General features: G+C 37.3%; 4 protein-coding genes across 5 annotated transcripts; all 4 read left to right on the forward strand.

The window, feature by feature from the left end:
* The first annotated feature begins 9,616 nt into the window (after window positions 1-9,616).
* LOC134844308 (choline-phosphate cytidylyltransferase A-like) lies at window positions 9,617-10,991 on the forward strand. The gene has a single exon (XM_063860939.1). It carries the CDS (start codon window positions 9,643-9,645, stop codon window positions 10,795-10,797), a length of 1,155 nt encoding a protein of 384 aa, XP_063717009.1. The 5' UTR covers window positions 9,617-9,642; the 3' UTR covers window positions 10,798-10,991.
* Window positions 10,992-14,776: 3,785 nt separating this feature from the next.
* Window positions 14,777-28,022, forward strand: LOC134845225 (uncharacterized). 2 transcript variants are annotated; one of them, XM_063862136.1, is made up of 6 exons: window positions 14,777-15,033; window positions 16,057-16,565; window positions 16,717-17,252; window positions 18,711-22,319; window positions 22,452-23,048; window positions 25,942-28,022. In XM_063862136.1, exons 3-6 carry the CDS (start codon window positions 16,839-16,841, stop codon window positions 25,975-25,977), a joined length of 4,656 nt encoding a protein of 1,551 aa, XP_063718206.1. In that variant the 5' UTR covers window positions 14,777-15,033; window positions 16,057-16,565; window positions 16,717-16,838; the 3' UTR covers window positions 25,978-28,022. The 2 variants fall into 2 exon arrangements, with proteins under 2 accessions (XP_063718206.1, XP_063718205.1); XM_063862135.1 differs by lacking the exon at window positions 14,777-15,033 and adding an exon at window positions 15,248-15,381.
* A 7,258-nt stretch (window positions 28,023-35,280) lies between these two features.
* Window positions 35,281-37,418, forward strand: LOC134844287 (uncharacterized). The gene is made up of 5 exons (XM_063860891.1): window positions 35,281-35,415; window positions 35,761-36,041; window positions 36,237-36,302; window positions 36,408-36,480; window positions 36,945-37,418. Exons 1-5 carry the CDS (start codon window positions 35,341-35,343, stop codon window positions 37,146-37,148), a joined length of 699 nt encoding a protein of 232 aa, XP_063716961.1. The 5' UTR covers window positions 35,281-35,340; the 3' UTR covers window positions 37,149-37,418.
* Window positions 37,419-47,447: 10,029 nt separating this feature from the next.
* LOC134845056 (uncharacterized) lies at window positions 47,448-51,160 on the forward strand. The gene is made up of 5 exons (XM_063861898.1): window positions 47,448-47,582; window positions 47,921-48,201; window positions 48,397-48,462; window positions 50,398-50,470; window positions 50,946-51,160. The coding sequence occupies exons 1-5, from the start codon at window positions 47,508-47,510 to the stop codon at window positions 51,147-51,149; spliced, it is 699 nt and encodes a 232-aa protein (XP_063717968.1). The 5' UTR covers window positions 47,448-47,507; the 3' UTR covers window positions 51,150-51,160.
* Window positions 51,161-71,339: the final 20,179 nt, after the last annotated feature.

Raw genomic sequence — 71,339 nt, forward strand, 5'->3', positions numbered from 1 at the left:
ATAAAGGACGCATATCCGATTCCCCGCATCGATGAGAGCCTATCCAAGCTGGGAGACGCCAAGTTCTTCACAACGTTGGATTTGGGCTCAGCATTCTGGCAAGTGCCGCTCAGAAAGCAAGATCGAGAGAAAACAGGTTTCGCTTGTGAGCTGGGACTGTTCCAGTGGAAGAGGATGCCATTCGGATTGTGCAACGCGACAGCCACATTCCAGCGACTGATGGCTCAGGCACTCACGAGCGTTACTAAGAAGTATGGGAATCTCATCATGTGTTATGTCGATGATGTAGTGATCGCGACACCAACCTTGGAAGACCACATCGAAAGGTTGGAAGAGGTGTTTTCTTGCATGAAGCAGGCGGGTCTGAAATGCAAACCCTCTAAGTGCGAAATCCTCAAAGATTCCATAAAGTATCTGGGCCGCCTGGTTGACAAACATGGAGTGAGACCAGATCCCGAAGCGGTTGAAGCGGTGCTGACCTGGAAGGCACCTAAAACAGATACACAGTTGATGAGTTTTCTGGGATTCGCCAATTATTATCGCGAGTTCATCAAGGGGTATGCTGACAAAATATACCCCATGCAGAAGTTGATGAGAAATAAGGGCAAAAAGTTCACCTGGACTGATGAGGCACAAGTCTCATTTGAAAACATCAAACGCGAACTTTGCGAGGCACCGGTCCTCGGCATGCCAACGGAGAAGGGGATGTTCGTGCTGGACACGGATGCATCAGTGGTTGCGATATCAGGCATACTTCACCAAGAGCAGGAGTGGAACGGGAGAACGGTTCTTCGTCCGATAGCTTATGGAAGTAAAGTCCTGAGTGACACTGAGATGAAGTACGGCGCACCAAAAGCGGAGATGTTTGCTGTGATCACGTTTGTGGAAAAGTACAGGGCCTACTTGGGGAGTGCTCCCTTCAAGTTGCGTGTGGACAATCGTGCCCTTGCCTGGCTGAAAACCTATTCGATGGACCAGAGCTACATTGGTCGTTGGATCGTGCGCTTGGATGGATACCACATGATCATAGAGCACCGTACCCGTGACAAGCACCAGAACGCAGATAGCCTCAGCAAAAAGACAGAATTTTATGAGCGCCTCGAAGAGAAGCAAGTTAACCAATCAGAGATCAAAGACGGGTTTTCCTTTCTGGACAAAGAAACCTATGATGAGCTGCCACTTACTAGGTGGTTAGACAAATCAGGACATCCTATACCTGGACACCCTGACCTTCCAGTGGAGACGGCTGCGGAGATAAAGCTTTTAGCCAGAGGCGAACCCGTTCCGTTGGATCTGCTAGTCCGATCCAACTTGGTACAGCAAGAACTGACCAGGCTGGGTATAAACAGCATCGCTTTATTGAATAAGACGGTGAACGTGGCGCCGGACGTCATGGGAAAACTCCGTGACTTGTTGGATAGGGAAGTGGATAGGCATGATCGTGAATGGAGGGAAACCATGCAGAGGTTGACTGTCACCGAGAGAACGGAGAAGAGGCCAGTGTCCATTCGCAGCCGAGGCGTTGAACGGGATTGCAGGTCGATCGTCAACCAGCTGGTGACCTCGATGCCGAAAGAAGTATTGTTGAGAACTTCGTTCACTGAATATGGAACATCGAATCAAAACCAAGCTACTGAGGAAGTCAGGATCAGATCGAAATCTAGCTTCACGAGGAGAGTGCACTTCACGGATGCAAAAGAGGAATACGAGCCAAGCCCAGATTGTTCGTCCATGGACGAGACAATGTCCGGGGAGTCTGACACCTTCGAGCCAGTCAAGGACGTCTCCTCTGATGAGTCAGACATCTTTGAGCCCGTGCAGGACGACTTGTCCGGGGAGAGGTTGACTAGACCACCTAGGGGCAGAATTTTGTCTGGGGAGTCGGGTTCAAAGCGACCGATGGACAGAGTTTTGTCCGGGGAGTCAAGAAACATCTCAGACAACTTGGAATATGATGTTGAGGAATCAGTCGTTTCAAGTGGTGACTCGAGACCCCAGTCCTGGGACAACACGTCTGAAACAACTTCCAATTCCGATGTGTCAGAGATTGCGATCCACTCCTTATTGGTAGACTGGAAGCAGCGTGGGCTGGACCGGGAAATACATCAGGATCCAGACAGGGACAGATACACCTCAGATGAAGAGGGCACTGTGGTAGACAATGCCGCAGACGAGCTCGAACTGATAGCAGTTTCAAAACGCCCAACCAGATTGCTGCCACATGGTACGGTCGTCCGTACCAATCTGGAACCATCTGTGCAAGAAGCGACGCCTTTGAAAAAGATATGGTGTGTCAAGTTGATGGACGATGCTCATGCTCCGGAGATAATGAGTGGGCAAATGAACGTGGTGAAGACGTATTTGAAAGCCAGGTACAGGCTGTCGGATCTCCTGAGGGCTCAACGAAATGATAGAATGACGAGCAGTCTGAAAAGATGGATCGAGAATGGAGCACCTGACAAGGGAGACTTGGAAGAAGACAGCTACAAAATCCTGAAGCAGTTTTACCTGAAGAGAAAAGACTTGTTGTACCTGAATAAGGACGGAATCGTAGCCTGTAAGCGCAAGGAGGAGGACAAGGTCCTTTATAAATACAACTCAATAGTGTTACCACAGTTGTACCAGACTGAGTTGCTCTTTCGCTCACATGATCAGATGGGACATCAAGGCGTGGACAAAGTGTATAACAGGATACAAAAACGATTCGAATGGCCGGGGTTGAAGAAGGCTTGTGAGAAATGGATAGCCGCATGCCTGTCTTGTCAACAGGCAAAGGATCCCAGGAAACTAAGGTTCCCCCTACAGTCAATAGAATCGTCAGGTTTCAACGAAGTGGTGCAAATTGATCACCAGAAAATCTGCATGACAGCAACGGGCTATAATCAGGTGCTGGTAATGATCGACCATTTTACGAAGTATGCGGAGGCGGCACCCTGCATGACAGCATCGGCAGAAGAAACGTGCGATCATTTGATAAACGTGTGGATAGCAAGGCATGGCTGCCCCATCACGTTCCAATCTGACAATGGCAAAGCATTCGTAGGTGATCTCACGAAAGAGTTAATGAAAAGGTCGCAGGTAGCGCAGGCCCACTCGACCACTTATCACCCGCAAACGAATGGCCTAGTCGAGAGGCAGAATCGCACACTGGTATCCATGTTGAGAGTCTACTGCTCACGCTACATGGATGACTGGGACAAGCACTTACCGCAAGTGATGGGTGCTTACAACAGCACGGAGCATTCCACCACGGGAATAAGTCCGCATATGATGCTCACGGGTCATGAAAAAGCACTCCCGTTAACGTTCTTCTACCCTGAATATGAAGGGAAGAGGACATCACCGCAAACGTACGTGCGGGACGTTATTAGAAGACAACAGGACCTCAATGACTTATGCAGGAGGAATACGCAACAGGCGCAAATTAGACAAAAAAGGAGGTTTGATAAAAGAACAGCCGATGCAAAAGCCTACTCAGTTGGCGATTACGTCTGGGTGTTCCAGGAAGTGGTTCCACCAAAAGGAACCAAGAAACTATTAAAGAAATGGCGTGGTCCATTTCAGATAACAGAGGTGCATCAAGGAGGTCGTTTTTATCGGCTGAGCACCGGAAGAGCGGCTCATTACGAGAATATCAAACCACACAACGCCTCCTCCGAGGATTGGTGCATCCCAGCGGACATGCAAGAGGGAGACTATTTAATAGTGGATCCTGCTTGTGAAGTGAATGAAAGGGGTACTCGCGACAAGAACGACGGGAATGAGATGGTGGACAATTGTGATCTACCACTGGATCTCGAGTTGACTGAGCGAGTAGAGGTGGACGATGAAACTCTACCATATGCCGAAGAAGACTGGGATTGCCCAGAACAAACCGAAATTGACAAAGGAATACAGCCTGACTTTCCGCTCACTATGGAGACACGCCAAAGTAAGAGGGGGAAAAACCAGAAGAAATACAACCCGTATGGCGAGGACTTCGTTGTAGACCGGATAGTAGTGAGTGATGTCATAGACTCGCTGGTGGGGCTGGACGAAGTAGCAATCCTAAAAGAAATCGACCTTGTGAACGATATGGATCAAGATTGGATCGACGATCGATCAGAACCGGAAGTGGAGTTCGAACCAGAAGCGGAACAGACTCATGAGCAAGAACTAACAAACTTGCGCGTGCTCGAATGGCTCCACGATCTGCCGACAGATCCAAAAGAGACGATCCTGACGATTCAGGACGTCGACAGAGATGGCGTCAGATACATCAGTCATGACAATACCGAGTCCAACTGGGTCGCCCCAGATGGTCCTCTACGTGTTCCACAATCCAACCTCGGTCTCCTAGACTTTGGGCGATCGACGGGGACGTCGATGGATATTTTTGTCCGGGGAGTGGGGGTAGGACTCACCCACACCGAAAATCTCATGATAAAAAAATTAAAATCGGCAAGGGAAACCGGAGAACTAGAGACAGAGGGCGAGAATGCTAAGGAACCACCTTTTGGACGAATCTTTGAATCGTATTTTGATCTCCCGAACCATTATTCGAACAATATCGTGATAACGGACAGCGATTTCATACTCACGGAACGCACATGCGCCATAGCGATAACTGCGGACGTAAGCTTCAAAACAGCACTAGCGGCCGACTTTAAAAGGGAGTACAAGAATATCGAGTTTTTGTGGAAACAGAGGCCGGGTGTAGGAGGAGTGATAGCGTTGCCCCCTGTTGCATCACAGATACCAGGGAAATATTTGTGTTTTTTGGTTACGAAAGCTACTGATAGGCAACACGTGAATCCGGAGAGCTTGGTGTTGGCCTTGACTCGACTTAGGGATTTCCTGGTTGAGAGAGGTGTGACCTCTCTCTCGTTGCCAGTGTACGATCCTAATAGGGGAAAGCTACATCCGAGAGAGTTGTACGCTCTTGTGCATGTGATATTTTCAGAGACTGACATAGAGGTTTACTTACATAAAAAATACTATCTGAGCATATGCTAAGAATTGCGCTCGGCGATAAGTGGTTTTTATTAAGTTGCTCGATAAGAATTAGAGTCAAGTTTTAGATTAGGTTAGGTCTTAGGTACAGTATTAGGGATTAGGTTTTTATGTGATGTTTATGTTATGTTATTGTGATGTTATGTTTTATGTTAGTGTCATAAAAGACCTGGGGCACCCCAGGTCATCAAGGTGACAGCGTACATTCATGCTACTCTGACAAAAGTAAAGGTGGACGATCCACCTTGGTGCTAAAATTTTAAATCAGAATTGAAAAAGAGAATTTCAATGGAGAGTTTTAGAGAATTGATTGATGTTGCATCTTAAAATGATGGTTCTAAGTCGCGACCTGTCTTTTAGATCTTGATTGATCGGAAATTGTTTACTGACACTGAATCAGAAGAGATTACACGAAGAATCAACACGAAAAGAAATGGGAGATACTAACGAACTCATGGAATTCCTCTCAGCGAGTCTAGGAGCGACTCTAGACGAGATCTATCAGCGGCTGATCGATTGTGACTTCACACGAGAAGACACGGGGTTGCCCGATCAGAATCAACCAGTGTCAATCGTGGTGGTTAGCGCCATGCTAGCAGTGAGATGGTTGGAGGCTTATGCGGACACAAATGAGCAGGAGACGGCCGTGCCGACTCCTGAACAGCTGAGCAACGTGAAAATGAGTAGTGAATTGGATCTTTTCAGAACCACTTGCAAGGTTCTGAGAATACCTAAAGCCATTGAAAGAATATGGTCAAGGCAAAGATTGATGCCTTGGTTCCGTGCAGTGATGACATCTTGGATGTATGAACGCGCGAAGCGTCACATGTCAAGGAACACGGAAGCCTATCAATCTTTCCAGCTAGACATAGGACCAGGAGCCTATAAGAGAGCTTTCCTGACGCATAGAAACGCGGTCACCACTGCGGTGAAGCGAGTAGCTGGAGCGCCTTGTGTTACTGAAGATGAAAAGAAAGAGGTCTTAAGAGCTGACCTAGAACGAAACGTGAGCCTGTGTCTTCACAACAGCTTTTGCAGGAACCGGGAGCAGAAGGTGAATGTGGACTTACTACCTTGTTGCAAACCGAGGCTGTTGGAGCAGGAGGGTTGGGGCACGGCCCGCAACTCTCTGGACATGTTAGAGAAAGTTCTGGAAGACAGTGACGCTGAACATCAGGATGGAGAAATGATGGAATGAAGATGACGGAGGAAGAGAAGAGAAGGAGAAAAAACTTGATTGTCTTTGTGTGTAAAAACTTGAACAAATCAACCAAGTTTTGATTATTGAACTTGTGAAACTTTTTGTTTTGATTTAGTTTGGTCAGACCAAACTTTGAAAATTGTTGCAATTGTTAAAATTGTTGAAATTGTTGATTTTAGTTACTACTATCTATGTATGTATATAAGGAGCATAGGTGAGTATATTTACCTATTTATTCCCGACTGAAGTTTTTAACCTGTGTAAGACACAAATTCACTGTGTGGCGACATGGTAAGTTTGAGTAAACTCGCTCGAGAAGGGTGGGTAACTCAATAACTTTCCTAGCCACAGAGTTTCTTAGTTTTAATATTGAAAGGACCGCATAAATGACTAATTATACTTGGTGAGTGAAGTTAAGTTAATTTTAACGGGTGCGTGGCCGTGCCACGTCCCACTTTTTAATCAGAAGCGAAAAGAAGTTTTATGGCGAGATGACGTAAGTAGTCAGAAAGGAAATTTTATCTAGGACACTCCTCATGGTGCAACTTTTGTGAAAATGTTGAAAGGCAGTGAGATGTAGTACGATGCCATTTGTGAACACGTAGTGAGTTGAGGTGGAGTAGATAAATTTCATTTTCTTATGCGATTTGTAAGATTGGTTACAGAAAACTGGATACCTACTTGACGATAACCCGGTGTTGTGCGATCAATAGGGACATTGATGGAGACTTGTCCGGGGAGTATGTGCCATTCCGCCGGATGACACAGTATAACCTTCCCGCGACGGAAAAAAAAGTGACTAAAGGCCTTACGAACAGAAAAGTGTTGCGACGGAGGGTCAGAATGTTCTGGAATTTTTATTTTTAAAATTTCGATTTGAAGGAGAACATTTCTGAGAAATAGAAAAAAGACGGCCATTTTGAATAAAATAGAGAAAAATCAGAACGACGCCATATTTTGTGACGAACGGTTGTATCCGAGACGAGAAAATTACGGAGCCTCTTATCGTGGCAATAACACACGATAAGGACCTTAGTGACGGATATTTGTGGAGACGGAGGCTTCAGTGGGGGGAAGAGAAATACCACGGAACCCTCCCGGGACACGAAATATAGGAGATAAGAGTGTTGTCTCAAGAAAATCACGGGAGCGGAGGCTTGGTCCCCCAGAGACTGTTATATGTGAAGGGACTGTGTAAACTAGCCATAACAGTTGCTGTAATGTCCTAGATCTGAATTAAACACCGTTATTATTTAATATTTCAGAGCATGAGTAGATAGAGAAAGGAAAAGGTCAATCCATCTCCAATGGATTTAATATAAAACTGTCACACAAAAACATATAGAAATAGGTGGTTCGAGCCGTGTTTTTAATGACAATCACGTAGTCTGAGGATCCGAGACTCAGCTATGTGGTTGTGTTCGCATGCAAACGAAAGCTGATCAAAAGTCGTTTGACTGATGGCCTAAAAATAGTAACTTTTTACTTTGCCCTAGACAGACCAGAAAATCAACTGGCAAGGTCGAGACGGTGAAAAACGAGTGGAATTAAGGTAACTGACGCCTGCCAGTCGTCAATAGGTACTTTTTCTACGCTCCGTCGCTGTGTGATATTTGGGCGAATGTTACATATCATGAATCACATCCTCAAAATGCTGATTAGTGGAAAACATTAGACGGCTTTGACAGTGTAGTATGATGCCATCTGTATTCTGCGGTGAGTCGATGTGATGCGGATAAAAATGATTTAATTTTTTGTAAATTCTGTTCGATGGCACTGTACCTTTTTAACCACGAGACTCAATGAGGACATTGACCGGGCTGTCCGGGGAGTATGTGACGCTCGACCAGAATGGCGCCAAAATGCATGGCAACATCGAGATTTTTTTTGAAGCATCCGAGTGGGAAAATTGGCAGTTTCGATGGATTAACAGTGCCAATAGTGCATTTTGACGAAATGGGAGATGTTTTTTTTTGGAGTGACGAAGTATTATTTACAAATTCGTTCGAAATCAAAGACACGTCACGAGCTTGAAATATCGCAAACGCTGAAAACCAGAGGAGACCGATTTTCGCTGGAAAATAGCAACAGTGACTCTCGAAGAGGAGACAAGCGTGAAAACTATATTGAGACCACGATCGAGACTGTCCGAACTGAACGATTATGGCTGCATAATCGTTACCGAATAATTTCTGAGAAATCGGAAGGGTATCGAGAGGATCTTACCCCTCTTTCAGAAGGACGACAAGACCGCTCTTCGTCCGGATTCCAGAATCAGGAAGGGTCTCGGAAAGAAAACTGAAACTACATTTTAACAACTTTCAGCTTCCGGATATTACCTGAATTGAATTAACTACCATCAAAATTCGTTTTCAGATAATGAGAAGCTAGGAGTTGAGGGAAAGGGTTCATCCATCTCCGATGGACATGATGATTTTTATCTACTGAACAAAAACAATAGTAATATAATAAATAAGTAGTAGCCCTGTTTTAACGAAGGACCTCGTGGTCTGGGGATACTGAGACCCAGCCATGAGGTCACTATTTTGCATGCAGTTAATCTGCGTTTTCTAACCGATAGCGCAAAAGCAGTAATGAATTTGTCGACCCAGTATTAAAGCACAATACATAAAACTGGCTTTGGTAGAGACGGTTAAAAGCATATGAAGCTGTGTTTAGAGGCTAGTCAGTCGTTTCATAACCTAGCTTTATTTTCCGTCGTTATGTAATTCCGGGCGAATGTTACACATTTTTACGTTCCGGGCGAATGCAACATTCAATTTTCAGAAAAGGTTTTCAATTGCTACATTGTGACTGTTACATTCAATTTTCAAAATTTTTACAGTACTGATCTATAAAAATATAAAAATTCGAATTTCCCAACCTTTTAGTGGGACAACTGTATTGTCAGGGTACTCTCGGGAAAGTTATTTAAAAAATCATGAAATTTGAAATTCCCAAATTTTTAATAGGATGCACTCAGGTTACTCTCAGTGGTTGCAAACCTTGCATCCAAATTTCTTCAAAGGCCCTTTTAGTTTATAAGAATTTTAAAATGTTAATTCAAACATTTTCGCACATTTTGTGCATCATCAGGAGTAAAATTTTTCACAGTATTTACAGTACGATCAAAGATTTGGAAAAAATGACAAACAGGTTTCAAAAATTCTCTCATTTTTTGCCCTATAAGTCACTAAAATGACCTTGAAGTTTTCGAGATATCACGTTTTTCTTTAATTTTTTTTCAAAAGTGGAATTCAAAAAAAATAATAAATCTCGAAATTAGCAACCCTGTAATTGGGTGATGTCAAAGTACACTCAAAGGCTGCAGATATTGCTTCCAATATATGCGGTTTTCTGAGTTGTCAATAATTCGAAGCACCGGAGGTTAGTTGCTCAGAGTACTAGTTGCATTGAAGTTTAAGGTATGGTCTGATAGATTTCATAAGATGAAGCGACGATCACCGAAAGGGTATTCTAAAAACAACTCCCCTGTGAAGGTGCGACGAGCGAAAATTGGAAGCGAATCAGATTTTGAATCTAACGTAAATGGCTTGGAGAATGGAAGCAAGTCGGAGTTTGATTTGAATATCAAGCTAGCCTTGACTGAGATGGCACGCTATAGTGACGAACCCGAAGCTATTGTAAAACGTGAATCCATTGCTGACTTCAAACCCATTTCTTTGGAAAAAGCAAAGTCTGGAAACTACTCTAGGCCTGTTCGCGTTTACGCAGATGGTGTGTTTGACGTGTTTCATGCTGGACATGCACGTATGCTGAGACAAGCGAAGGTGCTGTTTCCACACACCTATTTGATTGTTGGAGTTTCTCCGGATCATGAAGTGCATTCATACAAGGGACAAACGGTTAACACAGAATGGGAGAGGTTTGAGGCTGTACGCCACTGTCGTTATGTTGACGAGGTTTATAAAGGATGTCCTTGGGTAATAACCATGGATTTTTTGGAAGATTTAAAAATCGACTTTGTTGCTCATGACGACTTGCCATACACGAGTGGATCTTCTGGTGGAAGTGGGGACATTTATAAGTTTGTTAAAGAGGCAGGTCGTTTTGCTGCCACTCAAAGGACCGAAGGAATCTCAACTTCTGATCTTATATCCCGAGTTGTTAAAGATTACGATCATTATGTAAGAAGGAACTTGTCTCGAGGTTACTCGAGAAAAGATATGAATGTGGGATTTTTGAAAGAGAAAGAAATAAGATTCAAAGCGAGGATTGAAAGAAGTCGATCGTGGGTATCCTCAGTTGAGACAAGAAGTCAGCAGTTGATTCGAAGATGGGAAGACAACGCGAAAGATTTTGTTAGTTCATTTCTTGATGGTTTCCATTCTGTACAAGCTGCCAAAAATATATGGAACAAATCGAGAGGTGTTTTCATAAAAGGAACTCTTAAGTCTCCGGAAGCATCTGGGAGCGAGGATGAGATGGAAGTTAGTGAGGATGAGAATGGAGGTAGCATGATCAGTGTTCGTAGCCTGTCTTCATCGAAATCAAGAGAGACTGCCGCCAGTGGAAGAAAAATCCTTAAAGCAAGGTCACGATCTACGCCAACTCCACGTACTAGCGAAATCAAGTATTGTTAATTCGGACCGAAGTAATGTTCTTCCATGTAATAATTTCATATCCTTAGATACTTATTGGCATAATCAGCTAATTTGTTTTTTATTTATTGATTCTATAATATCAAATGAATAATCTTATTCATCCATTTCGGAAATATAATTGCAATTTTTAATTTGGGATAATTTGTATTGATTAAAAAATGCAGTACGACCAACAGTTTTAAAAGTAGATGCGCAATTTTTCGTAGATGTCTCAAACTTCAAAAGATGGCTGCAACTGTAATGACGGCTTTTTTTCCCACATGATCGCTGTGATCCTTTGCTCACTTGGCTGAGCCGAAGATTAAAATCGGCGCGCTCTACCAGAATGAGTAAAATTCATTTTTACCCTTGCAATAAAAACGGTTGCTTCATTGAAAATGTTACACGCTCGGTCGTAAAAATGTTACACGTGTTTCAGCTTGCTTCATTATAAGTTCAATTAACCATCCAGCGTTTCTCATGTAAAGGTAACAAACATGGTTGAGACGACAAAGGCTTGTGGTTTGAATCCGGCAGGGACCCGTTTTTTTTGCACGCTAAAAATTTCTGAAATTTTTTGCTTTCTCGGACTATCGTCCGTCTCTTTATTTTTGTCGGCTGAGCTCTTGTAGCACGGACTCTTCTCGAAGGTCGAGCTCTTCTCTGACTTTCGGAATGCCATATTTGAAGCCCCATTGGTGGAGGTTTTTGAGTTGCAATTTTTTTTGAGGAAATTTTGTTGCTTTTTTTAAAAACTTTTGATAGAAATTTTTTCAAATAAAAGGTATTTTGAACTTTTTTGAGTGTAAAAGAGCGAGGTGATTTTCATTTAAATAGGTCTTGATTAACTGTTTGGTTTGTTTTTTTTTCCATCAAAAAAACTTCGAATACTCTAGTTACTACAGAAGTGCATTCATACATATTAATGCATTTTTGCATGCACCAAGATGTATATGAACTTGTGTATATGAACTCGAGTTGGATTCCAATTCATCTGCTAAAAGTTGGGTAAATTGCACTCCCAAATTACGGCAGCAGAAATGGCGCGAAAAAACGTGAACGACTTTGTTTCGAACGGATTTTATTTTTTAGATTTCCCAGCGGTATAAAATTGATCTATTGATTCAGGTTCTTGAATTGAGTTAGTTTTGATCAAAAAATTATAAATCATAAATTTTTCTTGGTGTTCACAGATTTATCACATGAAATTCGAAAGTTGAAAATCTTTCAATAAATACTTTTTAAGTTTCGTTTTTCTTGTGCAGTTTTGCAATCTTCTAATGGCTATGTTCGAAAGTTTCGTAAATCATAAATTTTTCGTGGTGTTCACAGATTTATCACATGAAATTCGAAAGTTGAAAAGCTCAAACCTTTCAATAAATTCTTTTCATGTTTCGTTTTTCTTGTGCAGTTTTGCAATCTTCTAATGCTATGCTATGTTCGAAAGACTTTGCTTCGTCGACTAACGGAATTATTACTCATGGGATTATTATACGCACAATTAGCAAGCGTTATCAAATTGGAACATACAAATAGCTTGTCCAACAGAATCATTGAATCAATTTCTCAAGTCTGAATTTTCGTCAACCAACAGAAACAAATTGAGCATTTTAAACAGCCGTTCTATTCAATTTTTTTTTCGCTGGTTTTAAACTCCGGATTGGTATAATTTTCGTTTTTATTTGTTTGTTTGTGTACCCGGTTTTAAAATGTTCGGTTTGTACATATCGGCTTAGTGGCCTAATATTGCGGCGTTTGATGAGCAAAACTAACTCATATTGCGGCGTTTAAAATTTTTCTTTAAGATAGTTTTTTTATGAAAAGTTTTTGGGCTCAACGGATCGAAAAATTGTCGTCTTTGTTACCGTTTCGTAATTTTTGATGCTCAATTGTTTTATTTGGCATGTCGTTTTTTTATGAAACTTTTAATAAAACTGGTAGATCTAGCTTTCTCGTCGTTTTCAAAACTTTTTTAAATTTGTCCAAAACGTGTTCTCGCAAGTGTTTGCGGAGCGCAGCTTTGCCTCTGTTTATTTTTCACCCTTTCGTTAAGCAAGGGTATTGAAATCCGGTACTAGACTTTTTCCCGTCAGTAATTTAAGGCACAGACTCATCTACTGGATCCTGAATTCATTCATCCCCTAGGCGTTTCTGTTGCAACAGGGTTGTAATTTTACCAACTAGGTTTGTTTAAATGTCTATTTTTTTTCTTTTTCTCGGTTTAATCCTTTATATCAGCATATTTTATATCGGCTTAGTGGCCGCATATTGCATCGTTTGATGAGATAAAAAAGATTATGTGTGCCAGTGTGTGCTTTTTGAGGGGGCTGAGCTTAAACAATTTTTTCTAATAGTTTTGAACTGTTTCCGAATTTAATTTTTCTTAGGTTATAAGGGTTTCTGCTCAGACATTTTAGTCTTTTTACCGGCTGTTAAGTTTTCCGGTGGTAAGTTTTCAAATTCGATTGTGTTAATATTATTTTTCGGTTTCTAGAGTAGATATAGTTTTTTTTTACTTTTATTTTTTTCGATTAATGTTTTCGACTTTTTTGAAGTTTTTTGGACCATGTTTTTTTCGAGTATTGCATCGCAAGTGGTGCGAAGCTCAGCTTCGCCTCTGTGTTGAAATTTTCGCCTCATACGCTTTGATTGGCGATATTGAATAGTTAATTATATAAACTGGACCATAACTTAACTTAACTTTTTGGGGAAATAAAAGATATACGAACGGAGAATTTTTTCCGTGACTTAGAAAAAAGTGACAAGGTGTTTCAAGGTCGAAATTGTGCTTCTCAATGTATTATTCTACTCTCTCACTACTAAAATTTAAAAAAAATATGTTTATTCTACATTGTTCTTTACATACTCAAGATTTTACAGGTGCTTCTGGAGCTCAAATTTTTTAGATATTTTTTCATGTTTTGTTAATGTTTTTGAATGTTTATTTTGACAGAATGCGGGTGGTCAGTTTATATCCACACGCACCTTATTGAAGTAAGATTTCAATTAAATTTGGCCATAGAAGGTCATTAAGCAGCAAAAGCTATACTAAAAGCCGCAAAACAAAAGCTCAACCCGAATAATGGGTAGCATAAAAGATGATTTCGGCGAAACTTTTCTTGAACAATAGGGCCCCGGAAGCCCAAGTAACATCTTAGCTTTTAAAGTAAACTTTCAAGAGTCAATACTTTTTTCAAAATTAGTCGTGAGATCTATGGAATATGGCTTTGAAAAGTACAGTTTTGACTACGAATACTTTGTTACTCTTTTCCAACGCACGGAAATTTTTTTTTTCAATTCGTATATACTTTTCATTATTTACAATATTACATATAAATGAGCAGTGATGGAGCCACCGATTTTCTGATCTACAGAATTTGGATATGTTTTGTTGGGATCCATTGTTTTTTTTGCGCGCTTATGGCAGATGCTTTGTCAACTGCGCAAGAGTCCCTTCCCCTTTGGTACTGTATATTAAAGTCATCGAAACCTTTTTCTGAAATTTGGAAAACATTTTGCAGGGACTTCATTGCTTTTTGTACTCTTCGATAAACGCTTTGATTATAGCGCAATAGCCCATCCGCCTGCGGAAAGCAACTTTAAAGTCGTGTCATCGAGAAGATATTCGCATCTACAGAGTTTGAAAAGTATTGCCATATTATTTTTGAAATTTTTCCCATGTTACAAATTAGAGTAAATGGTATCTACGATATTGTTTCATTTGCAGCTGGTCTTAGTGTTTATTTTGTGGTTGACTGACGGTTTATAACAGCGAAACAATGATGTCATAATTACGAAAACATTCAATAAATTACTATTGACAAAGATCTTGTTAAGTAATTCGGAGGTAACCATTCTCATTCGAAATTAATGCGACAATTTCCTTATCAGAACTTATAGCTGTTTTGCTATATTTAGTAGCTTTGTCTGACTGGGTTTGATTAACAGCTATCAGATTGTGAACTTAGACTCGTAGAAAATTTGCTTGTAAAATTTTCAGGACAGAATGATCTTGGCGTAGTTGTGCGAAGACCTATTTTTGTGCATCTCCGTTGTACCTTACCGTACTTGTGGTGATGGTATACGACTCTAACCAATCATAACTTGCAGAAGTCACATCTTCAACGCAGCAGTCCATTCCAATCGATACAAGGAGCTACAATCTGGTGTGATTTGATCTCGATTCTCGCAGAGTCCAGTTTCGGAGCTATATTGGATCCAAAATTGGAGTTTAAGGTAAACTTTTGCAAATACTAGCAAACATATAAGTTCTTCGTATCAATGCGAGTCTTGTTTGTGACTAATACATCCTACTTTTGGTTTACATAATTTCACTGTGTTTGCCGCATTGGTCATATCAATCTTAACTTTGTTGTCATATTTCCAAATCCGGATTGACCTTTTGGGTGCTTGTTTTGAACTCGAGTGCATTTGAATCATACAAGCAACATCATTTCACAATTCATCAACTTGACTTCGAAAGAGGTTGTTTTTGAATCTGTCGATCATCAGATTCGAAGTGATCTTAACCAAGTGACTACATCTGAAACTAATACTTCATTCAACAATTTTCAACAGTCTGTGGTAAGATTAAAAGGCATCATTTTGTTTGATCATACACGTAACAGTTTCTGACTATTTTAAGCGAAAGCAGTTTTTGTTCCTTTATTCAGTGCTTCTATTTCTCAATAACTGTCAGGGTTGATGTCCGAGACCATTCATGCTCTATTCTAGTTACTTAGTGAGACAAAATTTCTGAACTCGAAAGCTTCTTGTAGGTTTAAATCATAAGCGTTTTGATTTCCATGGCTGTAAATGGCCATAAAGTTTTCATTTTCGTTTTACCAGAAAAGGTAGTTTGCTATTTTTTGTTTGCTAAAACATTTGCCTGAAAATTCATTTGTCAATTTTGAGACTTTGGCTATTTTTCAAGTTTATGTTGACCATTTAACGAAGCTTTTATTAAATTTGTTTTAATTGGAATTAAATGAGTGAATCAATTAGAAATGCATTTGAGCTCAAATTCAATTGGCTGGCGCTAATTGATGTCGAAACATTTTGAAAAGGCTGATGAGTTCGAAACTGAATTATTATGATTCCGATTGTCGAACTTAAATCTTTGATTGCTCTAATCGATTTCCGCAAAGTTTGCGAGACATTGTTTAGTCTTGGTTGTTGCTTCATCTTGCTTGGTTTTTATTTAGAGCTGTATATTATATTATTTAGATTTTATCTAATTTTGCAATTTGTTGTGTTTAGAGTTTCTCAGATTTGAACGGCTGGTTGTCACGAGCCATCATTTGGTGTGTCGTTTTAATCGCGTGCATTTGTAGTCGAGACAGCATTACCAAATTTAAACTATTTTAACTGAACAATAAATACCACACAACAATGGACTTCTTTACTCTCTACGCATTCAAGATGAAACGAAAATCCGAAAGAGAATTTGGATTCTTCATGACGACTTCTGAACAGACCAAGCAGACACTATGCAGCTTCTAGGAGTGGGACCCTTCACAGGCTCTGTTGATCTCAAGACTCCCCTTCCCCGAATTTTCTACCCTGCTCATCACGTTCCCCGACTTCTCCCGGTTCATTCTGACTTTGGAATCCCTGGGTTTCTACCTTTGAAGCCGAAGTTTGAGATCAGTGAACCTTCTGAGTGGAACCCTCTTGGACAGTTTGCTATAATTCTATCTTTCTTTTTGCTAGTGGAAGTTTGTCAAGAAGTCGACCAGAGGATCTTGGGGGTCTCTTGCTTTCCAAAGGTTCGTAATGCTTTTTATTTTTATTTTTCTTAAAACATAGCAATTTGTCCTACATTATTATTGCTTTTTGATAACCGTAAGTTTAAAATAATTTGACTAACTTTTTAGGTTAATTTTAGGTAAAAATTTAGGTTAGTTTTTTTTGTTTCAGGGACAACCGAATCGGCCATTTTCTATTCTCTTCACTTGAACTGAGACCATTCATTATTTCTTAAATACTCTCAAACAACACTGTGAAACCAAGGATAACAACGAGCGCACTACTTTATTATCATGACTTCAAACTCAACTCGCAAAGTGGTGTCGTCGCATCACTACACGCATTATTCTTTGTCCGGAACCCTACCCAACAGATCCTCACGGATCCCACCCGGAGTGCGACCGTGGCTCTCGCGACGTCTCGAAGAGCTATGGGGCATCGATGGGCAAGTTTACTCGCACTACATTCTAAGTGTTCTTCTTGACGGAGTTGATAATGAGTTCTTGGTTGAAAACTCGACTGAAGAAGAACCGAGACAGAAAACCAGAAGTGGGAGAAAGAGAGGCCAGCGACGTTCGGCAGCTAATAGTTCGTCGCTCGACTCCGATGACACGACGAGTGACGAGAGTGGCCGAGAGTGTTCTGTTGACTCGTTCGAAAACCGAAAGAGAGCCGTGGTGACTTACTTGAGGAAACATGCCAACGAGGTGAGAATTATAATTGAAGACAGTTGTGATTTTATGATCTCGGCCTCTGCACCTCAATGGATCAAAGCTGAGGCTGTGTGTCATAATTACTTCAAAATTAGATCAGCAGGCTATTGCGCTTGTAGCTCATAATGTTGCGACTAAAGATATGATTGGGTTTTTTCTCGGGAGGTATTTAATCAAGTAAAAGTCGAAGATTTTTTTTGTATTAAAAATTGAGTGGCCGCTGATATCAATTCTCTTTTCTTATCAATGTATCAATCAATGTATCTAAACATGCGTCACATAAAAATCCCTTTGAACATTGTTCCTTACCGCTTCGTGAGTAAGTCAGAGTAATGAAGCATTGAACAGAAATATACATCATTTTTCTATAACTGCAGCTATTTTCGTAAGTCCTTTACATCTCTCCGTCGAGTGGAGGTTGTTCATGCTGATACTTGCATTTTCTTACCACGACGAACAAAATTAAATACATAACCATTCTTTTGTTCACGGATTCATGTCTAGCAAAATGTACGTGATATATTCTGAGTGGTGGCTAATATTAGAAAGTAAAGAACCAGTTAAGATTTTATGCTTCAGAAGTTAAATAGCAAACTCGCACTCAGTAATTTGAAAGCATCACAAACTGCCAAATATAGCTGTAATGTGAGTTAAAAAAAAACGCTTAACCACGATAGTTTTAATTTAATGCAGGATTAAAAATAGCCTTGAAGACTCTTTCATGTCTTTTGATTTAGTTTTGGACTGAAGATAATTTTATGCTCATCAAATCAAACTGACGGAAGAAATGTAAACATGCGTATCACAAATTCAAACAGAAACTGGGATTAATTTGCAATTGTGTTAGACTATCTGGAATACTTGATGCTAAATTAACCCAAATCAAGATTTCATGTTTGATCTGAATGGAAATAAGGTTTCAGCTTTAGACGAGCTTAGAATATGAAAGGTTAACAATAATGTAACGCTACAAAACGTCGGCCATCAATAAGGCGGTGACTTCTAATTGTGTCAAAAATTAAAAATCAAAAGTTAAATTTAAGTCAAACGAAAGAATATGAAAAGTTAACAATAATGTAACGCTACAAAACGTCGGCCATCAATAAGGCGGTGACTTCTAATTGTGTCAAAAATTAAAAATCAAAAGTTAAATTTAAGTCAAACGAATAAGGACACCTTTGCGGATTTCGAATTCACCAACTTGTAAACTTGAAAAACTTAATCATAAAAACTAAAAACAGGCAAGTGATAAGTAATTTTTATTTTTTCTTATCTGCCCCCAAAACAAGAAACCTAGAATTTGCAATTCATCTTTTCCGATAGCTTTTTAAAATCTCAAAATTTGTTGCTTTGGCGATAGTTTACCGAATGGTGATCCATGACGTAGCATGTTACGATACGAGTTCGTGTAAGTTTTGTTCGAAACTCAGTTGAATTAATGATTTGGTTTAGGACAACGAAGTGAACTCATTGGTGGAGGAACTGATCAGACAACTTGGACACGAGAAAGAAAGTAAAGATTCGCCACGGAGAGTCGCCACGAGGACGTCATCGACGACCGAGGAAGACATTGGAAACAGTGACTACCCTTTGTTAGGAAATGAGAGGCGTCCACAGGGATTGAACCGATACTTTAACAGATGTGCGTCGTTGAACAGCTGCAAAGACCTAAAGGGGGATCGGAGAACATACCATCACAGCTTTTTTCAAGTAAAAATGGGAAGGAACAAATTCAGAAGAGCAGATACGGGACCGAAGACCATGTCACAAGAGGTCCCTCATAATCGCAGGGGTCGCGCGAGGATTGCATCACTCGACGGTTGTAGGTCTCTCTATTTGCCCAAGTTGATTTTGAGAAAGGAACGTACCAGCAGCACAGGTGGGGATAGAAAGAACGAAGATTGTTGCGTGAATCGCAGTCGAGTCAGCGGACCTCGGGAGTCGTCGAGGAAACGATTCAGTTCAGAAGAAAGTGGCGGTCATTCTGACTGCCCGGACAGTTCCTGCTCTGGAATGAAAAGATCGTCTTCGCATTTAATTGATGTTTCTTCGGATTACGACGAGGAAGATTTTTTCAACGGTTTCTTGTTGGATTCTTATGACGAAATTGATGAAACTTACAACGAAGCGTTTCCTTCCTTGATTGAAACTCACAATGGACATCTCATTGCAGTAACGACCAGTATGTATCCTATTAATGTCAAGCGGGAATCTGCAGAAGAATCAAAAGCACGAACGGAGAAATTTGAAGCGGCTGTCGGGGCATCGCGAGCATCACTTCCACCGAACCCAGTGAGCAAAGGGCAGCCTATCTGGAGTTCGAAGGTCAAAGCTCCGATTGGAAGACCAATGAACAGAAAGTACGCCGATGCAGAGATAAGTAACTCAATCATTGAAGGTGCAAACATGTTGTTGGCTATCGACGAAGTTGTGAAGAGATCTCAATTAAGTGATTTTAACGACAGAAAGTTTGACCCGGGCGCGGACTCATTCTGCTCCTACCAGTCATTGCTTGGCGACCGTGATTTTGACAGTATATTGAATATGATTGGTCTCACTCCCGAAAAGTTTCCAGGCGTCCGGGAAAAAGAAAACCCTTTCAATTTTGACGTCTCGGATTCCTTGCAATCCTTTTCCAAATGTGCAAAAGATTTGTTCAAGGAGAAAACTGCAGGTATTGAAAATGACAAAGTCTCGGATGTTGAACTGAAACAGGGACTGCTGTCACCAGATTTGTCAAAGATTTGGGAGAGAGAGGGTCTCGAGCGGAAAAGTTCTAATGATTTGGGAGAAGTAGGATCTAGTTTGAATTCAAACAGTGAACCGACATGCGACTCCGATGAGAACTTACAGGCTCGAAAGCTGTCCTCGGGAACTATTAATGCTGATCCAATATGGATGCCTACTGAAGCTGATCTCGGAACTTCACTGACAAACACTAGTTCGACGGATTTTAGGTCCAAAAATGAGAACTCGCTCTTGGCAAATGTCGATATTCCTGTGCCTGAAACTACACATCACGAAGTATGTTTTGACCTTTTAGCGGGGTTTCCGGGAATCATGCTAGGTTCAGAAAATGAAAACGAAGACCAGTCTTCTGTTGCTAAGTCTGAAAATTCTAAATGCCAATGTCGGAACAAAATCAGCTCCTCATTTTGTAACTGTGATAACCCTGATATTAAGTACCCGGATATCTACTTCTCAACTTACGACCCCCAACTCTTTGACTTACTGGGCTTTTACATGTTGAGAGAGAATATTGGGATGCCAAATGGTGGACCAAATGATCTTTTTTCATTGGGAAACTTCTACAGAAAGCGCGACATTTACTTTGATGACTACTTTGCAGAAGCGGCTCCAGTCACTTTTGAGCCAAGACAGATGTCAAGTACGGATTGTGCGCTACCTCCAGTGCTTACGGAGCACTTTCTGATGGAAATCATGAGGTACAACGAAGGCATCAGCCCTTCAACTCCAGTGGGATCTGAGTTTGATACCGGGAGTCTCTTCGATGACAAGTCCTCAGAAATCACGACATTGCAACAACGGGCGAACAGTTTAATAGCTAAACATCAACGAATGTACCAGGAGACTGCTAATGTTCCGGTGCGTGTAGATGCTGCGATGCAAACAGACTTGATTGAGTCACCGACGGCCGCAGCAGATGAGGGCAATGACGCCAACTCGGCGTCTCCGGTAGATAACGATCAAGAACTTGCAGACAACGTAATGATCGAGCGAGTAAAAGACGACGACTTCGCGAATTATATTGAACAACAAGCGGAACAAAATGCTCTAGCTGCTGAGGGTGAAGAGTATGTCTTCGATCCCAAACTGACTCCATGGTCGGTTGGAAGTTCTTCTTTTGCTACTGAAACTCAAGATGCGATTGCGATGACTACTCATACCAATACAACAACTGCCAGTTCAGCTAGTGACACGATAGCCGCTAATTTTAAACCGATAAACGACGATCACTTCCATACCTTCAAGTGTCCGGCTGGTTGTGATCCAAATGCGGCAGCATCAACATCAAAGCATCATCAGGTTCACGAAGAAGACCTGTTGATTTCGCCGAAAACTCATTTCAGACCAATAAGTGTGCAGAGCGGCGACGACGAAGATGAAGCAAATGATCAATTTGAAGAGCAATTGACAATTGAGCAGACATTTGACGTTTTTCCATTGCCGAACATTGTTGAGGGTCCCGTAGAGATCAAGGATTCAAAGCTGTTTACAAGTTGGTGCAAAGGAATCACGCAGCCAGACATCGTATTTCCGGATCAGACAGTGCCCGAAACTGCTGAAGCTTCTGGCAGGAACAGTGAGCTGTTGCGAAGTATCTGGGGGCGTCCTGACATTCCAGGTGTGCCCTCAGAACAATCGGCAGATCTTGCAAGTGAAAATACAAGTGTCGGCAACTCGTTGTGGTGTCCGAACGTCGATAAAAATGCTTCGACTTCTGACTGGATAGAATCTTCAGCGAATCATTTTGAAGCAAAGAGTTCGGCTTTTGATTGCCAGCAAAAGTCAACAATGGAAGATTCTTTGGACATCAACGCTTACCTGAATATGAATCTAAATAATGGGGCTTATGACGCAAATGGTGTTGAAGAATTGGAATTTGTTTTCGACCACGAAATGAACGAGCAAAATGCGTATTCAATTTTGAATCATCAACATCCTCCGTCATCTCAAAATTCGATTTTCCCGACTGAAGTGCCAGTCGGATTTATTCCGATGGAAACTTTAGAAGACGTGGACTGTAAATGCATGGCCAACTTACCGGGTGAACTAGGCATCGATCCCAACTGTCAGCTACATGGAGCGGGGGCTGCTATCTACATAACCACCGGTGACGCCCATTCTATGTCAAGCGGCGGCGACTGGAGCATCGGGTCGAGCAGTAGCTTCAGGGCACTACCCGCTACTACCGCTTTTAACCCGAACATGATTGTCGGCTACCAAGGAGGAAATTTCGCCAACTTCAGTGGCTCATTAGGCAGCAATGGAAAGAAGTCTCAAATGAAATCCAACATGGCAGCTAACATCTTACAGCTGGTTAGCTAAAAACTTTTTTTTTCATCAATTTCATGACTTAAATTCATCATTATAACTATTGTTGTGCAAGATATAGAAATTTTATTGGATTGCGATTGAATTGAATTGAAAATTCTTGTTTGATGTTTGTAGAATCAGAGCTTTGTGTCACAGCGACAGAAAAAACGAAGTCGCAGTTCTAAAAGTGAGAAGGATAGCAAGTGTGCGAACAAACCTTGCAGCTATTTCTTGGAGGGCGGCTGTCATAGATCCGACTGCAAGTTCTCACATGATTTGGGCAAGATTCCCTGTCGATTCTTCGCGGAGGGTGGCTGTTTTAAAAACATATTTTGTCCGTTTAAACACGCACTTCCCAATTCAATTGTAGATACGGCAGGTGAATTAACGGGATCGTCTAAGAATTCAACTGAGACTTATGAATGTGAAGTGGCCGCTGGTAAACTCGGTGGAGGGTCCTCGGATTCAGCAGAGATCTGCAGCGCCAAAGAAACCTCGGAAAGCGACAATGGGTTGCAGCCTGTAGAATTAATTGCATCATTAGATAAAGTGGCGAAAACGAAGAACTCGAAGCGGCGAAGATGTAAAACGAAGAATAAGAAGAATGTGCCGAACTTGAAGGACAGCGGCGAGTTTCCGATTCTACCGAATGAACAGGAAGGAACCAAAGAGGAGTGTGAACAACTAGCAGATGCTGCCCAACTCAGACTCAATTCGATCTACGCTACTGATGTAATTAGCGTCTTAAGTACTTGGTTTATCGATAGGGTGTTCTTTTAAAGGTCATTGTTCCAAACACACAAAATGAGAGGAAACGAACAATTACCTAGAATGTTTTTAACGCAATTGAAGGTGCCTTAATGGGTATCATGGAGAAGCTAATGTAATATCATATTAGATGCCTTTAACTGTCTTTTTAGGATTCCAAAAGACTGAAATTCATGCGATTCAGACTCAATTTATTACCCAGGCGCGGCTTGATTTATTTACGCGGGCCCCGTTTTTTGATCATAAGTCATAATTTTGATTGCAAAATATATGCGGTATTAGACAGGAAAAAGCGTGCATTACTGTTCGAGTTCACCTTTTCAACCTAAGTCGCACATTTTTGTTCAGCTGGAATTTAAGGCGATTTAAAACATTTTTTTCCGCTTTTTTCAAGCGCATTTATTGCTTCATGTTTTTTTTGTTTTGTGCACTGGAAGTGGGTAGGAACTTTGTCTTCGGGTGTGTTATCGTTTATATTAGCTTTTGTTCTAAAAAAATCAGGCACCTTAAGTAATCATGCGAATGGTACAAGGAATATATCATTTTGAAGCCCATTGGTGTTGGAAAAAGTTGTTCAAATATGTGATTTTTCTTGTTTCTTATTTTGTGAAAATAATTTTTTGCCTAGGAAAAATTAGTTGACGAAGCTTCTTTTCTTCGAATTTTTTTCTTACCACTCATAAAAAAAACGACAAATATGACACACTTGTGAACATTAAACAACAAAAATGACACACTAAAGTTAACAACAGTGCTGCAAAAAAAAGTGGTCAGAACTTTTTTTAGTACTTGCAAGTCTTAAAATCTTAAAATGCTCGAATAACAAAAATATATCAATAATCAATTTTTTATGAAAGCTTTTAGGTGTATATGCAATTTCTATTTAGTTTCATTTGCTTAAAGTTAGGCAAAATGCGCTCTCCAATTAGGGAAACGGCGCGAAAAAACGTGATAGATTTCTAGTTTCGAAAGTGGATTTTAATTTAGGTGTCTAAGCGGAACAGACAATTTATCCATTGATCCAGTTTTTTTAAACTGGGTTAATTTTAAGAAAAAAGTGCCTTTCATAAACTGTTCTTGAAACCCAGAGAACTTTAAACTGATATAATTTTGTTTTGAATTTCGAAAGCTGAGAAATATTGAAAAAATTTAATCCATTTTTTTGGTTTCCTTAATGTCTACTATCGAACAGCAAAAACTATAATGAATTCTAATTTCGAAATAGACTTAAATTTTCCGAGTTCCCCGCGGAACAAAAAGATTACCATAGATCCAGTTTCTCTAAATGGGCTAAGAAAAAATATAACTTATCATAAACAATTCTTTAAATTCCAAAAGTTTTAACGCAGTGAAGACTCTTATATTGGTCTTAGTGATAATTTTTAAGAAAAAAGTCTTATTATTAATGCATTTATGAATGCACCGAGGTATATATGCGCTTTTTGAATTCACCATAAATTCATGTACCGAACGTTAGATAATTTGCACCTCTAAATACGAACGTGAAATGGAGCGGAAAAACGTGAACGACTTCGTTGAGGAAGTGGAATTCAGTTTTTAGATTTCTTAGCGGAAAAACTACTGTACCTATTGATCCAGTTTTTTCTAATTGAGTAAATTTTATCGAAATGTCAATCATAAGTGCGTCTTGAAACTCAAAGAGGGTTAAGGCCATAGTTTATTTCTACTTTAAAATTCGAAATTGAAATTTTTTCAAAAATAAGTAAGTTTTGTCTCTTTCTTTGCGTGCATTGACTGTTTTCCAACTATCTGATGGCTATATTTTTTATTTATTTTGTTATTGTTATTATTTTTTGCCTCTTAACTTAGCGCGAATTGGTACGAATTCAATGCGTGGGGGTTTTATGTTTTAAGCCATCTTAAGTTATTGTCTATAAAATGGCCCCTTTGCTTGACTGAATATGTCAAATCATTTTTTTGACCTAAATGTGTACTGTTGAATGGGTCGTAGTTGTTTAGGGCTCTTTTTCCTTTTCCTCCCACCTCACATAAGCATAAATTTTATGGTGTAACGAGGGGTTTTTAAAAGGTTAGGTAGGAAAACCAAATATGTTTGTCTTGGCTTAATTAGTAAATTTTGATCACAACGTGAACAACGATTTTCTGTGTAAAGTTTTGCAGGGGAGGGAGGGGGCGAAGAGCCTTACTTAGTTGCAAAAACTCAGTTTTTACTCTAGCGATTGTACAGAACTTTTTTCCCCGTACATAACTTGTTCAAAGGACTGATCTCCTATTCCGCTCTGTTGAAAATGCTCCAACAGATATATCTTTAAATATATTTCTATTCAAAATTTGCTTTTTAAGTTTGTTGTAATTTTACAAATTCGATTTGTTAAAGTTTGTATTTTTTTTGGTTTCTTTTTGGGTACTAGGTTACTTGTTTGGTCCCTCAAAGCTGCTGTCGTCCCTTATAAACGCAGAGGTGCAGTATGTAAGCTAATTCTTGCTAATCATTATATTTTCCCTATGCTGATGATAAAACGGGCGTGATTAGTCTAGTGGATACAAAGCTGGTTCACAAAAAAGTTAGTGTGTGTGTGTTTCGAGAGGGAGCGTAACTTAAAAACGGCTCTGCCCCTGTTTGAAAAATATGATTGTAAAATGGAAGTTTTGCACATAGCCATTTGTTGTTTTCGTATTGCAAATGGTGCGAAACTCTGCTTCACCTCTGTGTCAAAATTGAAATAATTTCAATTCTTATGGACGGATGGTTTGCTTGAAGATAAAAATAGGGAATAAAATAAGCCTTAAAAGTATTGTTTAGACATGCTACAGACACTCAATTTTTGCATTTCTTTCACGCAGTTGCCTCTTCGCTTACATCTTCTTTCTTCAGGGTTTTCACAACTTCAATGATGTCGCCGTCATGTAGATCTTATCTAAACGTTTGATGACTCAATTGGAAAGAGAAGACTGTCAAACTCAGAAAATTCTCCAGCAGATAACATCACTTATGAGCAAAAGCACGGAATTCGATTTGTACATAGTTTTACCACTCATTCAACCAACCAAACAGAAGAACCTCACTTCGTTGAAAAGAGAAGCTGTCGATCTCTCTTTTTGCGTCATCTGCAGCAAATTGATTGTATTATACCGATTAATTGCAAATGAACAATTTATCAATTCACACTTTTTCAAGTGTTGCACATCATAAATTTGTTTTCTCATACTAGTACCATGCCCCCAACCCGTATAAAAAATAAAATATTACTTCTGAATAGCCGAATCGAACCCGCGATTTGAAAACCTAAAAATTATGCCAAAATTCTACTTGTTAAACTGGGTTTTCTTTCAAGCGAATGGATTAAATTGAGCCCTGTTGCTGTCTGCTGTTTTCACTGGACTTGAATTTCAATTTGATGTCATTATCAATAATCGATTTAACTAATTTCATCATTTTTTCAGTACCTTTGCTTGCCATTGTTTTTTAATCACTAAATTCACAAACCCCTACCCACTTCAACGCCCCGGTTAAATTACAATTTTTGACATAACTTTCCCAACCCAAAGTCATTTCCCAATTTGTTTATACTGTACTCACTCATTTGGCATTTGGCTCTTTTTCTCTCCCCCCCCCCTCCCCCTCTCGAATGATCAGAAATTTTATGGCGTAACGAGTGGTTTTACAACGTTAAGTATGAAAACCAAATACGAGGAAAAAGAGTCACTCATTTTGCCGTGCTAAATTGAAAATAAAATTTAAGAATTGAGCAGAACATACAATTTGTCTGTTAACCAGTACTGGAATAACCCTCACCATACAAAAACTGACCCCTCATCTCGTGGTAGTCAACTTCATTCACCGGAGTAACTGCTGTTATACATTGTGAACTCAACCAGTTTTTTCTTTTCGAGATTTCAGTTTACATTTTTGTTAACGTATTATCGAAATGTCTGAGAAAAAAATTAAAATCAGCTTAAATAAAAAAAAAATGTAGTTAATTGATAGTCAGTGCATTTTTTGGACAGCATTGAATTTTTAGTGTCTTCGTGCTATTATATATGAAGCATTTATGAGTGAAAATTATTTTCCTGTTACTGTACAGTTAGTAGTATTAAATCCATCTTAATTGAAAAAAGATTGACATAACTTCTAACAAATACTAATCAAAGTTCTTTATCTGCAGCAAAAAAAAGTTCAATCGAGAAGTATTGACTGTGATGAGTTGATGTTCTTTTCCATTAGAAAATATCTTTTCTGAGTTAGAGAGTGTTTTTTGATAAAAGTGTGTTCTTTATTCGCATGACGTAAGTTATACCATCTTCTTGGTTGTGCTATAGTGTGATAATTTCAGGGCTCATTTATTGGATGCTCATTTGTTGGACGTTATTTTAAGTGTCTTTAAATGTGTCAATGACGGGTTCAATTTAATCCGTGGTAAGTATTTCTCCATTCATTAAATGTCTGAATCTGAATAAATCACCGGTGATGTTTTATTATTACTTGGGTTTCATCTTCACGTTTCTTCTGGTTCAATCGAATCGAGTCTGCTGCTGCTGATAACACTGATAACTAATACAAAACATAACTAACGAATACGAATCCATAACTTCTCATGTATGTGTTGCTACATCAACAAGGAATTCAACCAGTAATTATTAATGAGCTTAATTAATTTGATGAAGCGCGTGTTTGTTAATTAGCCACTGCGCATTAATTCAAATTGTTTGTATTTTTGCTTTCTCGCCATGGCGCTCTCTGTTGAAGAACTCTTGTACAGATAAGGCCATGATACTAGTGTATCCATGATTAGTGTAAGATTTGCTGGAGTGGCCTTGTCTCATTATACAAGAGTGTTCAGTTGGCAGTCTAAGCGAGAAGCAGATTTCAAACGTATGGTGCAGAAGATTAATTTCGGTTTGCAGACCATACCAAGAATTGTCATTTCTTTCCGAAATACAATTTTTCATTTCAAAGTCTTTTCATCCGTTCGTTAAGTTTCTAAAAAGGCTCTAAATCCGACTCCTTCTAATATCAAATCAAAATCAATGGAATGCAAATTAGTGGCTTTGTCATACTGCTTTGAATAAGACTAATTTTTGTAACAAAAGAAATAGCTTTTTCGTTTTGTGTCGATGAACGAAGTGAAAGCAGTTTTTTGGATCTTGCTTTTTTTCATTTTTGAGCGAACGCTTATTAGGTATTGTGGTTTTTTCCGTTTTTTTTTCAGAAGTCTTAAAAAATTGTTTACGCTCAATTTTAATTTTGGTTCATTTTAACTTTGTATTCCGGTGTTTATTTTTTATTTTTTTTGTTTTCCACGCAAAATCGTCCTTACAGAAAATTATCGGAGCGAGTCAAGTGATAAATCATCTTAAAACCATTACAGTCGTAATTCGAACGACATTTAAAAATTTCCAATTTTTACCAATGTCAAGAAAAACCGGTTTGAAATTTTTCGGTTTTGTTTTGATTCGAGCAAATAAAGCGAGCGAGCATGCTTAAAATAGCTTATTTTAATGGATCAAAAGCTTGCAATAGTTACCCTTGCGAAAAGGAAGGGTATTGCAATCTGGTACTATACTTTTTGTTCCTGTAAACAACTTTAAAAAACAACTGGTTAAAAAATTTGTAACAATGTAAAATTGATTTCGGCCTAATTTTTGTCGGCTTTTTTGCCGGGTGTTTTTCTTAGAATATTCTATGCAGTTGATTATTAAATTCAATTCGAAGAAAATAATGTTATGAAAGGCTTTTTCATACACGTTTTTTAACACGCTTTTCTATACGCGCTAAAACTTTCCGCTTGAAAAGAAAAACTTAGAAGCGCTTTTTTGGTTGATTTTTTTTTATTTTCAAAAGTAACGTCCATGCTTTGGAAGAGGAAGTATCGTGATTGAGACATCGAACTGAATAATTTTGCTTCAATAAAAATTAATTGTCGGACTATCGCTTTTATCTTCAAGTGTGAAAAATCGAAGTGAGTATCACTACTCAGCCGTGACTTTTTTCGTTTTGAAGCGTCAATGAACGTTGTTTAATAGGAAGAAATCGAAATTTGATCACGCCCAGATTAATATTTTGCCGTTTGACTTTTGATTTTTTAAGTTCTTCTCCATTTTATTTGCTAAAAGCGTTAAAGCGCCAGTGTAAAAGCTAGACATAATACGCTTTCTAATTAAGAAAATGAAATGGCGCGAAAAAAGTAAGCTCAAGGTTCGAAAGTGGATTTTCAGTTTTAGATTTACCAGCGGAACAAAAAAATCCTTTATTGATCCAGTTTCCTCTTACTGCGCTAGCTCTATTAAGTGGTTATGATTATGAAGAAGTGTTTATCAAAAATTATTTTTGAAATTTGAAGAAATTAAACGTGGTATGTTTTTTCTTCGAGTTAAGAAAGTTTCAAGAACCATTGTTTTTCGTCCAACTATTTGTTGGCCATGCTTTTTTTTCAACGAAAAAGTAGATTTGATTTTTTGCGTTGACTGTCAAAGTTGAGTGTCGAACAGCAAGTAAAGAGATCACAAAAAAGGGCGTTTTCTTATTTGTCTGCTTATGTTTTTCCGGTTTAGTTGCCACAACGTTGAATTGTTTTGTTTTTTCTGTACGCCAGTCAGGTGGTAGTTGCTTTTAGTCTTTGATTTTTCTGCTATTTTTAATTTTACAAGCTTTGACTTCCTATATTTTTTATTTACTTTTTTCGCTTAAAATTTTTTCTTCCCGACTGATTTTGGCTTATTTTTTTATCGGCTTAGTTACCTATTTTTGAATAGTATCAAGGTAAAAACAATTTTTATGCTTCTCTCTGGATCGCACAAAGTGCTAAAAATTTCATGACAACAAATTTTTTCGGCTTTTTGTATTCGTTTCATTTTGTTCCGCTTGATAGGTTTCAGCCTATATTAAATCGGCTTAACTGCCTCATATTGCGTCTTTCGACAAGCAACAAAGGTTTAACTGCCTCTTATTCCGTCTTTCGAGCGGAATCAATAGTTTAATCATTAATCCAGTTTTCTCAAATTAGGTTGTTTTATCAAAAAAGCGTCAACTATAAATTTTTCTTTAAATTCAAGTGTGGTTTAGGGCCATATATTTTTTTTGATTTTCAAAAATTGAAATTTTTCAAAAAACAAGTCAGTTTTTGTTTCCGCTTCCTAGCGTTCATTGACTCCTCTCCAACTGTCTATTTGTTATGTTATAATTCTTGCAAATTTTCATACTTTGTTCAATTTCCTTTTTTTAAATAAATCTCCAAGCTTCTGCTGGCAGTGTTTATTTTTGTTGGAGTAGCTGCCACATCACGGCTTTTTCTTATGATCTAAGCCTTTTTTTGCGAAGAAAGTTTCGAAGTTGAAATTAGTACACATGTGATAGCTAGTGTATTGCAACCGGGTTCTATTTTTCCAATTAACACATTTGTTCACAGAATGGTCAAAAGTAAAAATGGTAAATTTAGATTCTCTTCATATTGAATTCAATTTTCTGTGCATCTCGGGCACACTTTGTAGGGAGGTAACGAGTGCGCCAAGGTCCTGAGTTTGAGTCTGGCAGGATCTTTTTTTTTCAAAAGGGAATTGTTCCGTTTTAAAAAAATTGTCAGCTTATTTTTTTGTCTGCTTGTGCTTTGTCGGCTTAATTTCCATATCGTAGAAATGTTTTTTTTTGGCTGTACATAATTTACATTGTAGTTGATTTTAGTGTTTTGATTTACTTTTGCTGCTTGTAGTTTTACTAGCCTTGACTTGGGTGTTTTTTGTTTATATTTATTTGTCTTAGTGGCCTTTTTATTGCGTCGTTTGATGGTCAAAGAAATTGTTTATGTGCGTGTGGGTGTTTTGAGGAAGAGAAAGACTCGAACATTCTTTATTCGTTTTTATGTTTTTTGAGTTTTTTCCGGCTGAAACGGTTTCTGCTAAGATACTTTTGGTTTTCTCAGGGGAGTAGCGCCTATCTATAATATCCAGTCGTACCAAGCGAAAGTTTGAACGCGGTTTTTTCGAATTTGGTTTGCTAAGAGAAAAGTGAAGACTGAAAGTTCTCCCATTTTTAGGGGAAAGAACATTTTTAAACTTGCTAGTGTAGTCTTTTTTGGCAGTCTCCTCATTTCGTTTTTACCAAAGTGAGACGGAATTGGCGAGTGATATATATGGAAGTCATCTCAGTCATGAACTTAGATGCATTGATCAATCAATGAATTTAAACTGAGTCGAGGAAAACTGGTCTGAATATTTAAGCTTTTCAGACTTATTTTTCTGTTTTTCTTGCCATTTTTCTTCTTTACCCCATTTGACAATTTGAAAACACAAAATAAAATCGCTAACCTTATTAACAAGAAAAACGCTTGTGCTAAAGGATCAGTCCTTTTTCGAACCAAACTAGCTAAATTCGGAATTAGTTTCTTATTTACACAAGCAATGCTTGTGTTATAGAATGAACTATCTTTTTTTTCCAACCTCAGTCGAAAATATTGTTGCGATAAAATGTGTTTTTTTAGACAAATTTTGACTTTTTAACTGGCCATTTTTGACGGAATATTTTTATATCATTCAAAAGGTATTGATGTCTTGGGCTTAAATTTGAAAAGATATTTCATCTGTGATCATTTTTTGTAAAGTATTGGGGGTTTAAATATTGCCATTTTGGCCCATTTGGGACAATTAACGCGCGATATATTTCGCGCTATTAACGCGTAAGCGAGATTTAATCCGTCTTAGAAATCGTTCCAAATTGGTTTAACGAAGCTTATTTGCCATTATTGATTTGTTACAAGGAGCGAAATCTATTCCTTTACTTTATATGGCGTGTTGGGGGATGGTTTTCACAAAAAAATCTAAATTTTTTAAGAAAAAATTTTTATTTGATTTAATTACATTAATTTTTTTTGTTATTACTGCTCTGTAGACCTTAAAAGGCAGTCGGAACATTCAGTGCTTCGCTCTGATACGAGCAGTCTTGTTGAGTTTTGAAATCGTTTAAAGTTTTCTGTTCTTTTGAATTTTCTGATTTCTAACAAAATATAAATGACTTATTAATTTCGAAGTTAAGCTCCAAAGACATTGTTCGTTTCGAGCCCTTGTAAAAGTTTGTTCGCTCATTTGACCCCAAATTGACTGAATTGTGACTAAAATTTCAAGACAAATTTCATCAATAAGAATACTGATGCTTAATATTCGAAGTACAAATCTATTATCTATTATATATTTAAATGCGGGCTTCACTATCTCGCCATGTTTAAGCTTTTTCAACGTATTATTTTTGCATGTTTAAGCTATATCGTATATTGCCATGGTTAAGAATTTTTTTCGATTTTCCAATTTGATTTTAGTGGTTAATTTATCGAGTTTAATTTAAGCAGCCCAATATCGAATTAGGGGTTGCGAATTTGGCTTCCAATTTTGAATGCCCGAATCATTTTAGTTAACGAGAAGACAATTTTTGAGATTTTTTCAAAAATTTTCAGAAATTTCAAATAAAATAATTTACAAAACTTGAAGTTCCCAACCTTGTAGTTGGGTATTGTCAGAGTACTCTAAGGGATTACAAGCCTTGCCTCCAAATATGACTGTTCAAATCCTTGTAGTTTTCGAGATATGACGTTTTTTGTGATTTTTTCAAAAATTTTCAGAAAATAAAAATTCTTAGTTTTTTAAAAATCTGAAATTACCAACCCTGTAGTTAGGTCCTGCCAGAGTACTCTCAAAGGTTGCGAATCTTATCTCCAAATATGACCTCTCAATTCTTTGTAGTTTTCGAGATTTTACATTTTTTGTGATTTTTTCAAAAATTTTCAGAAAAACTAAAATTATGATTATTTTTTTAAAATCTGAAAATCCCAATCCTGTAGTTGGGTACTGTCAGAGTACTATCAGGGATTGCGAATCTTGCCTCCAAATATGACTGTTCAAATCCTTGTAGTTTTCGAGATATGACGTTTTTTGTAATTTTTTCAAAAATTTTCAGAAAACTTAAATTATGATTATTTTTTAAAAATTTGAAATTTCCAACACTGTAGTTGGGTACTGTCAGCGTACTATCAAGGATCGCGAATCTCGCCTCCAAATATGACTGCTCAAATCCTTGTAGTTTTCGAGATTTGATCTTTTTTGTGGTTTTTCAAAAATTTGCAGAAAATTTTAATTAATTTCTCAAAATTTGAAAATCCCAACCTTGTAGTTGGTTGCCGTCAGAGTACTCTAAGGAATTACAAGTGTTGCCTCCAAATTTGATTGTTCAAATCTTTGTTTTTTTGAGATATGACGTTTTTTGATTTTTTCAAAAAGTTTTCAGAAAATTTAAATTATTTTGCAAAATCTTTCAGAAAATTTTGCAAAATCTGAAATTCCTAACCCTGTAGTTAGGTCCTGTCAGAGTACTCTCAAAGATTGAGAATCTCGCCTCCAAGTTTGACTGCTCAATTCTTTGTAGTTTTCGAGATATGACGTTTGTGATTTTTTCAAAAGTTTTCAGAAAATTTAAATTATTTTTCTTCAAAAAGTCTGAAATTCCCAACCCTGTAGTTAGGTCCTGTCAGAGTACTCTCAAGGATTGCGAATCTTGCCTCTAATTATGGTTGCTCAATTCTTTGTAGTTTTCGAGAGGTGACGTTTTTTGTGATTTTTTCAAAAGTTTCAGAAAGTTTATATTAATTAGTTTTCACAATTTGAATTTTCCAACGCTATAGTTCGGTGTTGTCACGGTACTCTAAAGAGTTGCAAATCTTGCCACATACGACTGTTAAACGCAACTGCTCAAATGCTTTTAATTTCCGAGATGTGACGTTTTTTGATTTTTTCAAAGTTTCTCAAAAAACTTATCTACAAAGAAATTCAAAAAAGTTTGAAACTACTAACTTGATGAAGATGCAACCTTATTGTCAGCGTACACCCAGGCGTCTCAAAATCAAATCTTGCCTTTTAATATGAATGCTCAAATCCTTTTAGTTTTCGAGATATGACGTTTTTTGATTTTTTCAAAAAGTTTTCAGAAAATTTAAATTATTTTGCAAAATCTTTCAGAAAATTTTGCAAAATCTGAAATTCCTAACCCTGTAGTTAGGTCCTGTCAGAGTACTCTCAAAGATTGAGAATCTCGCCTCCAAGTTTGACTGCTCAATTCTTTGTAGTTTTCGAGATATGACGTTTGTGATTTTTTCAAAAGTTTTCAGAAAATTTAAATTATTTTTCTTCAAAAAGTCTGAAATTCCCAACCCTGTAGTTAGGTCCTGTCAGAGTACTCTCAAGGATTGCGAATCTTGCCTCTAATTATGGTTGCTCAATTCTTTGTAGTTTTCGAGAGGTGACGTTTTTTGTGATTTTTTCAAAAGTTTCAGAAAGTTTATATTAATTAGTTTTCACAATTTGAATTTTCCAACGCTATAGTTCGGTGTTGTCACGGTACTCTAAAGAGTTGCAAATCTTGCCACATACGACTGTTAAACGCGACTGCTCAAATGCTTTTAATTTCCGAGATGTGACGTTTTTTGATTTTTTCAAAGTTTCTCAAAAAACTTATCTACAAAGAAATTCAAAAAAGTTTGAAACTACTAACTTGATGAAGATGCAACCTTATTGTCAGCGTACACCCAGGCGTCTCAAAATCAAATCTTGCCTTTTAATATGAATGCTCAAATCCTTTTAGTTTTCGAGATAAGACTTTTTTTCAATTTTTTTTTCCGGGAAACTTAGGTTTAAAACAATTCACAAAATTTTGGATTCCTAACCCTATAGTAGGGTGCTCTCAGGGACTCTCAGTGGTTGCAAATCTGGCCTCCAAATTTCTCCAGAGGCACATTAAGTTTTCGAGATGACGCTTTCAAAATGGTAATAAAAAGAAAGTTTAAAAGTTCGAAATTACCAACCCTGTAATTGGGTGCAGTCAGAGTACACAAAAAGTTTGCAGATGTTTTTTTCCAAGATATGCGGTTTTTCATGAGCTGTCGAAAAACTTCGAAGCGCCGAAGGTGCGTTAAACGCTAGTCTTCTTATGAAGTAAACGAGGTGCTGCGCCAGAGAGGCAACAAAACTACTGGCCCTTAGACAAAGTTTAACGGTAGAAATCTAGGCTTGCTATATTTCTTCTTCAGAAAAATGGCGTAACGGTAATTTTGTTATAAATACTGAGCTAGCTGATGAATACTGAGCTAGAGTTTCGAACTTCGCGATTTTGTTTTCTGGTTAATGCGAACACATTTTATAATTTAAAACGGTTTCTTCTGGTGTAAAAGCTTTTTTGTTAATCAGTTTTAGATGTGTAGTATGTGAGACAGCTTGTGTTGAGGAAAGTAGATGTCTATAGATGGCGACCGCCTTTGACTATTCAACCGACAATTCATCTGCGGCGGCTGCCAGCGGAATAGACAGTGGAATTGAGGTGATTTTGATTTTGTTGGACAGAAACAGTAGTAATTAAACGTAAAAGTAAAAAGAAGAACTGGGTTCAAGTGCATAAGGTCTATATTATACTTGGAATGGTCCATTTTTCACAATCTTTTTGAACCAATGCTGGGAGGAGATCGTTCACTTGGGTAAGCATGATATTTTCAGTCAATTACAAAGTTGGTTGAAATTGGCGTTATCTGTTAGCGGATGGTCATTCACTTTTATAGTTCCCAAAAAAATTAGTCATGGAAGATTCCTCGCATTTTCACAATTAAAATGATCAAAAATAGTTTTTAATGGTGCGTAGCTGCGAACAGCCAATTTTTGATCGTTTTAGATCGATCGCAACTTGACTAGTTCCAGTCCCGCAATGTCTGACGAAAGCAGTGCTGGAAAATCTAAACAATGCAGTTTTGATAGCGGCAGTAAAAGTGCCAACGGCAATGTCAAAAAACAGACATCAGGAAACAACGCAGTCCTCGATATCAAAACAACAGCGGCGTCTTCCGGTGGCTCTTCTGGTTCCGGATCTCAACACAGTAGAGGCGGAAGCAGAGGAGCCGCTGCAGGGGGAGGTTCAAATGGTGCTGCAAAGAAGAATCTCTTACCACACAGCCTGTGAGCTCTCATGGTTTCGAAAGTGGTCTGAAAAACATCTGAACTGAGTTGGCAGAACTCAAAAACTTGATGTTTTACCTGACATAAAATTTCTATGTTAGCGTTTCAGATCTTTCAGAATCTGCTATATGGGTTAATTGACACTTAATTTCCCAGTTGTAATGTGCTGTTTTCACCATCTGTCTTTATGTTTAGACTGTCAATTCCTCCCAAGTCCACCGCAATTGAAAGCCAGCCACTAGTCGACCTCGAGAACCTAGAGTATGTATTGCGCCATCTTCACCTCTGATCCTTTATCACATCAGTAGTCTTAAACATGATTTGTGGATCAAGTAATTGGCGTTCAATGTTATAATTGTTGTTTAGTTCTGGAGAAGAGGACGACGGCTTTGCTTTGCCGCTGCCAGTTATTCAGCACAACGCTATGGGGAAGAAAGACGTTAGTACCACTTCTGAGTTTCCTTATTTTTCATTACGTCAAGCAAAGTTTTAGGTTTATGTTAACCAAGAGCCTTTTGAATCTGATTATCATTGCCCTCGGCTTTATTGTACAGGCGATATTTTGCTGTAAACTCTCGGCAGCACTGGAAATAAAGCGTGGAATGTTGAAACAACTGCACGGCCGCTTTCCTGATGCTAAAATTTTTCATTTGAAGTATCATTAGGTAATTTGTTAAGTTATTCTGTCTTTTTCGTTGAAGTATACGAAGTGAATTTTGCCAGTAGCTCTGTCTCTGTATCAACGAGGTACGACTACGAGTGAGTCTGATAGAATAGTTTTTATATGAAATTTTGTGAGAGTGCTTGGAAATCGATTCATAGCTTACAACTAAATTTTTCTAAACGAGACAACTAACGAGAGATGTCTGTATTTTTCAGCAATCTCACATTTGTTTGATTTAGTACCGCCGAGTGCAGACGAAAGAGCCCTGGTCCCCCAAAGAGATCCGTTTCGGAGGAGGAGGTGGTGGTGGTGGTTTTTCTCTAACTGACAGTGGGGACGAATTGGACCTGATCCCACCCTCGGTCCCCCGTTCCAGGTGCTCCTGTGTCAGTCTGTGTCCTTCTATGTTCTCTTACTCCTACCACAAAACCGGACAAAACTAATTTCAATATAAATCAAAAAAGAAATAAATGTTCAAATTTAAACAGAGGCGTGAGAGTAGTTATTCGATATAATACGAATGAACAATAATTTTTTATTTCTCAGTTCTTTTATTATGACCCACGCCTTGTGTTTTTCGGACTTAACTCTCTGTACAAAGCAAATGCAATATACAATTGTTTATTTTCTTACATACTCCATTTATATAGTTTGTTCGTTTTTAGATTGTACATTTAATCATATACGATGGTGCATTGTTGTTCCTTATTGAAATCCCCTTTAATTAATTATCTTGAAAGTATATTTTTTAAAGCCTGTGTATTAGAATGCTATTCAGTTGAGTTCATGCAGGAAGCAGAAGCTAGGGATCACTAACTCAAAAAACAAACTTTTTCGCTGCAATGCTTGAAAGGAATTTGTTCTGCTATACTACCGGTTCAAATTATTTCTGTCGTTTTTTCGATCTCTCAATGGAAAAAACTATGACAAAGCCTAGAGTTTTTTCAGCTAACCCGAATGTAAATTTACTCGAACTGGACTATTTTATCGTCTAAGACGCTAGATGATCAAATTGGATTTTTACTTGTGATTGTTCATTACAACTTGATAAGGATGATGGAGGAGTCGAAATCGATAGGGTCTCTATTTAACTATCCCCCTTCCTATTGCAACTGGGGGAAGTCCGTTACTAGGTAAAAAAAAATCCGCTTATGCATATCCACTAATTTAATTGTTTATAGGGTTTTTTCTACTAGGAACCATAGAAAAAGAAGGTAATTGAACCATAGTTAGCAGTTGAACCATAAAAGATAGTTGAACCATATTGGTAGTTGAACCATAGAAGGTAGTTGAACGATATGAACCATAGAATTAGTTGAAGATATCCATTTGACCTAAACTTTGGCTAATAATTGACGATTTTACTTAAACAGAGGCCTACTAAATTAATATACATCAATCAGCGATGTTTCTCCTGGATATCTATTTTTGTTAGCAAGGAAAAAAATGATTGCAATGGTCCTTTCCACTACGTGGTCGGAACAGTAAAGCGTGAATATTTTTCTCAAATTTGTCGTGATATATTGTCGATTCTATACCTAATAAAGTATGACAAATAGCGATCCTGTTATGGGCACATGTGTGACAGAGGGGGTACGGTACCAGTTCGAAATAATTCCAAGTAAATACGCCGCATGGTCGTTTTTTATTTTATTCGATATTTAAGTGCCATTGCCTAAACAATAAATTGAAGACATTCGCATTATCTACTGTCGGGACTGTTCGTTTCTTGTGACCCCTCAATCAACTTGTACTCTGTCATGAATTTCAATGTCGAGTAAGACTTGCCACCTATGCTAATATTTCACCAAGGCTTCAATACCTCAACTCAATATCTAAAATTTAAGCTGAACTTGCTTTTACAGAGTCTGAAACGCTGGCTGACGTTTGCTGCAGGGTATTATAAAAATGTTTCTACTCAGCGACTTTTTTTCCGACCATAGAAAATGGGGAGGAACTAAGTATTCGGTTGTGTTTTAGTTTTTTTCTTTTTGTGTTCCACGCAAAATCAGGTACCACAAATAATCATCGGGCTGGGTTAAGTGATATATCATATTGAAGCCTTTTCAGTCGTGATTCGAACGACGTTTAAAAATTTCCAAACGTTTTCCCAGTGTCGAGAAAAACCGGTTTGAAATTTTTGATTTTTTTGTCTTAATTCGAGCGAATAAAGCACGCAAGCAGTGTTTGGTTTTCCACGCAAAATCAGCTACCGCAGATAATCATCGGACCGGGTTGAGTGATATATCATTTTAAAGCCCTTTCATTCGTGATTCGAACGACATCGAAAAATTTTCCAGGTGTCGAGAAAAACCTGTTTGAAATTTTTGATTTTGTCTTAATTCGAGCGAATAAAGCAAGCGAGCAGTCTTTTTGGTATTCCACGCAAAATCAGCTACCACAGATAATCATCATCATCATCATCACATATGTTATTTCGACACCAATTTCTTGAATTCAAAGGTGTTTGAGTTTAATTAAAAACCAGTTTTGTCGTATAAATAATCAGTCGCTCTGCTAAAGATGAGTTCGTTTCTGTCGATAGCCGTACCCACTCTAAAATGAGCTGGGATTTAAACAGAAAATGTTCTTTGAAGATGGTTAAAAATCGGACCCGCTCTAAAATGAGCTGGGCGTTTCATCGTCGTCGCCTTCTTTGCCTTCGTTTCACAGCCATTGGATTTTCTATGCTTCTGAAGGCGTCATAAAAGTCCTTAGCAAGTTCGCGCACGCCATTTGCTGTGGGGTGAAGTCCATCTGCGCAAACATGCCTCCGATAGCTGAACTTTACAGTTTTAAAGAGCGGGATTTTATACCATGCCGTTAGATTTCTGTAGCATTTATTCACTCTCCTGATAAGAGAGCGTTCACCTTCCCGGCTAATAAGTGACATGACGCCAACTTCGAAATTGCAGTCAAGGAGTCTAAAAATAGCACTCTCCATCTCCTCGGCTACTTCAGTCGCTCCCAATGACTGGCGCCCTGAACGGTCAAACAGGTTGTTTGTTCCTCCCATTATGAGCACTGTTTGTACATCCAAGTTTTTCATATCATTGAGAACCTGATCGCTACAAAGGGTTGAGAGAGTTCCACCAGGGCACGAAACTGTCACTGAATCTGGCAGAAAAATCCCATAAACTAGCGATGATCCCAAAACAGCATATGTCACTCTCTTGATCTTATCAGAGCTCAATATTATCCGTCTTTTGGGGAGAAACCTGGTTTCAACATGAACATTTCTTAGACGCAAGGTTTCGTTTAGCTTTTGAATTCCAACCTTTCTAGTTTCAGTCATTTTAGCAACCTTTAACTGAAACAAGTCTCATAGTAATACTGGTTAAACAAATACGTTTTCAACTGTTTACGAAATTCAGTTTCATTTGGTAGTTTAAGGTTACATGGTAAACTATTCCAATGGTGTGCGGCAGCAAATCTAAACGTCCTTTTTCCATAGTTCGTGTTAACCAGTGGTTTCTTAATGACCATGGTCCTTTCACTGAAACGGGAGGAACTTTTTTGTAGTGAAAAATATTTACTCAGATAAGACGGAACGATTTGAGGATTGAAAATGCATTTGTGTACGATTGTCAAGACTTTAAAAATCACTCGAGATTTTATGGGCAACCAATGTAGATCATGTAGATAAGGAGTAATACTCGTTGACTTCTTCAAACCGAAAACAAATCTGCAGGCACTATTTTGGACTTTTTGCAACTTGTAGAGCAGATAATTTGGTAAGCTCGAGTACAAGCTATTGCAGTAGTCTAATCGACTTAAGACTAGCATTCTTGCCAACATATTTCTATTTTCAAAATCAAGGTAGAAACGTATGCTGTATAGTTTCCGGAGACTGTGGTAACTGGCGCCACACACGGAATCGATCTGTTTTTTCAATGACAAGGATCGGTCAATGAGGCAACCTAAAGACTTCACAGAGTTTTCTGTTGATTTCATCAGCTTAACCGTTGAATTTCCAATGAGTATTGAACCGTTTGTTAGACCTTTTGACTTACTAGTGGCTAGGTTAATTACTTGGCTTTTTGGTTCATTTAACATAAGCCCCATGGACGAAAACCAGTTCGAAATAATAACCAGAGATCTTTCTATTTCTGCTACTTCACTCTCATTTTTAATTTCACAGTATAAAGTAGTATCATCGGCATACACTTGGTATGAAAATTTAGTTGAGCCAATAATATCGTTCAATGGTGTCAGGTAGATTGAGAACAGGAGGGGTCCCAGAAGAGAACCTTGAGGCACTCCAAATTCGAGTTCTTGAGAATTCGATAAAACATCATTGATAGCAACAATTTGAGTCCGATTCTCTAGATAGGAAAGAATTAGATCCACTGCATCATTCGTCATTCCAATCCGATTTTTCATGATCTTTCTCAATGTTTTATGATCAATGGTATCAAATGCAGCTGAAAGGTCAAGGGCTATCAAAAGGACCTGTCTCTTGTTGTCGAGACTAGTCAGTAGATCATCTGTAGTTTTTAGCAGAGCCGTTTCAGTTGAAAAATGCTTCCTGTAAGCAGATTGGTGTTCATCTAGAAGATTATAGGAGCTAAGGTATTGATCGAGCTGTTTATATAAAATTCTTTCAAAAACTTTACTGATAAACATCAGATTCGCTATTGGTCTATAAGAATTTAAAACGTTTTGGTCAAGTTTGTGGTCTTTAAAGAGAGGAGTTATCACCGCTCTCTTGAGACACTTTGGAAATTTGGACTGATCGATGCAATTGTTTATCATAATGATGGAATAATCTTTCCACGAGTGTGCGATTCTTTTCATATCTATAGTTTTCAGTATATCTTCTCGTGAGTTCGCGTTTGAAACCATTCTTACTGCTTCTTCTAGTTCATCTATAGTCACATATTGGAATTGGAAAGAAGAAACTGCAGTGAAAGCAAAGAGTGGCGGCGAGATGCCATTACTTTTCACATTTGCCACTAAATTTCTAACCTTCTGAATGAAAAATTGGTTGAAGTTTTCAGCTAATTCATAATCACTGGAGTATATCAGTGGTAGAACGTTTTGTTGTTTTTCTCCAGCAAGGCGTTTCAATTCACGAAACTTGAGCGAATGGCTATTTGAAAGCTCAAAGCGCCTGGAAAAATATATCAATTTCTTCTCTCTAAACAGATCTTTACATTTCTTTAAATACTCCTTGAAAGCTGTTTCGTTTTCTAATCCAGGATTTACACGCATTACGCGTTCTAATTTTCTACGTTTTCGTTTTACGTCTGCTAACTCTTTATCGTAAAAATTACAAAATCGGTTTTTGACAACTTTGGTCTTAGTTGGCACATAATCAGTTTTCAGCAGCTGCAAAATTTCGATAAAATTCTCCGCCATCTCGTTCGGGTCACTGGTGTTCAGATTCAAGATTAAACTCTGATCTATTTCCGTCTCTAAATGTTTCCAGTCTGTATTGTTCCAATCATAAATAGTCAATCTGGTTTTATCCTTCCGTTGAATTGCGATTTCATAAGTGAACGTCAATAGATGGTGATCAGAGTATTCAACGTGCTCATTTCTAACGGGTGAGCACAATTCCGGGTTTGAACAAATTATGAGGTCTAGAATTTTCCCGTATTCGTGAGTTGCTTTCTTAACAATCTGTTCTAGGTTATATTCCAGTAGAATCGAACAAAATGTATTGGATTTGGCACAACGTCTGTTTTCTAGATCCAAATTAAAATCACCCAGGAGGAGAATTTGGGTTTCAATTGATGAAGCAAGAATATTTTCAGTCAATTCATTAAAAAACTCGTTATAATTTCCACTCGGCGGTCTATATATTGCTGCAATTGTTATTTTGACTTTTCTAGTCACGACCGTAATTACCAAGAATTCACCATCGTCCGAGAGATGGCTTAAAATTCTTTCACCCTGTAGTTCTTCGCGAGAAATTATGGCAACACCTCCACCTATTTTAGCCGTTCGTGAAACATGATGGTATCGATATTCATTTGAAGAGTCTATGCACTGATTTAGAATATATTCCGTATCCGGCTTAAGCCAGGTTTCAGTTATGATCAAGATATCAACTTGTTCTATAGCCAATATGCTCTGTATTTGATTTACTTTTTTCGCTAGAGAACGTATATTAATTACACCAACTTTCATAGCATTCGATTGAGACTCGGGTTTTTTATTTGATTTTAGTCAGTCGCTTTTCAAAGTTCTGAGCCAGGTTCTGGCTTCTGCATCAAGATAGTACCTGTTAATTACAACATTTTCCGGCCAAGAATTAGGTTGATCAATGATTGTTGCATGTTCGCCGTCAAATACACAGTGGAAACTTTTGTGGCGAGAATTTTCCTTTGTTATTTCCCTGATATGATTCAGAGGAAATCCTTTACTTTGACACCATGCGACTATATCACTTTCATCATTTGTCTGTTTAATTCTTCCAACATAGAGATGGCGTCGTGGTGGTGGCTTTTCTACACCTTTGAGTGCTTCTGTTACCACTTCTCCCGTAATTAGTAGTTTCTTTGGTCTGCGGTCATTTCTATCTTTGGAGCCTTTTCGCTTCGTAACCCTCGAGCTACCAGCTTCTGAGGATACACTTTCACGAGCATTTCTGATGAATGCCGAAGAATTCAGATTAAACTTCGCTGCCCCAGCATAATTGGTTTTGTTCTTTTCAATTATACTACTTGGTTCACGATATTGCTTCAGCGATAGCAGCTCAGACTTTAATTCGTGTACATCTTGCGCCATAGTCTTTATTGAGAACAGTTCTTGTCGCAGTTCATCAATAACTCGGAAAAGATCTCTTTTACAGGTTCCACAATCTGGGCAACTCCATTCAATGTGCCCAACCACCTTATCGGCAGTGTTGAGGCCAATACACGCAGAGTGGGCAGAAGCTTGACAACCGACGCATTTCACCGATTGATTGGTTAAAGCGTTTTGACATACTGTACAGTGGAGAGACGACATATTTCAATTGTCTTGCTGGGAATTATTGGTCGTTTCCGCTCTAAAATGAGCTGGATTTTGGTAGATTTGTTTAAAGATATTTCCAAATTCTCTTTGTCGTTTCCGCTCTAAAATGAGCTGGATAACATCCGGGAAATTGTTCGTGTCTTTTCTTGCTGTCGTAACCACTCTCAAATGAGCTGGTTTATCTTCTTTATCTGATTCTGTCAATTTCGATTTCCATCAACCGGATCTCTAAAATCCCTTCGTAGACAAGGGCTACCCAAGATAAGATGTTTATCCGGTTCGTCGAGACATATCTATCTATTTAATAAGTTTATCACAACAATTAGGCTAAAATCAATCGGACTGGGTTGAGTGATATATCATTTTAAAGCAGACTTACATTAGCAGACATACATTAGTGAGCAGACTTACATTAGCTTGTTTATGCTTGATTTAAGCCTTGAAAAGTTAGTTTTACTCTAATAAAGTTAGTATCTCAACTTTTTGTATTCTTCATCTTAAGAATCAAAAACTTCAAAAGTTGAGAACATTTTGAGAAATTATTTAAAAAAAAAATGTTTTTGTGTTTCTTGGTATTGGTCTTCAAAAATTGTTTTCTAATTTGATGTTGTACATGACTGACAAAAATGCCTACGCACTACTTTTTGGCTCAGATTCTTTTATCACAACAAGCCGAAAAAACGCCAATAATTGGAAAAATAAGTTCGTAGTTTTTTAGGACTGGTCGTAACCTTCTGTGCTACTTGCTCAGTACCCAGCTGTCCTTGTTTCGATTGATATTTATTCCTTTTTTAACCAATTTTGGTTTTTTCATTGCTAATCATCTTACTTTCTTGCACTAAAGGCCATATTTATTTTGTAAGTTGTCTGCTAATGTTATCATGGATTAATCGTAAAGACTTTCCATTCCTTTAATCTACGTAGTTAGAGGGTGAAAAAGTACGGGTTTAGCATAAATTAAGGTTAAATAAGTTCCGATTTCATTCGATCAACAGAATTACTCCGACTAAACTAAGGTGATTAACTTAATGTAATGGCAATCTCATCAAGTTTTTTCAGCAAACTTCTTTTGTTTAGCAGATGGCTAGTGTAATAGATTGTATGATTGATCGCATTCATTTGTACCAAAGTTACGGGTACCGCGACAACTTGCAACAAAGGACAGCTCGCAAAAACGACAACTCGCAGTTTTGCAAGAACAAGACCACTCGCAAAAAGAGACAACTTGCATAAAAGTCGAATGAAAATTGTTTTTTTTCCTTAATCTGATCGTGAAACAAAAAGCGGTAAAATAAAGTCTTTGAGGCGATCTGTGTATTTTATCTGTGATCATTTTTGTAAAGTATTGGGGGTTTAAATATTGCCATTTTGGCCCATCTGGGACAATTAACGCGCGATATATTTCGTGCTATTAACGCGTAAGCGAGAATTTAACCGTTCCAAACCGTTCCGTCTTAGGAATCGTTTCAAATTGTTTGAAAGAAGCTTATTTGCCATTATTGATTTGTTACAAGGAGCGAAATCTATCACTTTACTTTATAACGCGTGTGCGGGGATGATTTTCACAAAAAATCTAAATTTTTTAAGAAAAAAATTTTATTTGATTTTATTACATTAATTTTTTTTGTTATTACTGCTCTGTAGACCTTAAAAGGCAGTCGGAACATTCAGTGCTTCGCTCTGATACGAGCAGTCTTGTTGAGTTTTGAAATTGTTTGAAGTTTTCTGTTCTTTTGAATTTTCTGATTTCTAACAAAATATAAATGACTTATAAGTTCGAAGTTAAGCTCCAAAGACATTGTTCATTTCGAGCCCTTGTAAAAGTTTGTTCGCTCATTTGACCCCAAATTGACTGAATTGTGACTAAAATTTCAAGACAAATTTCATCAATAAGAATACTGATGCTTAATATTCGAAGTACAAATCTATTATCTATTATATATTTAAATGCGGGCTTCACTATCTCGCCATGTTTAAGCTTTTTCAACGTATTATTTTTGCATGTTTAAGCTATATCGTATATTGCCATGGTTAAGAATTTTTTTCGATTTTCCAATTTGATTTTAGTGGTTAATTTATCGAGTTTAAATTAAGCAGCCCAATATCGAATTAGGGGTTGCGAATTTGGCTTCCAATTTTGAATGCCCGAATCATTTTAGTTAACGAGATAAGCCAATTTTTGAGATTTTTTCAAAAATTTTCAGAAATTTCAAATAAATTAATTTACAAAACTTGAAGTTCCCAACCTTGTAGTTGGGTATTGTCAGAGTACTCTAAGGGATTACAAGCCTTGCCTCCAAATATGACTGTTCAAATCCTTGTAGTTTTCGAGATATGACGATTTTTGTGATTTTTTCAAAAATTTTCAGAAAATATAAATTCTTAGTTTTTTAAAAATCTGAAATTACCAACCCTGTAGTTAGGTCCTGCCAGAGTACTCTCAAAGGTTGCGAATCTTATCTCCAAATATGACCTCTCAATTCTTTGTAGTTTTCGAGATTTTACATTTTTTGTGATTTTTTCAAAAATTTTCAGAAAAACTAAAATTATGATTATTTTTTTAAAATCTGAAAATCCCAATCCTGTAGTTGGGTACTGTCAGAGTACTATCAGGGATTGCGAATCTTGCCTCCAAATATGACTGTTCAAATCCTTGTAGTTTTCGAGATATGACGTTTTTTGTGATTTTTTTCAAAAATTTTCAGAAAACTAAAATTATGATTATTTTTTAAAGATTTGAAATTTCCAACACTGTAGTTGGGTACTGTCAGAGTACTATCAAGGATCGCGAATCTTGCCTCTAATTATGGTTGCTCAATTCTTTGTAGTTTTCGAGAGGTGACGTTTTTTGTGATTTTTTCAAAAGTTTCAGAAAGTTTATATTAATTAGTTTTCACAATTTGAATTTTCCAACGCTATAGTTCGGTGTTGTCACGGTACTCTAAAGAGTTGCAAATCTTGCCACATACGACTGTTAAACGCGACTGCTCAAATGCTTTTAATTTCCGAGATGTGACGTTTTTTGATTTTTTCAAAGTTTCTCAAAAAACTTATCTACAAAGAAATTCAAAAAAGTTTGAAACTACTAACTTGATGAAGATGCAACCTTATTGTCAGCGTACACCCAGGCGTCTCAAAATCAAATCTTGCCTTTTAATATGAATGCTCAAATCTTTTTAGTTTTCGAGATAAGACTTTTTTTTCAATTTTTTTTTCCGGGAAACTTAGGTTTAAAACAATTCACAAAATTTTGGATTCCTAACCCTATAGTAGGGTGCTCTCAGGGACTCTCAGTGGTTGCAAATCTGGCCTCCAAATTTCTCCAGAGGCACATTAAGTTTTCGAGATGACGCTTTCAAAATGGTAATAAAAAGAAAGTTTAAAAGTTCGAAATTACCAACCCTGTAATTGGGTGCAGTCAGAGTACACAAAAAGTTTGCAGATGTTTTTTTTCCAAGATATGCGGTTTTTCATGAGCTGTCGAAAAACTTCGAAGCGCCGAAGGTGCGTTAAACGCTAGTCTTCTTATGAAGTAAACGATGTGCTGCGCCAGAGAGGCAACAAAACTACTGGCCCTTAGACAAAGTTTAACGGTAGAAATATAGGCTTGCTATATTTCTTCTTCAGAAAAATGGCGTAACGGTAATTTTGTTATAAATACTGAGCTAGCTGATGAATACTGAGCTAGAGTTTCGAACTTCGCGATTTTGTTTTCTGAATAATGCGAACCCATTTTATAATTTAAAACGGTTTCTTCTGGTGTAAAAGCTTTTTTGTTAATCAGTTTTAGATGTGTAGTATGTGAGACAGCTTGTGTTGAGGAAAGTAGATGTCTATAGATGGCGACCGCCTTTGACTATTCAATCGACAATTCATCTGCGGCGGCTGCCAGCGGAATAGACAGTGGAATTGAGGTGATTTTGATTTTGTTGGACAGAAACAGTAGTAATTAAACGTTAAAAAAAGAACTGGGTTCAAGTGCATAAGGTCTATATTATACTTGGAATGGTCCATTTTTCACAATCTTTTTGAACCAATGCTGGGAGGAGATCGTTCACTTGGGTAAACATGATATTTTCAGTCAATTAGAAAGTTGGTTGAAATTGGCGTTATCTGTTAGCGGATGGTCATTCACTTTTATAGTTCCCAAAAAATTAGTCATGGAAGATTCCTCGCATTTTCACAATTAAAATGATCAAAAATAGTTTTTAATGGTGCGTAGCTGCGAACAGCCAATTTTTGATCGTTTTAGATCGATCGCAACTTGACTAGTTCCAGTCCCGCAATGTCTGACGAAAGCAGTGCTGGAAAATCTAAACAATGCAGTATTGATAGCGGCAGTAAAAGTGCCAACGGCAATGTCAAAAAACAGACATCAGGAAACAACGCAGTCCTCGATATCAAAACAACAGCGGCGTCTTCCGGTGGCTTTTCTGGTTCCGGATCTCAACACAGTAGAGGCGGAAGCAGAGGAGCCGCTGCAGGGGGAGGTTCAAATGGTGCTGCAAAGAAGAATCTCTTACCACACAGCCTGTGAGCTCTCATGGTTTCGAAAGTGGTCTGAAAAACATCTGAACTGAGTTGGCAGAACTCAAAAACTTGATGTTTTACCTGACATAAAATTTCTATGTTAGCGTTTCAGATCTTTCAGAATCTGCTATATGGGTTAATTGACACTTAATTTCCCAGTTGTAATGTGCTGTTTTCACCATCTGTCTTTATGTTTAGACTGTCAATTCCTCCCAAGTCCACCGCAATTGAAAGCCAGCCACTAGTCGACCTCGAGAACCTAAAGTATGTATTGCGCCATCTTCACCTCTGATCCTTTATCACATCAGTAGTCTTAAACATGATTTGTGGATCAAGTAATTGGTGTTCAATGTTATAATTGTTGTTTTATATTAATTAGTTTTCACAATTTGAATTTTCCAACGCTATAGTTCGGTGTTGTCACGGTACTCTAAAGAGTTGCAAATCTTGCCACATACGACTGTTAAACGCGACTGCTCAAATGCTTTTAATTTCCGAGATGTGACGTTTTTTGATTTTTTCAAAGTTTCTCAAAAAACTTATCTACAAAGAAATTCAAAAAAGTTTGAAACTACTAACTTGATGAAGATGCAACCTTATTGTCAGCGTACACCCAGGCGTCTCAAAATCAAATCTTGCCTTTTAATATGAATGCTCAAATCTTTTTAGTTTTCGAGATAAGACTTTTTTTTCAATTTTTTTTTCCGGGAAACTTAGGTTTAAAACAATTCACAAAATTTTGGATTCCTAACCCTATAGTAGGGTGCTCTCAGGGACTCTCAGTGGTTGCAAATCTGGCCTCCAAATTTCTCCAGAGGCACATTAAGTTTTCGAGATGACGCTTTCAAAATGGTAATAAAAAGAAAGTTTAAAAGTTCGAAATTACCAACCCTGTAATTGGGTGCAGTCAGAGTACACAAAAAGTTTGCAGATGTTTTTTTTCCAAGATATGCGGTTTTTCATGAGCTGTCGAAAAACTTCGAAGCGCCGAAGGTGCGTTAAACGCTAGTCTTCTTATGAAGTAAACGATGTGCTGCGCCAGAGAGACAACAAAACTACTGGCCCTTAGACAAAGTTTAACGGTAGAAATATAGGCTTGCTATATTTCTTCTTCAGAAAAATGGCGTAACGGTAATTTTGTTATAAATACTGAGCTAGCTGATGAATACTGAGCTAGAGTTTCGAACTTCGCGATTTTGTTTTCTGAATAATGCGAACCCATTTTATAATTTAAAACGGTTTCTTCTGGTGTAAAAGCTTTTTTGTTAATCAGTTTTAGACGTGTATTATGTGGAATAGACAGTGGAATAGACAGTGGAATTGAGGTGATTTTGATTTTGTTGGGCAGAAACAGTAGTAATTAAACGTTAAAAAAAGAACTGGGTTCAAGTGCATAAGGTCTATATTATACTTGGAATGGTCCATTTTTCACAATCTTTTTGAACCAATGCTGGGAGGAGATCGTTCACTTGGGTAAACATGATATTTTCAGTCAATTAGAAAGTTGGTTGAAATTGGCGTTATCTGTTAGCGGATGGTCATTCACTTTTATAGTTCCCAAAAAATTAGTCATGGAAGATTCCTCGCATTTTCACAATTAAATTGATCAAAAATAGTTTTTAATGGTGCGTAGCTGCGAACAGCCAATTTTTGATCGTTTTAGATCGATCGCAACTTGACTAGTTCCAGTCCCGCAATGTCTGACGAAAGCAGTGCTGGAAAATCTAAACAATGCAGTATTGATAGCGGCAGTAAAAGTGCCAACGGCAATGTCAAAAAACAGACATCAGGAAACAACGCAGTCCTCGATATCAAAACAACAGCGGCGTCTTCCGGTGGCTTTTCTGGTTCCGGATCTCAACACAGTAGAGGCGGAAGCAGAGGAGCCGCTGCAGGGGGAGGTTCAAATGGTGCTGCAAAGAAGAATCTTCTACCTCACAGCCTGTGAGCTCTCATGGTTTCGAAAGTGGTCTGAAAAACATCTGAACTGAGTTGGCAGAACTCAAAAAACTTGATGTTTTACCTGACATAAAATTTCTATGTTAGCGTTTCAGATCTTTCAGAATCTGCTATATGGGTTACCTAGAGTATGTATTGCGCCATCTTCACCTCTGACCCTTTTTCACATCAATAGTCCTAAACATGATTTGTGGATCAAGTAGTTAAAGTTCTATGTTAAGATTGCTCTTTTTTGTTTAGTTCTGGAGAAGAGGACGACGGCTTTGCTTTGCCGCTGCCAGTTATTCAGCACAACGCAATGGGGAAGAAAGACGTTAGTACCACTTCTGAGTTTCCTTATGTTTCATTATATCAAGCAAAATTTTATGTTTATGTTAACCAAGTACCTTTTGAATCTGATTATCATTGCCCTCGGCTTTGTTGTACAGGCGATATTTTGCTGTAAACTCTCGGCAGCACTGGAAATAAAGCGTGGAATTTTGAAACAACTGCCCGGCCGCTTTCCTGATGCTAAAATTTTTCATTTGAAGTGTCATTAGGTAATTTGTTAAGCTGTTTTCAAGTTATTCTGTCTTTTTACTTGAAGTAAACGAAGTGAATTTTGCAAGTAGCTCTGTCTCTGTATCAACGAGGTACGACTACGAGTGAGTCTGATAGAATAGTTTTTATATGAAATTTTGTGAGAGTGCTTGGAAATCGATTCATAGCTTACAACTATATTTTTCTAAACGAGACAACTAACGAGAGATGTCTGTATTTTTCAGCAATCTCACATTTGTTTGATTTAGTACCGCCGAGTGCAGACGAAAGAGCCCTGGTCCCCCAAAGAGGTCCGTTTCGGAGGAGGAGGTGGTGGTGGTGGTTTTTCTCTAACTGACAGTGGGGACGAATTGGACCTGATCCCACCCTCGGTCCCCCGTTCCAGGTGCTCCTGTGTCAGTCTGTGTCCTTCTATGTTCTCTTACTCCTACCACAAAACCGGACAAAACTAATTTCAATATAAATCAAATGTTCAAATTTAAACAGAGGCATGAGAGTAGTTATTCGATATAATACGAATGAACAATAATTTTTTATTTCTCAGTTCTTTTTTTATGACCCACGCCTTGTATTTTCGGACTTAACTCTCTGTACAAAGCAAATGCAATATACAATTGTTTATTTTCTTACATACTCCATTTATATAGTTTATTCGTTTTTAGATTGTACATTTAATCATATACGATGGTGCATTGTTGTTCCTTATTGAAATCCCCTTTAATTAATTATCTTGAAAGTATATTTTTTAAAGCCTGTGTATTAGAATGCTATTCAGTTGAGTTCATGCAGGAAGCAGAAGCTAGGGATCACTAACTCAAAAAACAAACTTTTTCGCTGCAATGCTTGAAAGGAATTTGTTCTGCTGTACTACCGGTTCAAATTATTTCTGTCGTTTTTTCGATCTCTCAATGGAAAAAACTATGACAAAGCCTAGAGTTTTTTCAACTAACCCGAATGTAAATTAACTCGAACTGGACTATTTTATCGTTTAACTCGCTAGATGATCAAATTGGATTTTTACTGGTGATTGTTCATTACAACTTGATAAGGATGATGGAGGAGTCGAAATCGATAGGGTCTCTATTTAACTATCCCCCTCCCTATTGCAACTGGGGGAAGTCCGTTACTAGGTAAAAAAAAATCCGCTTATGCATATCCACTAATTTAATTATTTATAGGGTTTTTTCTACTAGGAACCATAGAAAAAGAAGGTAATTGAACCATAGTTAGCAGTTGAACCATAAAAGATAGTTGAACCATATTGGTAGTTGAACCATAGAAGGTAGTTGAACGATATGAACCATAGAATTAGTTGAAGATATCCATTTTGACCTAAACTTTGGCTAATACTTGACGATTTTACTTCAACAGAGGCCTACTAAATTAATATACATCAATCAGCGATGTTTCTCCTGGATATCTATTTTTGTTAGCAAGGAAAAAAATGATTGCAATGGTCCTTTCCACTACGTGGTCGGAACAGTAAAGCGTGAATATTTTTCTCAAATTTGTCGTGATATATTGTCGATTCTATACCTAATAAAGTATGACAAATAGCGATCCTGTTATGGGCACATGTGTGACAGATGGCGTACGGTACCAGTTCGAAATAATTCCAAGTAAATACGCCGCATGGTCGTTTTTTATTTTATTCGATATTTAAGTGCCATTGCCTAAACAATAAATTGAAGACATTCGCATTATCTATTGTCGGGACTGTTCGTTTCTTGTGAACCCTCAATCAACTTGTACTCTGTCATGAACTTCAATGTCGAGTAAGACTTGCCACCTATCCTTATATTTCACCAAGGATTCAATACCTCAACTCAATATCTAAAATTTAAGCTGAACTTGCTTTTACAGAGTCTGAAACGCTGGCTGACGTTTGCTGCAGGGTATTATAAAAATGTTTCTACTCAGCGACTTTTTTTCCGACCATAGAAAATGGGGAGGAACTAAGTATTCGGTTGTGTTTTAGTTTTTTTCTTTTTGTGTTCCACGCAAAATCAGGTACCACAAATAATCATCGGACTGGGTTAAGTGATATATCATATTGAAGCCTTTTCAGTCGTGATTCGAACGACGTTTAAAAATTTCCAAACGTTTTCCCAGTGTCGAAAAAAACCGGTTTGAAATTTTTGATTTTTTTGTCTTAATTCGAGCGAATAAAGCACGCAAGCAGTGTTTGGTTTTCCACGCAAAATCAGCTACCGCAGATAATCATCGGACCGGGTTGAGTGATATATCATTTTAAAGCCCTTTCATTCGTGATTCGAACGACATCGAAAAATTTTCCAGGTGTCGAGAAAAACCTGTTTGAAATTTTTGATTTTGTCTTAATTCGAGCGAATAAAGCAAGCGAGCAGTCTTTTTGGTATTCCACGCAAAATCAGCTACCACAGATAATCATCGGACTGGGTTGTGTGATATATCATTTTAAAGCAGACTTACATTAGCAGACATACATTAGTGAGCAGACTTACATTAGCTTGTTTATGCTTGATTTAAGCCTTGAAAAGTTAGTTTTACTCTAATAAAGTTAGTATTTAGAGTTGTTAGCTTCATCTTAAGAATCAAAAACTTCAAAAGTTGAGAAAATTTTGAGAAATTATTTTAAAAAAATATGTTTTTTGTTTTTCTTGGTAGTGGTCTTCAAAAATTATTTTCTAATTTGCATGTTTTACATGACTGACAAAAATGCCTACGCACTACTTTTTTGCTCAGATTCTTTTATCACAACAAGCCGAAAAAACGCCAATAATTGGAAAAATAAGTTCGTAAATTTTTAGGACTGGTCGTAACCTTCTGTGCTACTTGCTCAGTACCCAGCTGTCCTTGTTTCGATTGATATTTATTCCTTTTTTAACCAATTTTGGTTTTTTCATTGCTAATTATCTTACTTTTTTGCAGTAAAGGCCATATTTAATTTGTAAGTTGTCTGCTAATGTTATCATGGATTAATCGTAAAGACTTTCCATTCCTTTAATCTACGTAGTTAGAGGGTGAAAAAAAACGGGTTTAGCAGAAATTAAGGTTAAATAAATTCCGATTTCATTCGATCAACAGAATTACTCCAACTAAACTAAGGTGATTAACTACATTTAATGGCCATCTCATCAAGTTTTCAGCAAACTTCTTTTCTTTAGCAGATGGCTAGTGTAATAGATTGTATGATTGATCGCATTCATATGTACCAAACTTACGAGTACCGCGACAACTTGCAACAAAGGACAGCTCGCAAAAACGACAACTCGCAGTTTTGCAAGAACAAGACCACTCGCAAAAAGAGACAGCTTGCATAAAAGTCGAATGAAAATTGTTTTTTTTCCTTAATCTGATCGTGAAACAAAAAGCGGTAAAATAAAGTCTTTGAGGCGATCTGTGTATTTTATCTGTGATCATTTTTGTAAAGTATTGGGGGTTTAAATATTGCCATTTTGGCCCATCTGGGACAATTAACGCGCGATATATTTCGTGCTATTAACGCGTAAGCGAGAATTTAACCGTTCCAAACCGTTTCGTCTTAGGAATCGTTCCAGATTGTTTGAAAGAAGCTTATTTGCCATTATTGATTTGTTACAAGGAGCGAAATCTATCACTTTACTTTATAAGGCGTGTGCGGGGATGATTTTTACAAAAAAATTTTATTTGATTTTATTACATTAATTTTTTTTGTTATTACTGCTCTGTAGACCTTAAAAGGCAGTCGGAACATTCAGTGCTTCGCTCTGATACGAGCAGTCTTGTTGAGTTTTGAAATCGTTCGAAGTTTTCTGTTCTTTTGAATTTTCTGATTTCTAACAAAATATAAATGACTTATAAGTTCGAAGTTAAGCTCCAAAGACATTGTTCATTTCGAGCCCTTGTAAAAGTTTGTTCGCTCATTTGACCCCAAATTGACTGAATTGTGACTGAAATTTCAAGACAAATTTAATAAATAAGAATACTGATGCCCAATATTCGAAGTACAAATCTTCTTATGAAGTGAACAATGTGCTGCCCCAGAGAGGCAACAAAACTACTGGCCCTTAGGTAAAGTTTAACGGTAGAAATCTAGGCTGGCCATATTTCTTCTTCAGAAAAATGGCATAACGGTAATTTTGTTGTAAATACTGAGCTAGAAGGGAACTTCGAACTTCGCGATTTTGTTTTCTGGTTAATGCGAACACATTTTATAATTTAAAACGGTTTCTTCTGGTGTAAAAGCTTTTTTGTTAATCAGTTTTAGATGTGTAGTATGTGAGACAGCTTGTGTTGACGAAAGTAGATGTCTATAGATGGCGACCGCCTTTGACTATTCAATACACAATTCATCTGCGGCGGCTGCCAGCCGAATAGACAGTGGAATTGAGGTGATTTTGATTTTGTTGGACAGAAACAGTAGTACTTAAACGTTCAAAAAAAAAGAACTGGGTTCAAGTGCATAAGGTCTATATTATACTAGGAATGTTCCATTTTTTACAATTTCTTTGAACCAGTGCAGGGAGGAGATCGTTCACTTGGGTAAACATGATATTTTCAGTCAATTAGAAAGTTGGTTGAAATTGGCGTTATCTGTTAGCGGATGGTCATTCACTTTTATAGTTCCCAAAAAAATTAGTCATGGAAGATTCCTCGCATTTTCACAATTGAAATGATCAAAAATAGTTTTTAATGGTGCGTAGCTGCGAACAGCCAATTTTTGATCGATCGTTTTAGATCGATCGCAACTTGACTAGTTCCAGTCCCGCAATGTCTGACGAAAGCAGTGCTGGAAAATCTAAACAATGCAGTATTGATAGCGGCAGTAAAACTGCCAACGGCAATGTCAAAAAACAGACATCAGGAAACAAAGCAGTCCTCGATATCAAAACAACAGCGGCGTCTTCCGGTGGCTTTTCTGGTTCCGGATCTCAACACAGTAGAGGCGGAAGCAGAGGAGCCGCTGCAGGGGGAGGTTCAAATGGTGCTGCAAAGAAGAATCTCTTACCACACAGCCTGTGAGCTCTCATGGGTTCGAAAGTGGTCTGAAAAACATCTGAACTGAGTTGGCAGAACTCAAAAACTTGATGCTGTACCTGACATAAAATTTCTATGTTAGCGTTTCAGATCTTTCAGAATCTGCTATATGGGTTACCTAGAGTATGTGTTGCACCATCTTCACCTCTGACCCTTTTTCACATCAATAGTCCTAAACATGATTTGTGGATCAAGTAGATAAAGTTCTATGTTAAGATTGCTCTTTTTTGTTTAGTTCTGGAGAAGAGGACGACGGCTTTGCTTTGCCGCTGCCAGTTATTCAGCACAACGCAATGGGGAAGAAAGACGTTAGTACCACTTCTGAGTTTCCTTATGTTTCATTATATCAAGCAAAATTTTATGTTTATGTTAACCAAGTACCTTTTGAATCTGATTATCATTGCCCTCGGCTTTATTGTACAGGCGATATTTTGCTGTAAACTCTCGGCAGCACTGGAAATAAAGCGTGGAATTTTGAAACAACTGCCCGGCCGCTTTCCTGATGCTAAAATTTTTCATTTGAAGTGTCATTAGGTAATTTGTTAAGCTGTTTTCAAGTTATTCTGTCTTTTTAGTTGAAGTAAACGAAGTGAATTTTGCAAGTAGCTCTGTCTCTGTATCAACGAGGTACGACTACGAGTGAGTCTGATAGAATAGTTTTTATATGAAATTTTGTGAGAGTGCTTGGAAATCGATTCATAGCTTACAACTAAATTTTTCTAAACGAGACAACTAACGAGAGATGTCTGTATTTTTCAGCAATCTCACATTTGTTTGATTTAGTACCGCCGAGTGCAGACGAAAGAGCCCTGGTCCCCCAAAGAGGTCCGTTTCGGAGGAGGAGGTGGTGGTGGTGGTTTTTCTCTAACTGACAGTGGGGACGAATTGGACCTGATCCCACCCTCGGTCCCCCGTTCCAGGTGCTCCTGTGTCAGTCTGTGTCCTTCTATGTTCTCTTACTCCTACCACAAAACCGGACAAAACTAATTTCAATATAAATTAAAAAAGAAATAAATGTTCAAATTTAAACAGAGGCGTGAGAGTAGTTATTCGATATAATACGAATGAACAATAACTTTTTATTTCTCAGTTCTTTTATTATGACCCACGCCTTGTGTTTTTCGGACTTAACTCTCTGTACAAAGCAAATGCAATATACAATTGTTTATTTTCTTACATACTCCATTTATATAGTTTGTTCGTTTTTAGATTGTACATTTAATCATATACGATGGTGCATTGTTGTTCCTTATTGAAATCCCCTTTAATTAATTATCTTGAAAGTATATTTTTTAAAGCCTGTGTATTAGAATGCTATTCAGTTGAGTTCATGCAGGAAGCAGAAGCTAGGGATCACTAACTCAAAAAACAAACTTTTTCGCTGCAATGCTTGAAAGGAATTTGTTCTGCTATACTACCGGTTCAAAATATTTCTGTCGTTTTTTCGATCTCTCAATGGAAAAAACTATGACAAAGCCTAGAGTTTTTTCAGCTAACCCAAATGTAAATTAACTCGAACTGGACTATTTTATCGTCTAACTCGCTAGATGATCAATTTGGATTTTTACTGGTGATTGTTCATTACAACTTGATAAGGATGATGGAGGAGTCGAAATCGATAGGGTCTCTATTTAACTATCCCCCTCCCTATTGCAACTGGGGGAAGTCCGTTACTAGGTAAAAAAAAATCCGCTTATGCATATCCACTAATTTAATTATTTATAGGGTTTTTTCTACTAGGAACCATAGAAAAAGAAGGTAATTGAACCATAGTTAGCAGTTGAACCATAAAAGATAGTTGAACCATATTGGTAGTTGAACCATAGAAGGTAGTTGAACGATATGAACCATAGAATTAGTTGAAGATATCCATTTTGACCTAAACTTTGGCTAATAATTGACGATTTTACTTCAACAGAGGCCTACTAAATTAATATACATCAATCAGCGATGTTTCTCCTGGATATCTATTTTTGTTAGCAAAGAAAAAAATGATTGCAATGGTCCTTTCCACTACGTGGTCGGAACAGTAAAGCGTGAATATTTTTCTCAAATTTGTGATATATTGTCGATTCTATACCTAATAAAGTATGACAAATAGCGGTCCTGTTATGTGCACATGTGTGACAGAGGGGGTACGGAACCAATTTGAAATAATTCCAAGTAAATACGCCGCAAGGTCGTTTTTACTTTATTCGATATTCAAGTGCCATTGCCTAAACAATAAATTGAAGACATTCGCATTACTTACTTTCGGGACTGTTCGTTTCTTGTGACCCCTCAATCAACTTGTACTCTGTCATGAACTTCAATGTCGAGTAAGACTTGCTACCTATGCTAATATTTCACCAAGGATTCAATACCTCAACTCAATATCTAAAATTTAAGCTGAACTTGCTTTTACAGAGTCTGAAACGCTGGCTGACGTTTGCTGCAGGGTATTATAAAAATGTTTCTACTCAGCGACTTTTTTTCCGACCATAGAAAATGGGGAGGAACTAAATATTCGGTTGTGTTTTAGTTTTTTTCTTTTTGTGTTTCACGCAAAATCAGGTACCACAAATAATCATCGGACTGGGTTAAGTGATATATCATATTGAAGCCTTTTCAGTCGTGATTCGAACGACGTTTAAAAATTTCCAAACATTTTCCAAGTGTCGAGAAAAACCGGTTTGAAATTTTTGATTTTTTTGTCTTAATTCGAGCGAATAAAGCACGCAAGCAGTGTTTGGTTTTCCACGCAAAATCAGCTACCGCCGATAATCATCGGACTGGGTTGAGTGATATATCATTTTAAAGCCCTTTCATTCGTGATTCGAACGACATCGAAAAATTTTCCCGGTGTCGAGAAAAACCTGTTTGAAATTTTTGATTTTGTCCTAATTCGAGCGAATAAAGCGAGCGAGCAGTCTTTTTGGTATTCCACGCAAAATCAGCTACCTCAGATAATCATCGGACTGGGTTGAGTGATATATCATTTTAAAGCAGATTTACATTAGCAGACATACATTAGCTTGTTTATGCTTTATTTAAGCCTTGAAAAGTTAGTTTTACTCTAATAAAGTTAGTATTTAGAGTTGTTAGCTTCATCTTAAGAATCAAAAACTTCAAAAGTTGAGAAAATTTTGAGAAATTATTTTAAAAAAATATGTTTTTTGTTTTTCTTGGTAGTGGTCTTCAAAAATTATTTTCTAATTTGCATGTTTTACATGACTGACAAAAATGCCTACGCACTACTTTTTTGCTCAGATTCTTTTATCACAACAAGCCGAAAAAACGCCAATAATTGGAAAATTAAGTTCGTAGTTTTTTAGGACTGGTCGTAACCTTCTGTGCTACTTGCTCAGTACCCAGCTGTCCTTGTTTCGATTGATATTTATTCCTTTTTTTCACCAATTTTGGTTTTTTCATTGCTAATTATCATTGCTAACTTTTTCATTGCTAACTAAAGGCCATATTTATTTTGTAAGTTGTCTGCTAATGTTATCATGGATTAACCGTAAAGACTTTCCATTCCTTTAATCTACGTAGTTAGAGGGTGAAAAAGTACGGGTTTAGCAGAAATTAAGGTTAAATAAATTCCGATTTCATTCGATCAACAGAATTACTCCAACTAAACTAAGGTGATTAACTACATGTAATGGCAATCTCATCAAGTTTTCAGCAAACTTCTTTTTTTTAGTAGATGGCTAGTGTAATAGATTGTATGATTGATCGCGTTCATTTGTACCAAAGTTACGGGTACCGCGACAACTTGCAACAAAGGACAGCTCGCAAAAACGACAACTCGCAGTTTTGCAAGAACAAGACCACTCGCAAAAAGAGACATCTTGCATAAAAGTCGAAGGAAAATTGTTTTTTTTTCCTTAATCTGATCGTGAAACAAAAAGCGGTAAAATAAAGTCTTTGAGGCGCCATTTTTTTCATAAACAAAGTCTTTGAGGAGCCGATTTTTTTTTGTTATAAAGTGGTTTAACTGATTAAAATTTAATGAGAGAGCTTTCTGCTCCAAAATTAGATCCTTGTCTTGATAGATTCTAAAAGTTTCTGAAATCTTTTATTGCTAAGGTTTATATTTAGGATATAGGGCTGTTTTTTTAACATGAACCGTGATCAGGCAGTTTTCGATTAAGTTTTGCTTCTTCCTTTTTTGCTGAAATATTTTGGATACAGTGGGGTTATCATAACCAATACCTAGTTGAAAAGATCTATGTCATTCTTCGACTGAATTGTTTGTTTTTTGATTTCCATTTTTTGCATTGTTGAACTGATTCCATATCGTGTGTTCAAAATATGGATCTTCTAGTTCAATTCTAGCATATACTCGCCAAGCTTTTTTGGAAATAACAAGTAAAAATACACATAAATTTGGCCTGAGTTGCTCATTTTCAGTTTTTGTGATGTGCAGAGTTTCTAGCGCTAGCTTCAAGTCGAATTCGGGAATGAGAACCAGAGCAAATTAGAAATTCACCCTCTTTTGTATTTCTTAGTATTTTCTGTAATCAACTGCAAGCCCTGATACCCGGTTTTTGGCCAATTGGCCTGCGCAAAATCGAAAAAGCATCCTTTGAGACGCTGCGGGGTATTCCGATTTGAATACAGCAATTGCTGCTTCTTCGAAATCAATTGAAAATTTTCCTGGCTGTAATAGTGATTTGAGTTTAAATAACACCCGAAATACTTGATGGTATTGCTGCGGAATTCTTTGCTGTAAAATAAAAATGATTGAGAAGGAGCAGTTGTTTACAAAAGCTCGAACTATTTTACTTAAAATATTAATGATGGAAAACTTTAAAATGAGTCATGGGCATGCCAATTTTGAATTTTGAGCATGAACAGATTTTTCTCAAGGGTATTCAACTTTTTCTGAGTGGTGAGTACAAGAATTCTGTTGCAATTTCCATGGGAATTGCGAAATCCTCCACAGTCTTTGCCACAACTCCAAAGTTTCTTTCGCGTTGAATTTCTCTTGCAATTGACCTAAACTTAGACCTGTTTGCTGTGCACACCTCAGTAACGATGCTCGTTACGTTTTGGTAAATAGAACGGGAATGTTCTTGAGTGTTTTATGCTGATTCGTTTATTTTGGACGCCACTAGAATATTCTGGAAGTTTTGGACGCCACTAGAGTGTTCTGTTAAATCGAACGGGATTGTTCTTGAGTGTTTCAAGCTGATTTGTTTTTTTTGGACGCCACTAGAATGTTCGGGGGCTTCTTTATGAAATTTTATCGGAATTGCCATGCACGCGAATGAACGAAAATTTGGTTTGCTGAATTTTGCTTAATTGATTAATTTGGGTACTGAAGACAGATTTTTTATTCTGGTATATATTTTTTAGTGTTTTGTCATAAATCAAACTGCAATACGATTGCTTTTTGTAACAAAATTTTTTCTTTATGATTTATTGTTTAATTTTGTTTCATCAGTAAGTTGTCTTAATTGAAAAAGAAATCATGTTGAAATAAGCAGTGTTTTTTGAACAAGTACTTATTTGCTTACAGCATTGATTTTTAATTTTTGTTTTTCATATTTAAAGTTTCAGCCAGGTAAAATCGTGTTTTTAAGAGTAATGAACGTAGTGAAGACTCTTGTATAAGTCTTGCTGATTTTTTTTGTTTTTTTTTCAGGAGAAAATCTTAAAATGTGCATAGAAGTCTCTAATAACTGCAGACGTGCATTCACACATATTGATGCATTTATGAATGCACTTAGGTATATCTGCAATTTTTGACTTCAATTGGAATAAGTATGATGAAAGTGAGAAAACGTGAACAATTTCTATTTTCGAAAGTGGATTTTTTTTAAATTTCCAGCGGAATGAAAACCTTACCTGTTGATCCAGTTTTCTCAAATTGGATTCTTGTTATCAAAAAAGCGCCAATCATAAATCGTTCTAAAAGTTCAAAGAGCTTAAAGGGCATCTATTTTTTGCTTTGAAATTCGCAAAATGAGATTTTCAAAGAAGTCAGTGTTTGTTTTTATGTTTACTTGCGTTCATTACACTTTTCCAATCTTCGATTGGCTATTTTTCACACATCGCTAGGCAAGTTTAATCCAAATTAAACAACGTTGGAGGGTGAGGAGGTATATTTTAATTTTTCGTAATTTTACTATATATTTCGTAACTTTACTTTTGAGTTAAACTATAAAACTGAATGCGTTGTTCACATCAGTTTGAGTCAAAATTTAGCCCTATCTTCAAATTCCTATTGATTCAATTTAGAAATCTTCGATGTTGCTACAGGGTTAATTATCATAATAATTGACCCAGTAGCATCAAATATGTTTGTGCTCTCATCTTCACGGACGTTGGTCTTGAATGATTTGCAATCGATGTGTTTTTTTGTAAGTTTTGACGTTTTAGCTATCCTTTTTGGAAATTTTCTACACCATCTGAAAACTATTGTTAGCCTGAGCTTAATATTTCAACTCTATAGTTTATACATTTATTTGTTGGATTTTGTTTATGAAGGGTTTTCCGAAAAAGTCTGAAAAAATTTCTGAGCTTTTTTCCTTTTAAAAAAATCATCCTTATCATAACCTATTTTCTAGACGTTTAAGGGCAACCGGAATTGTTACTTTTTTAGTTTTGAGTTTAATTTAATTTGGAATAACTTTTTGTATACTAGTAAAAAGATTTTCTTTTCTTTCATCTCTCCCGAACAACGGTTTTATGAAGTACGGCCTTTTTTGAAGGTTTAAGTAAAATCATCAAATATGATTTTCGAGCCCCAAGTATTCCTCATAACAATTTGATATCAATCGGGTGATGTGACGAAACTCTTTTAATTTTTTGGACGTCGGGAAAGCAGTAACAAGAAATAAGAAGCTGAACCATGAGTAATGAATATTTCATTAGTTCAGTTCGGAAAACATTGTTAGTAGTATATGTTGGGGATGAGCTAGGTGGGTGCCTGGTGACCCCCATGTGTTAGGATAGGTAATAAGCATCCAGTCACCAGGCAATGTAATAAGACAAGAATCAGGATTTCCTATGTATTAAGATAGGTAATAGGTTTCCTCATTTATTATGTTGTGTTAAACTCAGATTGTAAGTTCCAGATGGTAACGTTAAGAAAAACATGTTGGCGCCCAATTTTCCCATGTATTAAGATAGTGTATAGTTTCCCCATGTATTAGCATTGGTAATATAAATTCATTATATTAAGATATTGATTAGAGTCTGTAGTGTATTAAAATGTAATGCTTCATGATCATGATAAGAAAATGGTGCTAAAGTCGAGTTTTTTGAAAAGTTTTCAGAAATCTTTTTTTTTGGAAAATTTTTTGGATCGTTTTTTTATCCTCTTGTAAAATATCGTTGATATATCACGTGCAGAACGTAAAATGAAAGCCAAATTGCATATTAATTGGTATCTTGTCGAGACAATGAAACAATTTTTTGTGGTTTTTGCCCTAAAAGTTGGATTTTTCTTCATTTTTTCCTCAAAATTTAATTACGATAAATTTTTATCTAATCTCAGCCTTGATGTGATTTACAGAGTGTTTTAACTATCACAAGCAATGTTGATATTAGCTAAAGCTATGCTGAAATCTCCAAATATTAGAAAAAAATGAGAAAATACTCATATTTTTTTGAAAAAGTTAAGTTTATTCCTATTAGACTTAATGTCTCCAAAATTCTCCAAATCGCGTCTTTTATATATTCAAGATACTCAAAGGTTTTCGTGTCCAAAAAAAATTGTGTTTTTCAACATAATTGGCTGAAAGTAAAAGAAAATAAATTTCTAAAAATCGCTCTCTCCATCACAACGGACGCCACCAAAGTAAGCGTTACACAAAAAAATTTGTTTCAAATTTTGCATGCCATCTTATTGAACGCAAAACAGATTAACAGTTGTAATAAATAATGATGCAATATTCGGCTAATAGTTTTACTCTAATTTGGTGTCTTCTCATTTTTTCATTATTGCCTATTAGAAGTCACTGTATCAATCAGACCCGTCTGCTTGGTTTTTTTTAGCTTACATTTGGTTTTGTGACTTTTGCCCAAATTTATAAAAAAAATTTAAAATTTTCGTTCTAAATTAGATAGGGTTTTCAGATCTGCGGTCTACCAAAGTTAGGATCAAATATTTATCACATTAAATTGCATCAAAGCAGCCAATTTTTTCTGCGCAATGTATTAGCAATCGAATATTTTTAATTTATTGCCTCGTCAGAGCTAGATTTCTATTCTTGTCATAACCAAGGTTGCATTTTTGTTGCGAAGTTTTTAGTGCTTTTTTGGTCCATTTGTATTAGAAAAAACGCAAAGATAAATAAAAGTAGCAAAACGAAATAAAATAATAACCGGCATTTGATAGCTCTGAAAAGTTGCCACAGGTAGCGAATGTTGGCAAAATTGTATAGAAATGTATGACTAAAATAATTGGTCAATCCAGAAACAAAAGTAATTTTCTGAAAAAATAGCATAATATTTCTACCACAATGATGTTTGAGCAAAGCCAGATAAGTTAAAAGAGCGATATCAGACTGTTGAGAAAGTGTCAAGACAAAATGAGAAAAAACGACTGATTCATTCACGCAAAGTAAGCTACCATAAAAAATCATTGGAAAGAACTAATTGATAAATCATATTAAAGCCCGTTTAATTGTGATTCGCACGAAATTATAAATTTCATAATTTTTTTTTCACACTTGAGAAAAACCAGTTTAAAATTTTTGATTCTTGGTCTAATTTCGAGCTAGTTAGTTAGGTAGTTAGTAATTGCAATAGCTTATTTAAGCTTAATTTAAGCCGTGAAAAATTATTTTTACTCAAGTAAAGGTAGTCTTTAGAGTTTTTAGCGCAATTTTTGAAAACAAAAACGTTTTTTTTCCTCAAGTTAAGGTAGTCTTTGGAATTTTTAGCGCAATTTTGGAAATCTAAATTTTTTTATAATTTTTTTTAGTTTTTTGAGTAATTTTTCTTCAAAAATTGTTTTGCTATTGACTTATTTTACTATGACCCTCAAATGTACCTAAGTTCTATCTTTGCGTTCTGTTGTTGCGTTCAAACGACACCAATTTGAGAAAACATTTTTGTATTTTTTTAAAGTCTATGGTCGGAGCTTTCTGTGCTACTTGCACAGTAACCGGCTTTCCTTGTTTTTATATGATATCACATGACGTTTATCCTCTGTTGATTACTTTCTTCTTTCTTATGTCGCAAAATTTCTGTGTAACATGGTTTTTCTTGATTTTCGTAGAAAGGTCAGAAAATATATAACATCTGAAAGAGCAATGCCTCTCTTATACAAAACGCTTCACCCGTGATTATTTTTTGTTAACTAATGAGGATTTAACAATTACCAACTTGGAAAATTTGGGATAATAAATGCGCTCAAAACTATCAGTTTTACCCAGAAACAACGAGCAGAGTTATCAGTGATGTTTATGTGAACTGGTGAATTGTAACTGTCCCCCAACTTTTACGATCATTAATTGAAATTAGCTCAGTGCGACACTAATCCTTAAAATGTATTTTCGATTCAAACTTATCATAATTTGTATTATAATCAATCAATTCAATGTAATCGCCAAAAATAGTTTTTGTATCAGAGTCTATGTCATTCGTCATCATATGTTGTCTTGATATTTAAGCAAAAAGCGTTTCAGCTCTAAACTATTCAAGCAAAATCTATTGAGCCAGGCTTGTATCCATTTACGTATGGTATGTTAAACAGCGAAAACTCGAACAGACTAAAACAGCCATTCCTTAGCACAATGTGTGAAGTTTTATTCTTTTCAGTCGTGTTATGTTGTTATAAGACATAACAAGGATACTTTTATGTAATGAGTTAATGTAGTAGAGGCGGCTATGCTTCGTCTTCGTCTTCGTCCTCCCCCGCAGCTGGCATGTCCTCGTCACTCGCCGCCTCCTTCATCGCAATAATATCCCCATGCGTGAAGTAGTCGTTGCCTAGAGACACAATTGAATGAACAAGACTGCTCGTATCAAGGCAAGAACTTGATGGTTTTCATTTCCCTTTTGCGTATCTGAAGTACTTTTTGGGAAAAAATCATTTCACCAAGTCTTCCACTCACACAACATATTAAGGAGAAAGTTTTTTAAATCTAGGTAGCATTATTTGGTCCATATAGCCTTACTCAATTCAATGTAGATTAATTTCTGAGCCAGATTATTTCGCCGCTTGCAGAAAAATACAAAAAAAATAGAAAAAAACAGGAGCGGACTTGGGGTGATGTTTGTCTCCATTTGGACGACTTTGACCAAAAATTCTGATTTTTTTACTTGCTTTTAACCGCACAAAATGTATCCTAGAATCGAAAGGGGTCCATCGGATGGCGAGCGTGCCAATTTCTTGACCGTTGTGCCAAAAAGAACTCAATTTTTTGGACAACATCTAATTCGAAATGATAATACTCTCTCAAAAAGTTTATTGAAAAGAGTCACTTATCAATGTTGGCATTTAAAATCAACATGACTGTCAATTCAGTCGACAAAATTTTTGATTACAACGTATGGTTTCGCTCATTAAAAAATACAAAGCAAAAATATACAACCCCTCCGACAAAAAAAGAATTGGCATTGAAATTCGTTGTTCTTTGTAACTTCAAAAACGGAGGAAGCTTGTGCTCGATTTTTTTTCAAGACGCGTTTTGTTTTTTCTAACCAACACTTTTTGTCAAAATTTTTATGTTACTTGAAAACTTTGATGCGAAAGAGGACGATCAAACGTATACTTCAATTGCAATTATGTTTGTACAGTTATGAGCTTTTATAAGTTGTTAAATTGATTATATTGTGATACATTTTCTGCTGATCCTGCTTAAAAGAGGTCGGTAAAAGTCTGATGCTCTATTTAGCATTTAACGTATCTTAAAGTTTTTGGTAAAATGATATTATTTCAAAAAACAAATTTCATGATATTTGTGTCATTTTTGACATCTTGTGAAACAACGTTCAATAACTCAATATAAGGTTCATAAACGCAATATTTGAAAAAATTATCTAGCTTATTCTAAATTTACTAAAGGTTAACTTTGCACCGTGATAATTCCACAAGGGAACAAAAAACGGCAAATTTGCGAGATTCGTCAAATAGACAATTTTTAAAGCCAACAATGCCGCTCGTATCAGTGCAAAGCCCTGAATGTTCCGACTGCCTTTTGAGATCTATGGAGCAGTAATAACATGAAAACATTAATTGTATTAAAATAAATATTATGATTTTTTAAATTTGAGACTTTGATGTGAAAATCATCCTTCAACACGCCATATAAAGTGATAAATGTTGGTGATACATATCAATTATGGCATATAATCTTCATTCAACCAAATTGGAACAATTTCTAAGACGGATTAAATCTCCGCTTACGCGTTAATAGCGCGAAATGTAATGCGCAATAATTGTACCAAATTGGCCAAAATGGCAATCTTTAAACCCCCATAACTTTACGAAAAATAATCACAGACATATCTTTTCAAATTTAAGCTCAAGACAGCAAAACCTTTTGAATGATATTTAAAAATTCCATCGAAAATGGCTTGTTGAAAAACTGAAGTTTGTCTGAAGAAAAAAACCACCCCGAACACAAATATTCCGTTATTTCCGTGACAAATATATTTTGAAAAACTGAACAGAGGTGATCTAATTTTTGAGCTTTAAGCTCAGTGCATCAATGTATTCATGATCTATTCATGTTTTAAGCTCAATGCATCAATATATACTGCTCGTATCAATGTTAAACCCTGAATGTTTCGACTGCCTTCTTAGGTCTATGGGGCAGTAATAACTTGAAAAAACTAAGTGTAATAAAATAAATGAAAACTTTTTATTTGAGATTTTTTGTAAAAATCTTTACCCCACACGATATCGAAAGTGCATAGATTTCGCTCCTAGTAACAATTCATTTATGGCAAATGAGCTTCCTTCAACCAATTTGGAACGATTTCTATGACGGATTAAATCTCTGCTTTCGCGTTAAGAGCACTACATCCATCCCAAAATCTAAATCTAAAAGCGTTAACTGTCCTAATGTTGCCAAAATGGGAATTTGTAAACCCCTTTAACTATATGAAAAAAATTCACAGCTGAAATATCTGTTCAAATTTAAGCTCAGAACAACAATACTTTTGAATGATAAAAAAATCCGTCAAAAATGGCTAGCTGAAAAGTGAAAAAAAAAACAGCCCGAGCACAAATATTCCGTTGCTTACGTTAAGAAGTCGGAACAATATTTTTTGAAAAACCGAACAGAGGTGATCTTATTTTTGAGTTTTAAACTCAATGCATCATTATATTCTTGACACTTTTTCAGAAAATTACCTTCACTACAGATAGAAGTCTTGAGTTCAACGAGCATGGATTGTTTTCTCCGCTGCAGCTATTTAAGATATAGGGTTGAAATTTTGACACATGCTAGCTAAAAGTATTTGAAAGGAGCTTTCATGATCAAAATTTGAGAAACCTTGTTTTGAAGGTGTAAATGATATAGTGGATATTTTAGGTCTTCGAAGCAAAATATTTCAATTTTGATCCTTATCGCTTCTCCAAATTGTTTTCAGCTAGATTAAGTCAAAATTTTAAACCTAAGTCTTAATTATTTGCAGTGAAAACGCTAAAAACGTGAAGAAAAAACTCTTTCATTTGCTTGTTGAAATCATAAAATTTTTCTGTCCTGTTACTGTAGTCGCCAAGAGATAGCAATAAAACATTCAAAAACAACTGTTTGTGTAGGCATGCCATTATATGTGGCAATGATGTTGGCATATGACTATATGTGTCTATATAGTTTTTGTGGAGCTCCTAGTGTACTTGATGGGCAAACTTTGAAAGATTCTTGCAAGGGAATGGAAATTTTGCAAGAACCTTGCAAGATTCTTGCAAATTTGTATTCCTTAACCACGTAAAAATTCCAGCGATGAATTATAAATTATATATGTTTGCTCCTACCTAGGGAGTCCGTGGGCTCCCCTACCACACTTCCGAACATGAACCATGACATGGCAAATCCGAAGATGGTCTTTCCAATGAGGAAGTAGGGATAGTTCATCAGCAGCTGGTTGCGATGCTCCACCACAAACTTGCAGCCTCAAAACGCATTCAACGAATTAACTCTCAACTTTCAAATTTTTTTCTTTTTTGTTCTTTAAATTTATGATAGAAGATCGAAGCCTGATGTACAAAAATGTTTTTTTTTTGTTTTTCAGAGATGGGATGGGTTACTTTTGTAAGATAGATTTATATAGGTTCGGCATAGCCCAGGTCGAGTTCCGCGACTACTTTTTCGACTCTGTCGGTCGCGGAATTGTTAATTCCGCGACCAAAAATCCATAGTCTGGACAGGGTTTTAAGTCGCGGACAAACTCTGGAAATACCGTATCTCGGTCGCGATGGTCGAAAGTTAGTCGCGATGGTCGAAAATTAGTCGCGGCGGTCGAAAAATTAGTCGCGGCGGTCGAAAAATTAGTCGCGGTAGTAAAAAAATTAGTCGCGGCATGGTCGAAAAATTAGTCGCGGCGGTCAAAAAATTAGTCGCGGCGGTCAAAAAAATAGTCGCGGCGGTCGAAAATTAGTCGCGGTAGTAAAAAAATTAGTCGCGGCATGGTCGAAAAACTAGTCGCGGCGGTCAAAAAATTAGTCGCGGCGGTCGATAAATTAGTCGCGGAGGCCGAAAAATAAGTCGCGGCAGGCATTGTCGAAAAAAAAATCGCGACGGTCAAAAATTTAGTCGCGGCGGTCGAAAAATTAGTCGCGGCGGTTAAAAAAATTAGTCGCGGTGGTCGAAAAATTAGTCGCGGCGGTCGAAAAATTAGTCGTGGCGGTCAAAAAATTAGTCGCGGCGGTCGAAAAATTAGTCGCGGCGGTTAAAAAAATTAGTCGCGGTGGTCGAAAAATTAGTCGCGGTGGTCGAAAAATTAGTCGCGGTGGTCGAAAAATTAGTCGCGGTGGTCGAAAAATTAGTCGCGGCTTTCGAATAATTAGTCGCTGCATGGTCAGAAAATTAGTCGTGGCGGTCGAAAAATTAGTCGCGGAGGTCGAAAAATTAGTCGCGGCGGTCGATAAATTAGTCGCGGAGGCCGAAAAATAAGTCGCGGCAGGCATTGTCGAAAAAAAAATCGCGACGGTCAAAAATTTAGTCGCGGCGGTCGAAAAATTAGTCGCGGCGGTTAAAAAAATTAGTCGCGGTGGTCGAAAAATTAGTCGCGGCGGTCGAAAAATTAGTCGCGGAGGTCGAAAAATTAGTCGCGGCGGTCGAAAAATTAGTCGCGGAGGTCGAAAAATTAGTCGCGGCGGTCAAAAAACTAGTCGCGGCGGTCAAAAAATTAGTCGCGGAGGTCGAAAAACTAGTCGCGGCGGTCAAAAAACTAGTCGCGGCGGTCGAAAAATTAGTCGCGGAGGTCGAAAAATTAGTCGCGGCGGTCGAAAAATTAGTCGCGGAGGTCGAAAAATTAGTCGCGGCGGTCGAAAAATTTGTCGCGGAATGGTAAAAAAAAAAGTCGCGGCATGGTCGAAAAATTTATTCACGGTATAGTCGAAAATTAGTTGAATTGAGACAGAAGATAAAATTAATCGAATATTGTCTCCTATTAACCGTTCACAGTTATTTGGCATTCGGTAGGAGGGGGTTCAGTCTCCCCATAGTCTATCTCCACTCCCAGAACCCCACAGCACTTGAGCTCCAGAAACAACTAGGAAGAAACAAAAAGAGAAAACGCATTAGCCCGAAGTGATTAAGCAACAGTCAATTTCCTAAGGTGGCATCAAATGCATAGCAAAAAATAGTTATCTTAGAGTTTTTTCCCGAACATCATGAGAAGTTACCAGTAGTCAAATGACACGAATAGACATAGTCTCCCAAAGTTTGAGTAAATTTTGAACTGTTTTAGGTCGGCTGTATTATTTTCTGAGCTCTACTAAAACACCGCAACGAACTCATGGTCGCAACACTGCGCTGCAGAAAACTTTTTGCGAAGATAACCCAAAATGTTATTTTTGAGCACTTTTCAAAATGTTTTGAAAAGCGCGCTCCTCAAAATAGTACAACTTTTTGCCAGTGTTTAGCCAAAACTCACGTCAGAAGAAAAAAAATTGCCAAAAGAGAAAACATCTGGGCAGTCAGGGGATTGAATTCCTGAGTCTACATCCGTTCAGCCCTTAAATAATTTGTTTTGTTCGGTTTAATTTTTTCACCCAATTTTTAATTCATTTTATCTCTTTCACTATTCCATTAAAAAAACTTCGAGGGACTTAAATCTGTTGCTTAGAGACCGCTGGGTGTTCTTTGAGTCGCCTCATGAGTTCCTGGTTGTCCCCGTTGGGGAAGAAGGGAAAGACTCCTGCAGACACTGCATCTATTATTATGATGAGCCAGAAGGTGATGATCCAGGGGATGAAGGGCTTGAACCAGTAGTTGGCCAGATCACGCGACTTCAACTTCTTCATTCGCTTGCTGGCATACACAAACATAAATGAAAGCGAAGAACCATACAACTTTTCTTATTCAGTTGTCTAAAGATATCATAAGAATTGAACACAAATTGATTTTAGAAGTTCAAGTTTTCACAGTTTTATCTTTTTTAAGTTTAAAATGTCTTTGCACTGCTATGATAAATTAAGGCAGAAAAAACTGCGGGAACAACCCTATCGAAAAATTTTTTTCGTACGCCAA

The sequence above is a fragment of the Symsagittifera roscoffensis genome, chromosome 4 (assembly GCF_963678635.1).
Source record: "Symsagittifera roscoffensis chromosome 4, txSymRosc1.1, whole genome shotgun sequence".
In the NCBI taxonomy this organism is placed as follows: domain Eukaryota; kingdom Metazoa; phylum Xenacoelomorpha; order Acoela; family Convolutidae; genus Symsagittifera; species Symsagittifera roscoffensis.

What these genes read in the sequence shown, in the direction of transcription:
- LOC134844287 (XM_063860891.1), top strand. Translation starts at nt 35,341, where the DNA reads ATGGCGACCGCCTTTGACTATTCAACCGACAATTCATCTGCGGCGGCT. An exon ending in GAATAGACAGTGGAATTGAG is followed by an intron (nt 35,416 to 35,760) that starts GTGATTTTGATT and finishes TGATCGTTTTAG; the next exon opens with ATCGATCGCAACTTGACTAG. An exon ending in ACGCTATGGGGAAGAAAGAC is followed by an intron (nt 36,481 to 36,944) that starts GTTAGTACCACT and finishes TGTTTGATTTAG; the next exon opens with TACCGCCGAGTGCAGACGAA.
- LOC134844308 (XM_063860939.1), top strand. Translation starts at nt 9,643, where the DNA reads ATGAAGCGACGATCACCGAAAGGGTATTCTAAAAACAACTCCCCTGTG.
- LOC134845225 (XM_063862136.1), top strand. Translation starts at nt 16,839, where the DNA reads ATGACTTCAAACTCAACTCGCAAAGTGGTGTCGTCGCATCACTACACG. An exon ending in CAGCTAACATCTTACAGCTG is followed by an intron (nt 22,320 to 22,451) that starts GTTAGCTAAAAA and finishes TGATGTTTGTAG; the next exon opens with AATCAGAGCTTTGTGTCACA. An exon ending in ATTCGATCTACGCTACTGAT is followed by an intron (nt 23,049 to 25,941) that starts GTAATTAGCGTC and finishes TTCTTTCTTCAG; the next exon opens with GGTTTTCACAACTTCAATGA.
- LOC134845056 (XM_063861898.1), top strand. Translation starts at nt 47,508, where the DNA reads ATGGCGACCGCCTTTGACTATTCAATCGACAATTCATCTGCGGCGGCT. An exon ending in AATCTCTTACCACACAGCCT is followed by an intron (nt 48,202 to 48,396) that starts GTGAGCTCTCAT and finishes CTTTATGTTTAG; the next exon opens with ACTGTCAATTCCTCCCAAGT. An exon ending in ACGCAATGGGGAAGAAAGAC is followed by an intron (nt 50,471 to 50,945) that starts GTTAGTACCACT and finishes TGTTTGATTTAG; the next exon opens with TACCGCCGAGTGCAGACGAA.